The 51635-nt window shown below is 38.8% G+C and overlaps 2 protein-coding genes and 1 pseudogene across 3 annotated transcripts; all 3 read left to right on the top strand.

The window, feature by feature from the left end:
• Positions 1–14475: 14475 nt before the first annotated feature.
• On the top strand, positions 14476–22982 carry tlr3 (toll-like receptor 3). 2 transcript variants are annotated; one of them, XM_067585059.1, is made up of 6 exons: positions 14476–14992; positions 16129–16241; positions 17499–17966; positions 18408–18602; positions 18758–20610; positions 20767–22982. In XM_067585059.1, exons 3-6 carry the CDS (start codon positions 17511–17513, stop codon positions 20996–20998), a joined length of 2736 nt encoding a protein of 911 aa, XP_067441160.1. In that variant the 5' UTR covers positions 14476–14992; positions 16129–16241; positions 17499–17510; the 3' UTR covers positions 20999–22982. The 2 variants fall into 2 exon arrangements, with proteins under 2 accessions (XP_067441160.1, XP_067441159.1); XM_067585058.1 differs by lacking the exon at positions 16129–16241 and having other exon boundaries at positions 14477–14992.
• Positions 22983–23424: 442 nt separating this feature from the next.
• cyp4v2a (cytochrome P450, family 4, subfamily V, member 2a) lies at positions 23425–33700 on the top strand. Its single transcript, XM_067585057.1, has 11 exons — positions 23425–23782; positions 23950–24062; positions 27713–27798; positions 28923–29113; positions 29277–29346; positions 29460–29586; positions 29689–29862; positions 30546–30648; positions 31279–31413; positions 32514–32693; positions 32829–33700. Exons 1-11 carry the CDS (start codon positions 23590–23592, stop codon positions 32990–32992), a joined length of 1536 nt encoding a protein of 511 aa, XP_067441158.1. The 5' UTR covers positions 23425–23589; the 3' UTR covers positions 32993–33700.
• Positions 24612–27589, top strand: LOC137180632 (piggyBac transposable element-derived protein 4-like; annotated as a pseudogene).
• Positions 33701–51635: the final 17935 nt, after the last annotated feature.

The following is a 51635-nucleotide window of genomic DNA, read 5'->3' as shown; positions in this document are numbered from 1 at the left end:
AATAATGAAGCCGCTTCCTTCTCTGTATGTATGTGAATTGACAGACCATCTTGTTTGCCATAAAAGGCATGCAGTGTTTTTAATTTGTAAATGACCTCGCTTTATGTTTACATCAAAAGCAAGTCTTTACTCTTATTATATTTCTAATCAAGTTTCCTGTCAGTTGATATAGTATGGTGGATATTACTGCAATGACATGACCATATTTTACTGTTTAATGCCACAAATTTATGGAGCTTCTTATTGATGTTAATTAATGTGTCATTTTAGATATAAATAATACCAGAGATGACATTAACAGTAAATATTAATGTACTTCCAAGCTGCAGTGTTATTTTGTCGCATGCAATAAAGAACCCTTTCTTTTGTCAGCATTAAAGATGTACAAATTTAGACCGTTATTGATAGCTGACCTTTCTGAGGTGTCAACGAAACCACTTCTGTGTGTGTACGTGTGTGTGTGTGTGTGTGTGTGTGTGTGTTTGTGTGTTTTTGTGAGTGTGTACCTATGCATGCATGTGTTTGGTCTTTTATCGCCAGCTCTTATGCACAGTATAGGCAGCCCTTACTGAATCTTACTGTTGTCAAGTAGGCGCCTTTTTATAGGTGGTATGTTATCCACAGACTCTCAGCTATCCGTTCTAACGGGGCCCGGGAAGATGATGACGATACATTATGTCTGGTATGCAGGAATCCGTGGGTGATACAGGTGCAGACATACTAAGGTCAGAGTTTAGGACATTACAGCACAATATAGAAAAAGAAAACCAGGATAGCGAGGCCTGCTGGACTGTGTCGCTACATATAGTCACAGGAATCTGTACCCACCCCCTCTGAGAGCCAAGAATGGGCTTTAAGCATAGGTAGTAGAGGTGGCCACCACTGTTCAACACTCACCTAAAGTGGAGTGAAGTGTTGACGTGAAAGCAATCCAAAAGCTGGCCTTGGATACAAGATATACCAAGGCTGACCATGGTCAAGAAAACCACTACATTACAATCCACACATAGTATCCGAATGTGTGCCAGAGCTTCATCCAAATGCAAATGCGTAATAACACTTCCCATAATAGTGTTTCCCTTTTAGGATGGCAACACAAACCTTATCTTAGAGGGCGTGTCATCATCAGGCATGTGTCATGGTTTTATGACCACAGCCACTTATCTTTGTCCACATCACGCCTGCAATTATCTAATATCCAAGCACCAACGTACATTACCACCAAACCATGCTCTTGGCTTCTCATAGAGTAGCCCACAGAGGAACGCAGGCTGGCACATAGATCTTGTGAGAAAATAACTCTTTTATCTGAGCAGTGGCACCCTGTCACATCTTTCCACTGTTGCTTTCCAAAGAGATCCACATTTGGAACAGCTGATACTGAGGTTCACTCGTCTGGCCAATGTTAAAGTAGCACAGTGGTGCTGAATGAGTGGATGGCCTATGAGTGCATGAGAACATTGTCTGGCAGTGACATCATGCCACTTCCACTTACGTTCCAGACTGGCTTTGATTTCTAAGAGCTGACCAGGTGAAACGCGTAAGCGAATCTCTGAGAGGCCCAGGCTGCTGATGTAGAGTCCTGCATCATCTCTCTGTTTAGCAGTGTCGCTGAAGAAAGTGCTTAGATGTACGTCAACATTTCACCTTCTGTCTGTTTATTGTTGTATGCTTGTACAATGCTTTATTGTTTTACTTGTTAATCTTTCTGTTTAATTTGCTTATTAGACTCAGTTTCACATCATTAATTGCTGTAAGTAAGATGTCTGTCATAGTTTTATGCACCGCAGGGAACTGCCAACATTTCAGTTAGTTACAAGGTCCATCCCTGCCTTACACTGAGTGATTGAAGAAGACAAAACCCTGAATTTGTCAACCAACATCACTCAACCACCAAAATACAAATTACACCACATCTAACCCAACAGTCACCATGGCCTCTGCCCTCCTACTGTGATGTATCAATCAAAAAGAGTGAACGTTGCCTGGTGAAAATGCCTATGTCACTCATGGTTCTTCATTCTGCATTAAACGCTGGTACTGCAGTGTTATGACAGATGTTGGAGAGAGGCTGACACAACAGAACAGAGAAAAATGACAGAAGAGAAAAGATGAAGGATACCGGAATAACAAATGACACTGTGAAGGACATAGAGGAAGATAAGAGTCACAGGCTACATTTTAGCTCACACAAGTTGACATCATCATTTGTCTATCTGTCCAGAAAGGATTGCCTCATGGAAATCTTCACTGCATGAGAATGCATATTATGACTAAAATAAACCTGGACACATGCTGATTCATACACTATAGCAATACATTTCAAATAAAAGGTTCATTGTAGGAGTTGACATGCTGGGCATGAGTCACACAGGTTTCATATTCTTATTGATCCATCTATCAAGTCATTTATTTCCTATTCAACTTCACAAAGCAGTCATTTTAATTCATTGAAATTCAAATGAAGTTTTGCAATACCCTGAAAAATAATGATGACAAACTGATACAACTATGCTTAACATATAATGAATAATGCATTAACTTTCTATATAATCTGAATCTCATCTGAATCCCTGTTAACCACTGTAGACTTGGTTTTTAATACTTTTCAATTAGTGGTAAACCAATAGTGCTTAAGATGTTTGACAGGGTGAGACTTGAGGCTGAGAGAGGAGGAAATTAGTTCTGTAATGTTTGTGGCGCACATCTTTTTTCAATATTTTAACATGCACAAATAAATGTGCTGACCTAACTGGTTCAAAATAGTCCACAAAGTTGGTGTTAATGGTCTTGACAGGTTCCATCTGTGGTCTGCCTGAACTGCTGGCATAGTCTTAAAGCTCCACTAATCAATATTTTTTATAATAACAATGGATCAAATGGCTGTGTGTAATGTGAAAAGGGTTGCTTGTAGTGACAAAGCCACAAAGAATCGACCAACTCTGCAGCTCTATTGTGCTTTTTAGCTCATTGTTTTGGTTGCAAAGCCTTCCAAATCGGCTCTTGTAAACCCTTGTTTCAAGCAGCAGCAGCCAGCAGTTTTCAGCAAACCCCCCCCCCCCCCTCTGACATATCCACTGCACGCTACCTGTCCAGCACCACATGACAAACAGACAAGGTTAACAACTAGCTTGTTAAAGTCAAACATACAGCGAACTAAAGACCCAGATATTTTTCTTAGGAGTTGGTGGAGACCAGTACAGTGTGTGGGACTTTGATTCTAATGCTGCTCTTATGAGTAAACAGCTAATTGTTTGTCTTGATAGCTTTGTTTGTGTGGTGAGATCATTGTAGCTTTAATTACAACAGTCATGTGACCCCCCCCCCCCCCCCCCCACCCAAAAAAAAAAAAAAAACACAACAGTGGTTACAGTACTGTAAAACAGACACAGACTTTATTTTTAGTGTTGTTGTGAGTCAAATGTTGTGGTTTCCTCATCTCATACTGAGTTCACTCTACTTTTTAAGTTGTCAAGCTGACAACAACGCTCAGTCTCAAATTAGTGACACTATTTCAAGTTCAGCACATCTGCATGGAACAGCAGAGCAGTCCCTCCTGTTTTTCCCTCCCCTTCAAATGAGGAGTCAGCAGCTGTCAAACATTCAGAGGCAGCGCACACCAACAGAGGCTGTAGTTGTATAATGAACACAGTCAAACACTGTAATTACAACAGCAGGACACAGAGACGCTTATACGCTACAGTACTAGAGTCCTAATATTTCTGTCTATCTCTCCTTGCAATTTGCTGAAGTGTGAGGCTACACTAGGGTATCATATTTGTAACACAAAAACAGCAAATGTGTTTAGATCTGAGGGCTCTTACATGCCAATGAAATTCCCTTTAAATGTGTTGTAATAACTTCCAGTGGTATTACATGGTTGATAAAAAGTAGAACCAAACATATTAACTGTCAGACAGATAAAATCTTTAACAACATTCCACACATGCCTCTAAATATCCCATATTAGGGGTATACACCGTTAACTTTACTCAACATTTAACCTCTCTAGCTGTCTCAAGTAGTCAGGTAACTTACTTTTCTTAAATTACTTAACTTTCTGGATTACTTTAACATTCATTCACTTCTTGTATTTTGCATTTAAAAGTGTGCAAAGTGTGAATTTTTGCTTTCATTCAATATGAATACTAGAATTACCATTATATGTACTCATGAGTAACAATTTAATGTAACATATTTCAAAGATCAGCTATACTAATATCTTAATTTCTTACATATCTCTCCCTTTTCTATTATATGTTTGGGTGATTATGTCCATTCCTAATCATTTTAATTATTTAAATATTGAGATAGCATTACATATGATCTGTTAGTACCCCACTCTGATACTGGAATACCTAATCTCACTTTTGTAGCTCACAACCTAATACGCCTCACTCCTTTTCCTTATCAGGTCATGGAGCAAAGGCAGGATAGCTTGTGCCTGTTATGCAACATACCTCTCCATGTTTCCCACGTGTGTCTTCCAAACACAATTACTGATAGACAGTCCCTCCAGAACACATTTCTAATATTACTCTCGCACTTCATCCCCCTCAATACCGTTCAGTGTGGGTAAGCCAAGCCTCTCCTGTGTGACTGCTAAGTGGATTGATAAGTGGTGTTGCGGCTGATGAAATAGCATAGCTGGATGTGATGTCTGCCAGAGTGCTCACTAGAAGAGCAGGAGGAATACATAATAGAAATCAAAATCAACACAAAAGAGCAGTAAGTAAGCTGGTGGAGAAAAAATGAAAACAATGAACAATGAGACAGTGAGATGAGAGTCTGCAGAGGCAAACAGGATATAGGAAACAATTAAAAGTGTTATGACTTAGTGAGGAGCATCTCCAAGAATGTGATGCCAGTCAATGATGCTCTTTGTCTATCTTAAGTTCACACTGTATTTTATAAGTGATGAAATACACATACTCCCTACTTAGGAGAAGAGTCTGGAGGTCCATTCTTGTTTTTGTAAATGTGGAATCTTGACTGTGTATTTAAGGAATTAGGACATATTACGATAATAAGTATTATTCTTTGTTACTGTAGTTTCTTCATTATGTATTTGTTTATTTAACTACGCTTCAAATATGTTATTCTTTTTGCAAAGAAAAGCGTACCTTGATTTGAACTGAAAAGTAGCATGATTGGCTTATGTGTTTGTATCCCAATACAGAATTGCAACATTAAAAGTTTTCATATCAGAACTATTGCAGTTGATTGCATTACATGGTGCAAGTACTGAAATAATTCAGACTTTTGACTTCCATTAAATTCATGAGTTTGAAAAAAAGATACTGCATATACAAAATACTTGTACAAGTACAAGCATGATTTATGAATCATCAACTCAGCTATGTTTCAACAACTGTTCCACCTAATCCACCAGAATATGGTCTAGCCAACAATAATGTCTGAAGACATCATCAAGCCTATTCAAAAGGTTACATCTGAAAGAACAGTCCAAGAACACATGAATTACACTACACATGAACATAATGCTATCTTACAGTAGATATCCCAATGAGAAGCTGAAATAGAACCAAATTCTGATTTTATCGAAAGGTGGGGATTTTCTGTAAACCCTCATTTCTCTCTGCAGCTACCGTCAATACACAGCAAAACTAGGCCTACAGCATAAAAACAAACCAAAACACAAGCAAACATGCAAGAATAACACTGACATAATTGTATGGTGGTACAGTAGATAACATTCTTGTTTATCTTTGAGAGAACAAGAGAGAGTACAGGGAGTCCTGACAGTTTTGGCTGAACTGTGTGCTCACAGTCATACTTGAGATGCTCAGGTGTTAGCGCTCTCGGCTATTTTAGCTGAATTTGTACTGTTAAGTTACATGCTGGAATCTGTTCATCAGTGTTTTGTTCTGAAACATTCTCAAGTTTGAAGTGGATGGGGTGTCAAGTTGTTTTGCAGACAGTCGATAGAGGGCAACACATGGACCATCTCCACAGAACTTCAGTTCATTTTTTATGTCTTTTTCTCTATTCTTTACTGTATTTCCTTTCTAGTCCTTCCCAGCATGCACTGGGGAAAAGGCTGAGAGACAATATGGACAGGTTGCAAGCTATTTTTGTCCCTAAGTCCATACAATATAGAATGTTAGTATTGTTAAGGCACTCACTTGCACTTTAATTTATATACACCTATATCATATACTAGGGGTGTGCCCGAATACAAATACATTATTCAGCAAAGCACAAATAGTTGTTTTTTTTATTTGTTTAGTTTTTTACGAATATTTGTTCCATACAAATATTTTTAAAATTATTTGTTTTGGAGAAATACCAGTGTGCAGGTCAGTTACATTGCTATCTCAGTCTATGTCCTCTGCTCCACTGTTATGTCTATGAGCAGGTCTCAACGAGGGGAGTCACATCCACCTGCTACATGATGCACATTTCCTAATTTGGACATCACTCCCGGAGTTGGGGGTGTTCCTCAGAGATAAAACTGAGCTACTGACACACACAAAGTACTACTTCATTAGGCAGTTAATACAGTATTTATATCAGATTTACACTTGCAGAGAAGACCAATACATTGGTTTGTGAGTTATTAACAGTATACATGTAATATTCACCAAATTTGTAATGTAAATGTATTGAAAATTAAAATGTCAAAACAATTCTGGACAGCTTAACAGTGGTGTTTCTTTGCAATTTAGAGATACAAATTACTTGTATCCCGATTAAACACATTTATTGACACCATTAATTTAAAATTCACAGCAACCCATATTTTGATGTATTTTTGCTCATACCCATGTTCAAATTAGCTATTATGTGATGCTCAATGATAGCAATGGAGAATCCAGCTGGGGTCGCTTGTACAGAGTTGGCAGAATCAACCGCATTACCAACTCTATCCTACTTGCTAATGAGCCTGTTAGTGGAAAGTATTTATGAAAAAAAATCCGCTTCAGAATTCTGTCCTTGATTTATGTTTAAAGCTGCAAATCCTCTTCGTAGATTTTCAGCTTCTTCTTAGGCTTGTAATTAAGTAATGGGTCAATTAATCCTATCAAACCTTCAATGGCAGAGGGGAGAGCAGGGAGCCAGCAGGAGATTAATACAGACCACACATACAATAGCAGTGGTACACAATGGTGCACAGGATGGTGCACAGTTCCTAGTGGGGGCTAGAATCAGTTTAGAAATTTAAATAAATGAATAAACAACCTGTCTGAGCTCTCACAGTCATCCTCAATAATGGGAACCAAACAGTAGAAAAGATGACAAAAAGGAAAATTCAAGGAAGATGTTTGTATCCAGAAAGAATCATGAATACAGTATAATTTATATGTTTATGGGAAAAACTGGCTAAGGTAAAGAATTAATATTACTGTTTTTTTTTCTTCCTCTAAACAGGATAAGCTACAGAGAATAAAACTACTAATATACCACCACAGTCCTTCAATCCTCCAGTTGACATGTCAGTAGCCTGTGCCACAGTAAGTACATTTTTAGCACAAACTTTTGACAGGAAATGGGAATAATGGTAATGTACGGTAACAAATTGTTCTGCTGTCTTTGGGGCAAAGCAATCTGTCCGGGTTTGAGTGTTTTAGGAGGAGGAATGTGACCCCTGTATCTCCCTCTTCCTTCTTTGGTCACAGCACTGCTCCACTACATCAAAAGAGACCTAAATCGCTAAATCAGTTTTGACCACATGACCCAGAGAAATATTTGTGTGTTTAGCCAAAGGGAATGAACTTATAAAGAGGACTGAATGAAAGAATAACATCATGAATATATGTTTATTTATTTATTTATCAGCTGGAAATACTCACACTAATTCTCAATCTACTAAATCCTATCAAAATTGTGGAAAAGGGATACTTTGCTTTGGTCTCATCTTCTTTCCTTGTCTCTTTTGTTTGTTTGGAGACACTGTCTTCTGTTTGGGCAATGGCAATATTCTAACAGCACATGCAAATCCTGTGAGAAAATGCTAAGAAAGTCTGCAGGCAGCTGTACTTGAATGTCTTCCCCGGCATCGTAACGCTCCTGAATGAGGACAATGAGAGACAGTTAACTTCTGTAACTTGATTTGTGCAATTCTGCTGGTATAAAGTTTATCCTATTTGTATGTTAAAAGCAACCATAACAGGTCGCCACTCACTCGATCCCCATGGCTTAAGGCCCATCTGTTAACTATCACTGACAGGCTGTGCTGTTGGCACTGCCAGACTATTGTAGCCAAAGCTTAAGGTGCTGGCACAAAGCTTTGCCTGCCTTCCATGCACCCAGTCTGGTATTAGAAAGGTGTAATCTCCCTCTGAAAAGGCCACTTGTCTCACAGCTTTTAGCACATGGCCAAAGCCTAGAGGTCTTTGCTCTTCACACATGTCCCTGACAAATTATGGGGGAACAGCTTAAGGCAATGTCTGTATACTGCAGGCACAAATTACTCTTGATCTCATCATATAGCCCTTTCAAGAGGATCTGTTCATGATATTTTTAAATGAAAGCCAATGTGCATACACACCCAAAGGCCAGTTTTTTGTTGGATGGTGAAAGGCATGGTGTGAGCAGAGAAAATAATTCTTATAGTTATGATTGAATAATTCCTTAAAGCTTCTCTAATCAGTATTTTTATAATAACAATAAACTATAATGTGAAACTAGTGATGAATCATAGGAAATTATCACCTTACTGCAGATACTGTCAGTTTTACGGAGCTTTTTAGCATTTTTCAGATCAGTGTTTTTATTTTACGACCTGTAACTTTACTGTTATAGTTCATTCTCACCACTCTCATTAGCACCACTTTCAGTCACAACAGGCTGATAAACCGACTGTTCGCCACCTGCCCAACACTAAGCGGCAGACAAGCAGACAGACACAGTTAGTGACTAAGTGGTGACCATAGTGGAGCATTTAGCAGAACCAGATATTTCCCCCAAGATTTGGTGGAGGCTGCAGCAGAGCTAAAATGAGAATGAATACTTGACTTACTTTTTTGCCTGGTGGCCAGAAATACCACTCCAAATGAATGCTAGTGTTGCTCCATATCTGCTGGATGTGTAAATAGGCAATAATCTAAAATAACCAAATATCAACCTTATGCTGTGTTTACAGCTCGTTTCTGTTGCCCCCAAGTGGCCGAAACATCAGCTAATGCAGGTTTAAACCTCTGGTTCCTGTATGTGACATTACATGTTATACCTATTAGCAGTATATCATAGCAAAAAGGTTAAAGTGCTGAGACAGTTGAAATGCCAAATTTACTGGCCACAATTTCTCAAATGTAAATGTGCTTGTTTCTCCCTCTATCATATCATTATACATTTAATACATATGAATTTTGTCATAACTGCTTAATCAGAGAAGGCCATTTTAAATCCTCTCTTTGTGTTTAATTGATTAATCAAAAAAAAGGACCATATCCCAGCAGCACACCCCACACACTGAATTGTCTTGTTGTATTTTATGGGGCTGCAGAGAGTTAACAGTACTGTAGTAGATCCTTGCTGCTGATTCCAGTTCAGTATTGATGTCCTGTCACCCATGGGGACAACTTATAGTGAGAAGAGACTTGACTCAGCACTTAGTGAGCACTAGCCAGTGATGAGAAGCACATACCATCAGCTAATGCTCGAATAAAAAAAGAGAAATACAATGAAAATGCCGATACTTGAACAGCATTTGCAGCTGAAGGTGTATATTTTCACTAATGATAAGCAAATACCTCTATAGTTTTGAGAAATGTAGCGAATCTGTTTTTTCTGTCACATGGATTGAATTACTATAATCACAATCAGTGATAAAAGCCTCCATGTGGGTGCAAAACTGAATTCTCTGGGATGCTACATCTCTGTCATCTGACACTGACTGCTCATACAACTGTCATCTTGTGTGCAGTGTGACACATAGTGGAATCATCCATGTCGTGTGTCGTATGTGTGTTCATCTCCTTAATTAAGGGCAACATCTGATAATGAACACTAAGCTTAATACATCCATATTCTGTATTCTCTCCAGCATGTGACTGAAATCAAACAACACATATATTGCTTTTCATCATTTGCCCCTCCCTTCCTCGAAGGTGTAATAACCACTGTTCTTGAACATGCTGTGTGTTAGTGGCAGAGCTGGGCGTCTGACCTCTAAACATCATTGGTCAGCAAACTGGGGAGGGGGAGATATACTGCAGTGTCTTTTTTTTCTGCAGAGGGCAGAGAGAACATGCTACAACATGCTGTTACAGTACTGCCCACGCCTCCTCTGGTATGTACAGTACTCTTCCCTTCTTCTGCTTCCCTTCCTGACCTTTATCTAAAATCTCTTCATCTCACAGCTATCATTTTCCCCCTGCTTCATCTTCACGAGCCTTACTGTGTGTGGAGATGAAACAGGAAATGTACCTTCCCTCTTCTTGAAATATCAGTGCAAACTCTAACTAACAAAGATTTCAACTATCACTACTTTACTGCTTTTTAGGAATCCTTGCTCCAGTTTGTGCTTCTCTCACTTATGCTGCACGTATACAGTAGATGCCCATCATGTCAGACAATGACAATGCATGGCTGTGAGATAACAACCAACTCCATTAACCACTTAATGTTTATAGGGTATAAACAGATAAACATACAGGGACACAACACTGTTTACTGTGTACAATTCTCATTGATGGATCAGTGTGCAGTGAGGATTTGAACATATTGATAATAAAGTTACTATGTGAGTTATTGTATATGATTACACATTATAGGTTAATATCCACCATATATAGCAGTGAAGAGCCAGGAGGGCAAACTCACCTTTTGTTTTGAGGCATCCAATGCTCCAGAGATTCGGTCTGCAAATGAGGGAGAGGAGATTTACCCAAGCCGGTAAGATGAAGAATGTGGCAAACACACTCCCATTGATGGAGCCGCCCCCCCACCCCTCCAAGTTATCCCTTTTGCATGAGTGGATTCAATCACACATACGCATGACACGCACTAGCCATTCTCAGGCTGAGTGAAACGTGTCCAGCAATGCCTGTCACTCAGTTCGCAGTACAGTACAGCAGGGGTCCTCTCCTTACTCTTAATCCCTCATTCCAGTGCCAAGTTGTTTCTCCTGCAGGAATCTGATCTGTAGTTGATTCCTATCAGCTTCCGTGTCTCTGTTTGCCTCCTTCTCCTCCTGAGATGTTCACAGTGCACCTCATGATTTAGCCACTGTTACAGCAGAACAGCAATTCCCTGCTGCATCATTTGCTCTGCTTCTCATCAAGGCCCTTTTGTTTTATCTGTCACATTACTGACTTGACCACCATCCCAGTGCTGAACATGCTAGCTCTCTCCACTTTTTACAGGTCTTCAGCAATCCAGTCATTGGCACAAAGCCCTGTAAGCTGCCTCGGCTTAGCACTGGGCTAAACCAATCAGGTGCCCTGAGGTCTATCCCAGGAAGGAACTGCTTTATTAATCTGAGGAAAGGATAAAGAGGAAAAGAGAGTGGGCACAAAAAGGTGTACATGAATGTCTGTGTCTGTATGACTATGGGGGATGAGGGGGTGTTTATTGCAAGGTTTTTCCTTTGGGGAGCGTAAACGAGGGCATAAATCAGAGTTGTGCTCCTCCGCAGTTTTAACCCAGTTACCAGAGAGAGAAAACATGCTGTGATGAAAGGTCACAGCGGAGTCAGTGTCTGTCCTTCATGAATCTCCATCTCCACATAATCGGTCTATTAGCAAAGGAGTGTGCAAGGGAGCTGTAAACAGGAGGAGAAGCAGAGATGATGCTGTCAAAAGCCATAATTTATGGTGAGATAGGCACATGTTAGATATGTCATTGATGCAGGAAATTCTATCACACTGTTAAATCGCTATTCAAAATTAATCACAAATATTCAGATAAAACATAATTTAATGTATATGTGTCATTTTGTTCATTCTGGTGTTAAAGACAGGTTTGCAAAAATAGCATTTCTCTGGAATTTGCATGAAAACATGGGAGTATAGATGATAAAGCCTGAAAAATGACTTTGAAAAAATGCTGGAAATACAGACAGACTTCTAATTAAAGTTCCTCACTGATTTCACTGAAATAAATCCTTCATTTTAATAGCATTTTGAGACAGTGCAGTTTTAAATCATGCCAGTTGGGATTAATGGCATTCTGGGGGATGATGGGAGTTGTGATCTGTTGTATGACAGCTCATATAAAGCTTATTAGCACACTGTGATTTGAAGTGGTTGATTCAAGAGTTGAAATGACACCAAAGATATTCCAGTGAGAGGTACGCTCAGTGAGTGAACTGTCGACAGGATAGTAAAGCAAATATGAAAATAAGTGTTTCTGTGTGAAGTACAATTCACTTAAATTCAAAAGACTTACTTTGAAGGACGATAATCAATCTATGCAAATAATTATGAAATTACATATTACTTACACATATTCAATAACAAGACATTAATTGCTTTTGCTTTAAGGAAGAGCAGTCTTTTTTTTGACCTACTGTTGTTCAAAAATATGAGTCATTTAACACCAGCGGGTCATTTCTGCTTTTACATTACTGCTGACTATTCAGAATAGGTTTGGCCATGTGGTTATCTTCAAATGTTTTGGACTGTTTTACTAATGCACTTACAGGCAGCCTCGAAGTGAAATGATACCAGGATTCACTGTTCAATAAATTAGCTCCACTACATTTATTTACAATATATACAGTATCTTTATGATATCTACTTCAGTCTCTGGATTTATACATTATAATTACTTGTAGTTTGAGCTAAAATACATATTTCAAGAGAAAACGTCATTGTTATTAGTCACTGTCACTGTTGACATTACACACTAAATGCTTGAAATTGCAATTTGTTGTGCTATAGAGGCAGAGAAACTTAAGTCACAACATGTCAGACCATACAGCGTCATGTATGCAAGGAAATGGTATAATTATCTATAATTATTTATCTGTTGTATGTTTTTTTAATATAGAACTGTTACATATGCAAAGTTCTGCACCTATAAGGAAGACTAGTACTGCGAAATAGAGATTTCACAGTACAGGAGTGGCACAAAAAAGTATTTTGCTGCCATCTAGTGGTTATTTGAAAGAATCCCAGCTTTAAGCTTTTTTTCAGCTTAACACATTTAAGTTTCGTTTCTCTGATACTGAACGTTTCAGGCCACACAAGTTTGTGTGTGTGTGTGTGTGTGTGTGTGTGTGTGTGTGTGACTGTGGTAATAAAAGAGAGCTTTTATGCTCAGAAAACCTACTCCAGGTGAATAAAGCTTGCAAATGTATTTGCAAAGATTATTTGCAGCAGTTTAGATCTACTGATTGTATCATACAGTATGTTATGACATTTAAATGCAGAGTTTCTGCAGGCTCAAGGGAACTGGTAAAATAAAATCTGTGTGAGATTGTAAAAATATTGTTTGTGTCTTATATTCTTTCAATGTGTATTAAAGTAAATTGATCTTTGGTAAGTGATGTAGTCTACTGCCTCTACACCCCTATGTACAGTAGATTCTACTGACCTGAGCACCCAGCTGCTCTTTTATGGGATTCCCCCACTTCTGCATTTTTAACGTTGTGGGGTCTATTTGAAGTAACCACATGTCACAGGTGAGCAAATCACTCACTTCTGCTAGGACAAAATGTTGAGCTCTATATTGTAGGTTTAGGGGAGCTGCTGTTATAAAAACAGAGACATGCACTTATTGGTCACTTATGCTCACACTCAGCTCCTAATGTGACTAGAATAAGAGCGTGCATTATATGTCTGTGTCACCTCATAGTTGAACTATGGACTGCACAAATAAAGTGATACCGTAATTGCCACTGCCAACTGTTATATTCTGAATTATTCATTTGTTGAGCAGTTTTACACTGAATGTGTCTTTCAAAGCCCATATTCCAAATATGTGTCTTTGCAGATGCAGCTTGAAATAATTCTGTATAATTTAAAGACACAGTCAATTATTGTGTTTGAATTCAGTCCAAAATAAAATGTCAAAATCATGTAAACATAACTTTTTTTATTGAATGGATTGGAGCAGCTGGCATTTCTGGTAGCCTACATATCAGAGCAAAAGTGATCAACCTACCTGTCTTACAGGAATGGGTGAAACATTATGCACTCCAGACAAGTTCATTCTTGTTAACTATATCACCAGAATAAAACAGGCTTAGTGCCTACAGTCTTGCTTAATTTATGGAAGATGTTTGACCTGTCAAGGTCAAACAGCCCAGACAAAGTTTTAACTGTGATGCATACAGGATACCAAATCCATATATTCTTTCAAACTTATCAGTTTTTTTAATCTATTAAATAACTCTATTTGTATCAAAATTGCAGCTAAAGCCTTGCTCTTCCACATGAACAAATGTCTTGCACGTCTACTCATTGTTTTAAGGTAGTTATACTACACAGCGTTGTGTTGTCTCAAAACGCATTCGTGTGAGCTCTTATTAAAAGCTGCGGCATACCAATCTCTACCATGTAGTTATTATTAAAACATGTTTACAAGATTATGGATATAATTGGGGATTGGGAACACCTAGCTTGTATTTAACAAACACATACATTACGGTAAAGTGCAGCGTTTCTCTTAAAATTTAGGTACGTCCCTCTCTGTGCGAGTGAGACAACGTTGCCGCGAGCCGTACTGATCAGAGAACATTGAGATATGGCAAATGTGCCATCATTAATACGAATTCCGGCTCCTGTTTGGTGTATAGGGGGTTTGTAGGAGTATGGAGTTAATTCAAACTTGATTTCCCAAATTCTGCATGAAACAGTTACTGCTCCGGTGGAACTACACACAAATGTGGAAGTAAAACCGGTGTTGGCAGATTCTCATTTCCTTATTTACTTGCTTTGCTGCCGCAATCCTTGCCTCTTAAACTTCTCTAGAGTCTGCATTCTGGGGGAAATATTCAGACTGTGTGATGCTGGAAGTGGACGTCTTCTGTCCTGTGTGAAGTCTAGCTGCAACAGGCAATATGCAAAGAAGACAAAGTCTGGTAAGAACTCAGCTATTATCCAAAATAATGGCCGCTCTGAGTGTGTGGAATGCAAAGGCGCTGTAATTATCATGCAGTCTTATACTGAACTTGAATAATACCAGGATATATGTTTTATAATATTATATTATATTAGACATGTTATGTCAGAGGTGGAACAGAATAATCACTTTTTTCCTCATTTAAGCAACACATTGATGTGATACCTGGACAATGACGTATATTAAAGCTGCATTAAACAATGACCATTAGATCAAATGACTATGTGTACTGTGAGAGGTGTTACTCATAGTGACAAACCCACAGGACAATATCACTCGACTCACTTCCCCTTAGCTCTATGAAGCATATAGATAGATTAAAAATGACTGGTCATAACGAGCAGAAAATGACATGATACACTAATGATAAGCAGGTGAGACATGGTAAACTAGCCACTGTAACAACTAAATGGGGACTGTACATGAATGTAGTCGGATTTGGGCTCCAACATGTATGGATGTATTTGAGAAGTTTTGAGTAAAGAATGAAAGAAAGAAGTGAAATCCTGTGACGTGAAATCTGCCCCTTATAAGTAGGTGGCTCTGAGTGCAGATGTGTAGCTACTCATTCGTATGTTCATAGCTAATATGGCCAATAAGAAAAGGTGCCAGTAAATGAGTCCAAGTTTAAACAGAGCAAAGTCCAGCACAGCAACCCAGGTGAGTCATCAAGACTCACTTCCTCTGCCTCTGTTGGGAGGTGTTGAAGAGCTGAATGGCACTGAGGATGAAAGATATCCTGAGTCTGTCCATTCCCTGTGACAGCTGCCTACCAATGAGCATACTCCTCTGGTTGGCCAATGTGCTGTGCAAGGGGTGGTTGGCAGCTCTCTGCAATCGACACCAGAGAGTCCGGCTCCATGCCAACCACTGAGCCTGCTCTCCTAACCAGCCTGTCCAGCTGTTTAGACATGCTGCCTCTACAGTGTGGAAGAGAACGCTGGCAACCACAGACTGGTAGAACATCCGCAGCAGCTTGCTGCAGACTTTGTGGGACCTGAGTCTCTTCATGAAATAGTGACATCTTTCAGCTTTTTGTTTTGGTTGTACTCTTGTGTCATTATTGTTTTGATTCACTTTCACTGCTCTCATTAGCATTGTTTCCAGCAACGGCAGGCAGCTTTTTACAGTGAAGAAGCTCTGATTAATGCACTGCACACTACCTGGCCAGCACCAAACAAGAGACAGACAAAGCTACCAACTAGCAGGTGAACATAGGGGAGCATTTAGCAGCTCATGCAGCAAGAGCCAGATATTACCTTCAGGACTTGGTGAAGCCAAACCAGAGCTAAAAGAATGAATTTTGGACTTGCATTTTACCAGAAACACGACTGTGTTTCCTAATGTGGTTCTGTGTCTGCTCAATGTGTAAATGGGCACCTGTCTGCTAACATGTCAAAATGGAGGTTGTGGGGTAAAATGTACCAGTGATGTTGGGGCAAGTTGAATTAATGGTTCAATTTACCCCCAAAAGTTTAAATAGGCTACATATGTGCATAGTAATCTGTGTATTTAAGTATTATTTTCTGATATTCTAGAGAGTAGAGACACTGTTCATGTTAATGTTTGATCACTGTTACAAGTGTTACAGTGTTGATGAATAAATACCTAATTGTTGACTAATGTTAAGGTTAAGCCACACACAAACATGCTGTACACACAGACGAGTGATAAATTAAAAGAGAAAACAACATAAAGTGTCTTAGTAAGGTGTTGGGCCACCATGTCCCACCAGAACAGCTTCATTGTGCCGTAGCATTGATTCTACAAATCTCTGAACTCTACTGGAGGGATGAACACCATTCTTCAAAAAGACATTCCCTCATTTGGTGTTTTGATGATGGTGGTGGAGAGTGCTGTCTAACATGTCGGTCCAAAATCTCCCATAGGTGAGATCTGGTGACTGTGAAGGCCATAGCATATGATTCACATCATTTTCATACTCATCAAACCATTCAGTGACCCCTCATGTCCTGTGAATTGGGGCATTGTCATCCTGGAAGAGACTTTGTTAAACTGATGGCAATAATGAAGTTCAAAATTATCTCCAAATTGTTAGATTTTGTGTCTTTTTTATATCAGTATTTAACGGTGGCTCATTTTACGCCTAGAGTGCTCAATTTACCCCATCTCCATGCTCATTTTACCTATACTTTGGGGTAAGTTGTGCCATAGGACTAACTTTTTTTGATGGGTCATAAAACCATATTAATTAGATAACTTGTTTTAATTTACATGGGTACACAACAACCTGAGGTACATATAGTAACTATTATTTGAAACAAATACACTTTTATTTTGTGGTAAAATCATTAAATGTAAAAAGTGGCTCATGTTACCCCATTCTCCCCTATGTCAGTGTTGTTCTTTCAGCTTGTTGTGCTACCCACAAGTGGCAAAAAATATCAGATAATTGAGGTTTAAGACTTATATAGATTTTGTTCTCTCTCTCTCTTTTTTAAAAGGTTTTTGAAGTGATGTGTGCCCCTCGTTTCCTTCTCCTTCCTGGGGTGATCATCTTATTTTTTTTTATGACGACATCGCACCATTGCGTGGCCTCCCAGAAGAAGACCTCCTGCTATGTGCAAGATGGAAGAGCTGACTGCAGCCGCCTCAGCCTCAGGGCGGTCCCTCCAAACCTCCCTGGGAACATCATCAGCCTCGATATGTCTCACAACATATTGGTGGGGATTCCCCCTCTGTCACTAGCCCCATACCCAGGCCTCCTCCACCTTGATGTCGGTTACAACAGTATCACCAGGCTGGACCAGGGTTTGTGCCAGACACTGCCTCTGCTGCAGACGCTGAACGTGGAACACAATGAAGTGCATGTGCTGGAGAAAGAGGATATGAGTCACTGCACCAATCTAACAAGGTTGAATATGGCTAGCAATAGGCTAAAGCTAAAAGGAGAACCCTTCTTTGCACTACAGGTACATGTCTCCATAAGATGGTTATGTTGTATCACTAAAAGCTGGAGAGAGAAATTGATCTAAAGCATCATGAGCTATGCTGCAATGATGGTGACGATGCCAGAAATTATGGGTAATGAAGAGAAGGTGAATTTTATTAGTATATCACCAAAAAGGGCTTTACATGGTAATATAACATTAAAACAAAACAAATATAAAAAAACACAGCAACAGAAAAGAAGGAAAGAAGAAAAAGTATTGATTATAATAGAGATTAATTACTTTCTGTAAATGCTAAACTGAATTAAAATGCCTCAGCTTTGCTTTTAAAGCAAAGAGATGATGTCTGAAATATGCTGTGGAGCTAGGCACTGAAAGTAGCAACCATGCTTGATATGCCTATCATGCATTGCATTAAAATAACACTATATTGCATTTTTATTCTCCTTTCATAATTCACAGAGCCTTAAATTTCTTGATGTTTCAAAAAACAACCTGCTGTCAGCCAAGCTCGGCTCTCAGCCTCAGCTGCCCAGCCTGGAGAACCTCAGTCTGGCCTTGAATAGCTTCACCTCTTTGAAGAAAGACGACTTTTTCTACCTTAACCATTCGTCCTCTCTGCAAGTCCTCAACCTGTCATCTATATCTCTAAAAACAGTAAGAAACGTACCAAGAAACAAGAAATGAAATTATGCTATCAAAATGTAACCACTAGTAGAAAGTAGAGTTATAGCAGCAACTTGGTTTCAGTAGTCTGTTTTGTTTCCCTTTTTTGTCTCACTGCAAGATGTGTTTGTTTTGTTTTGTTGCAGTTGGAGCCGGGTTGCTTTAAGCCCCTTTCAAGTCTACATACTTTAATCATGGATAAGGGCAGTATGGGCACTCTGGTTATTTCTAAACTCTGCTCAGAGCTGTCAGGGACAGCCATTAATGCCCTGTCTCTTCAGAAGATGAAGCTTGTCACACTCACAAACACAACTTTTAGAGGGCTAGAGAAAACAAATCTAACCTCTCTGGATCTCTCTGGTAATGGCATGGGTAAAATTGGAGAAGGCTCATTTCAGTGGCTGTCCAGACTTCAGATTCTAAATCTGGCAGACAACAACATCAAGCACCTAACAAAGGACACATTTAAGGGGCTTAAAAGTTTGAAAAAACTCAGCTTGAGAAAAGCTCTGGTGAAAAGTCGTACCTCCTCCACCCCAATTATTGACAATTTCTCCTTCCAACCATTAAGCACCTTGGAGAGTTTAATTTTACAGAGAACTTCAGCTCGGGAAATCACAGAGTACACCTTTACAGGCTTGATGAGTCTGAAAGAACTTGATATGAGCTGGAGCAGTTATACATCACTCAAAAACATCACCAACAAGACCCTAGTCTCCCTTGCGGGATCACCTCTCAAGAGGTTAGACCTGACAGGAACAGCTATAGCACAGATTCATCCTGGAACCTTCTCCGTTTTAAGAAACCTCACCACTCTTCTTCTAAATTACAATTATATCAAACAAACTCTCACTGGGAAAGAGTTTGAAGGCCTGAGCCAAATTCAAGAGATCCATATGTCTAATAACCACCAGACTGTCAATCTAAGCTCCACGTCATTTGTCAATGTGCCCAATCTTAGGGTCCTGACTTTGGGGAAAAGCCTTATAGTCTCAGCCTTGAACCTGGATCCTTCTCCATTCAGGCCCCTATCCAACCTCACCAAACTGGATCTCAGTAACAACAACATCGCTAACATCAGAGAGAATCTGTTGGATGGGCTTGTTAACCTGAAGGTCCTGAATCTCCAACACAATAACTTAGCCCGGTTGTGGAAGAGTGCTAACCTAGGTGGGCCAGTGTTGTTTCTCAAAGGGGCACAGAACTTGTTATCCTTACAGATGGATAGTAATGGGCTAGATGAGATCCCATTGGAGGCTCTGAGAGGGTTGAGTAACCTCCAAGAACTAAGCTTAGCCTACAATCTCCTCAACAATCTAAAGGACTCAATTTTTGACGATCTGAACTCACTGCAGGTTTTACATTTACAGAAGAACCTGATTACAACTGTGAGGCCCGAAGTGTTCAAAACTCCTATGAGCAACCTCAGCATGCTCGTCATGGACAAAAATCCATTTGACTGTACCTGTGAGAGCATCCTGTGGTTCGTGACATGGATAAATAACACAAATACCAGTGTGCCAAGTCTCAAGGACCAGTATAAGTGCAACACTCCACTAGCTTACTTTAACCACTCGGTCATGGATTTTGACACACTCTCTTGCAAAGATATGGTCCCATTTCAGGCCCTTTACATACTGAGCAGCACAGTCATTATCATGCTGACTGTAACTGCACTTCTAGTGCGGTTCCATGGCTGGAGGATTCACTTTTATTGGAACATCCTGATCAATCGCACATTAGGATTTAGTGATGCCAAAGTTGAGGAGGGCAGGGAATTTGAGTATGATGCCTATGTCATATATGCAGAAGAAGACGCCAACTGGGTTAAGAGAAAAATGGACTCTTTAAAGAATGAAAAGTGCAAGTTTTGTTTGGAGGATGAGGATTCAGTCCCTGGCATGTCACAGCTTGAGTCAATTCTGGAAAATATGAGAAAGTCCAGAAAAATCCTGTTTGTCGTCACTGAAAGGCTTCTCAAAGATCCCTGGTGTATACGGTAAACTATACACACACACTGCCTGAATCACACATTCATCACATTACACGGGTTGTCTGTGTTATATAGATATTTTTGTTGTACATTTGTGGAAGAGTGAGTTTTCAAAGTTGTCTTTCTGCCCCCGCCCACCACCTCTTGTCTTTTCTCATTTAGCTTTAAAGCCCATCATGCACTTCACCAGGTCATTGAAGACAGCAGGGACTCTGTGATTCTGGTCTTCCTGCAGGATGTGCACGACTACAAGTTATGTCGCTCGATCTTCCTCCGCAGGGGCATGTTGCGTCCATGCTGCATCCTCGACTGGCCTGTCCATAAGGAGAGAGTGCCTGCCTTTAACCAGAAGCTCCTCATAGCGCTTGGCATGACTAATCGATTGGAGCAGTGACTGTTTTTCATTAGTAATAATGGAAAACACCATTTGTAATAATAATTACCAATGTACAATATGTTGGTTGTAATGATGCAATCTCTTAATAAAGGGTTTTCTAAAAGGTCGGTCCTTACAGTGAAAAGATTAATAAGTGAATAAACCCTTAATTAACTCAGTATACATATATATCACAGTCTTGTGATGTGATAGCAGAACATGATTTTTTTTTTAATGTATAATTAAGCTGAGTCTTGTGACATTTATTTTTCCATTTTAGGTGGTAAGCTTAATATAACAGTATAGGGAGTTAGTTTTTAATGTGTAAAGAGTAATTCAATCTTCTGCTCCTCATAGTCCTATTTAATGTTATGTCATAATGACATCTAGTGGTTATTGTAAGAAACTACAGCATTTTCTGTGCTTCAAATGCTAATCAAATCTCCCATTAGTGACACCATATATACAAGTAGGACACTGTTACTTTTTAATTTGGTACTGATTGTCAGATATGTTTTTGGTATAGTAATGTTTATGCTTATGTACATTTTATTTGAAACAAGTTATGCAATGCAGTTATAGAAACATGGAATGAGGCCAGATTCAAGGAACTGGAGCACATTATTTCTATTCATGGTATATTTTCAGTATGGTACAGTATACATAAAGTATATGGAGAGTACAGTACAACATATCCTGTAAGATTTATTCTGAACAGTAAGCAATATCCCCTTACACATTTACATTTTCTTTAGGCCTTTCAGTAATTAAGTATGTAATGCACTTGCAGGTTTAAACATAAGACGGTCACCAGATGAATACAATCTAGATTCTTATGTCCTGAGCCTTAGTACTCTCTTTGTCACTACTTGCAGTAGCCATATATTTAATCTAACACTCATTACTGGTAGGATACCAGCAGAATGGAAGGCAGCTCAGGCACAAAGGTGGATCCACTGATAACATCAACAATTATCGTCCAATATATACGATCTCCTCCCTTGCAATGATCCTTTAACCTGTAAAGCAACATTGTCCTGGGACACTTTAGCCTTGGTGGCATTATTTTCAGGATGATTTAAACTCATTCTGACTTTTTAGTTGTAAAATTTAGATTTACCTTTTAAATGAGACCAGGATTATGACTGTAATCAAAAGGGTTGTTTGTTGATCTTTCTAAGGCTTTTGGCCACTGTGTTTTACTCAACAAACTATGCTGTCTGGACGTTTTTGCTCAGAACTGGTGTGCACTGTGTGCACTTTTGTCTGATAGAACACAGGTGATCTGCAGTGATAGTCTCACATTAGTCTAAATAAGGGCGCACTGCAAGGATCCACAAGGATATTTACACTCTACATAAACAATATTATCACTCCAACACAGATGTATAATATCCGCCTTTATGTGGATGACACAGGCTTATGCATTTGGCTGCTCTTCAAGTCAAGATAGTATATCTAGACTACAATCTGCTTTTAACACTCCTCAGACATCTCTGCATAATCTTAAACTTGTACTAAATGCAGACAAAAAAGTGTTTTGTCCAGGAAGGTTTGACTATGGAGATATCCTGTATTCTCATGCAATTGTGCTTTGTGCTTCATTACAGGACAAAAATGTTGTACACTGTACTATATGAAAAAGAAGGCTGGTCCTCAGAGCTACGCACTATCATTTTATATATAAAAGCTGCCCCAGTATATCGCTTCTCAGATGTTTAAACCAACTCTCAACAGACCAGATCTCAGGACTGTTTAACTCCAGTTAGCCCTTGTGTAAATACTGAATGTGGGAAGACTTCCTTCCATGACTTTGCACCTAAAAAAAAAGAATCACAGATTATTTCAAATCTTGAATGTCTCATTCCATTGGCTGATTTTAAACTTTTGACAGTGAATGTACATGGTGATGTCTGTGATTGTTTCTGATGCTGTATATACTTTTGTTTGTCTGGCCATGTTTGTTTTGTCGCTTGTGCAAAAAAGATCTTGTTCTGAATGATTGTCTGATTAAATAAAGTTTCATATCTATCTATCTATCTATCTATCTATCTATCTATCTATCTATCTATCTATATCTATATCTATCTATCTATCTATCTATCTATATATATATATATATATATATATATAAGGTTATTTATTTCATATCTTCCAGCAGTGAAAACTATTGTGGGCAACCAGATATCCAATACAAGGATAAAGCTGTTATTTATTAACCAATCAGGTCAGACATGACATGAAATGATGGTGACAAATACCAAACAAGGTCTAAGTAGGACAAAGGCCTTGGTCAGGGCCGGTCAGTTATCACATGGTAAATAATTAACATTTATTACACAATTTATGCCAATATTTACAGATCACTCTGATCTTGCACATTTTAGTCCTTATGTTTTTTTCACCTTTTTCTTCTTCACCGTTCTATAACAGTCTTATAAAATGCTGTAGAATGATTCTGACCAAGAACAATGAATGTCCAAATATACCATACTGACCGTTAACCCAGTAAGTTGACAGCACAGGGTAGGAGGGGCCACAGCAGAGAGGACACTTCACAGCCTCTTAATAGCGGAGGCACACAAAGACAGCCTGGTACTGCAAAAAAGATGGCAGGTTTACTTGGTAGTTGTACGGTACCTTTACTTGGGGTCAGCATCTTCATTGTTACTCTGACCTACATCACCTACAAGCTGCTCAGCAGTTACTTGCACAAATGGTTTGAAATGAAGCCTATTCCAGAGGTGGAAGGAACATACCTCTTCATTGGAAATGCACTGCAGTTCAAAACCAATGCAGGAGGTAAGAAAGCAATCAACATGCTGCTATGGGAGGCTGCATAGACTGCTTCATGTGCAGATTGTCAAGGCACTGACAGTTGACTGACACTAGTGAGGAAATAATTGGCTATGTAAGTACTGTAACATGAGATAATACTATGTTACTGTATAATTCTTTTCTTGTTTCAGATTTCTTTCGTCAAATTGTGGATTATACCCGTGAGTTCTGTAATGCACCACTGCTTAAAATTTGGGTTGGACCAGTGCCATTTGTGGTTTTGTTTCATGCTGAGACTGTTGAGGTATAGTAACTCCACATTTACAGTATCACATTTCCAACAGTGGGTGTAGCATTTAGGGTCCACATGCCTTATCCTGTAAACGTACCTTTGACATATTAATAGGACCAAAAAGTCCTATTAATATGTCAAAAGTGCAGATTTTATTTATTTCCTAATTTTATTCATACACCTCGCATCAGTTTTGCTATATGTTGGGCGATTACAGTCAAAGCTTGAACAGATGTAACTACAACACCCAAATATCACATTTTCTTGGAATAAAAATAGCTCACACATTCAAAACTTAACCCTTGTATGGTGTTCGGGTCTGTGGGACCCGTTTTCAATGTTTACTAAAACACACATACACACACACACACACACACAGTCATGTTTCCATGACTTCATAGGACATAACATTGACATACATTCATTTCCTGGACATTTACCTCGACCTAAATATAACCCTAAACTAACCTAAACTCTAAACCAAGTCTTCACCCTAAAATTAATGATTTACGTTAAGGGGATTTGCTTTTTGTCCCCATAAGGGAGGCGAGTCCCCACAACATGACTGTGTAAACAGATTTATGTCCCCACAAATGAGGAACACCTGGACCACACACACACACACACACACACACACACACACACACACACACACACACACACACACACACACACACACACACAGTAGTGTAGTAGTAATAAGGATTCTTATTTCTTTTCTTTTCAAGATCACCTTCCAGCTTCTCTGTGTACAACATACATACACACACACAAGGTTTCGACATAGCACCAAGAACCTTTCTGCTCCTGCTATTCATGCATTCTCTACCCTCTGTAGTGTGTGAAAGTACACACACACACACAGTCAAGGTTACATCATCACAGTTACATTTCAAGCACCGAGAACCTGTCTGCTCCCACATATTCCTGCACACTTTATCCTCTGTAGTGTGTAAAACTACAAAATGTCCTGCAGGAACCTGCACAATGTTATTTCAAAACATTCTAAACATTCTATATTTTCTCACACTCTACCCCAGCTGCAAACTGTTGATCACAGTTGATCAATATGGCAAAACTATTCTCTGCTCTGAGGACCTTAAAATTATTTTAGAAGAGAGCTTTGAAGCTGAAGATGAAGAGTTTCCAGAACTTGAGGATCATGTTTATGTCAATTCAGAGTCTGACAGTGAGATTGAAGAAGAGGATGAGATTGACCCTCAGCCAGCCCCAGGAGCAGCCTGCAGGAGGAGAAATATGGATGTCAAAGAATGGTGAAATTGAATGGTCTTCTTGCCCAAGGAATGAGCCCCTCCACATGGCTGCCAATGTGATAAGGATGCAACCAGGGCCAACATGGATGGTGGTTACTCATGTGCAGGATATAAAGTCTTCTTTTGAACTTTTTATCCCAGTCACCATCCAGAAAATTCTGGACTGCACCAATTTGGATTGAAAGCATGTTTTTGGAGAGAGGTGGAAGGAGATGGACCAAACCCATTTACACGCATACTTTCATGCAGGGGGTTGTTATCCTTGCTGGTGTTTTCAGATCCAATGGGGAATCCACAGAATCCCTGTGGGATGCAGAAACTGGCAGAAAACTTTTCCATGCAACAGTGACTACATTTACATGCACAAAATATTCAGTTTTTTCCCTTACTTATTCCAAAAAAGGCTGTATTCCTACTAAGCTATTTAAATTGCTAATGAAAATGAATACTCCACTAATATTCCCATTTACATGCAGAGGGTTTTCAGAGTTGATCCAATGGGAATGGGAATCACAAGATCTCTGCAGGCAGTGAAGTAAACCAATGAGGTGTAAAACATTAGTGAGCTGCTGTCTGATATTTATAATTTATATTGATATGACTGATAGTTAGTTATAGTTACAGGCACATCCAATACCTAGGTTGTCCCATGATGTTTACTACACTGTTGAGTGTTTTTGGTGCATCACACCGAGTCGTCACCGTTAATTATGATAATAATCAAACCCCTCCGTCCCCATTGTGGAGAAGCCATGCTCTGTTTTTCCAGCCCATTTTTCCAAAGAGTGCTCCTGAAACCTCAATAATATCGACATATCTCACATGTCTTAAGCAGAAAATGCTACATTCGGAAGAAGGCCTAAATCGGAATAGCCAAATGGAATATGCTGTTTACATGACCCATATCATATTTGGAATATTGTCACAGTCAGAATAATAGTGGAATATTAGTTTGTACGTAAATGTAGTCAACGTCTTTGGAAAACTTCCAAATTTTTTCCAGGATTATCCACTTCAATAACCTGGACACTAGAAGAGCTCCGTGGCAGAGAGATAAGCTAGCTGCCATCAGGTCAGTGTAGGACAAGTGGGTGGACCACATTCCCCTGTTTTACAACCCTCAGCCCAATGTTACTGTTGATGAGAAGCTTATTCATTATTTAGGGGCCACTGCCCCCTCAGGCAGTGCATAATGTCTAAACCCGCAAAATATGGAATTAAGATCTGGGCTGCCTGTGATGCTGCTTCATCGTATGTGTGCAAGTGTATACAAGGAAGCCAGATGGAGGAGCCCTTGAGAAGAACCAAGGGATGCGAGTTGTCCTGGAAATGCACAGGGACTCTTTGGCTACATCATATGCGATAACTTTTTTACTTTGCACAAGCTGGGACAGGAGCTCCTAAAGAGGCAGCTAACGATGGTAGGACCAGTACGAAAAAACAAGACAGAGCTCCTACCTCAGGTGTTGACTACACAGACTACACAGGCCTGTTGTATTCATGGCTTACACGTCTCTGGTGGCAAAGAAAGGCAAAAATGTGGTACTCATGAGTACACTGCATAGGGATGGAAGAATCTGTGGCCAGGAGCATCAAAAACCTGAAATCATAATGGATTTCAATGCCACAAAAGGTAGGGTGGACAATTTTGACAAACTGGTGACTGGCTATAGCTGCAAAAGAAGAACCCTGTGCTTGCCACTTATGATATTTTTTAATGTCTTGGACATCTTGGCGCACAACGCTTTTTCATTTATATGTGTGTGTGTGTGTGTGTGTGTGTGTGTATACATACAAAAAAATATATATACAAAAATCACATTTTATCACAAAAAATGAATAGCACTTTTATTGATAAATGTGATCTAGCAGAGGTAAATGGCAAATATAAACCATATCTGCTGTCTATGTTGCTTGCAACTGAGATAAAGTCCACATCTGTTAGGTATTTGTACATAAATTGTCATGGCTGTATTGTCTTAAAAACCCAATAATTTTGTGGGTCCACTGGATCCCCAAACATTGGGTGAGTAACAAAACCACAAACACCAAACAAGGGTTAATGAAGTTGTAGCTGCAGAGTTAAAGCTAAAGTAACTCAGGTTGACTTTAACCTTGTTATTCCCTGCTTAACAAGACGTTCTATTAAGGATGCCATTGCACTTTTTTATAATGCTGCTGCTCCACTGCACAGACTGCAGCCATTGTAACTTTAAGGCACCTTCACCTGTATATTTACAGTACCTGTACATAGTCAGCGGTTAAACAATTAGATGGATGCTGACAGTGTTTTGCTAAATAACTCTCTTAATGTGATTGGTCTAACAAGGCTATGGTATAATATATTCTTATTATCATATGTCTTTTTCTACAAACTGTTTTTTATAGACAGTTCTGACCAACGCTGTTCATATGGAAAAAGCCTATGCATACAGCTTCCTCCATCCTTGGCTTGGAACTGGTCTGCTCACTAGGTATGTAGCCTCTGCACAGTGTGATATATAGTAAAATATAAATAAATAGTAAAGGTCTGTTAGTCATATAAAATGTGTGACTTTTGAATTAATATAGAGAAATTTAAGAAATATTTATACAAAACAAAAACAAGACCAAAGCAGAGTCCCGTAAGCTTACTGTAGACTAAGTCTGACCATGTTTTGAGTGTGTAGTGGATTCACACTGGAAAGACTACATGTATACTTGTATACATAGCATGCAGAGGGTGGTGCTAGAAGAAAGGTCATGTAATGTCCAACATGGACAGAGATGTTATGGGAGTATGAAAGTGTTAAGAAGTAAATTTCATGCAGCCTTTCATTTAATTTTGATTATGTTATTTGCAAGTGTGAATTTTGCTCTGAGGGAGGGAAAAGTTAAGGGGTCACTGCATACAGAAAAGTTCATCAAAAAGGCAAATTTGGGTACAAATTTGAACTTAAAGTGGCACCTCAGGAAAGAGATGGTCAATAATAATAATAATAATAATAATAATAGTAAACTTTATTTATAGAGTACTTTTCAAAACCCATGTCACAAAGTGCTTCACATAGAGCAGCAAATAAAAAGAAATCATAAAAAAGATAAAACCAATTCCAATGTAAAATAAAACAAAAGAAAATTGAAAAGAAATAAAAACAGAAATAAAAGACAGTTATTATCTGGGCAGCATTAATGTATTCAGTGTTTTTTGTGTCAATCTGCTCATTAGATTTTATTATTTGTCTTGTACATGAAGAAATATTGACTTCATGATGGAGCTACAGGCTGGGACAAGTCAAGGGGTCATCGAAAACATTCAGATTTATTTTCTTGTGACCATTATATGTCCACACAGCAAGTTTCATGTCAATTTATTTTTAGAATACCTCATTATGGGCCAAAGTGTTGAAGGTCTTTAGTTTAGTTCAATTTATTTGACAGTATGAGGAGGACATTAAAGCACACTCACCAACAAAAATGTCAAGGATGACACAATAAAGTCCAAGACTTATTACCACTGCCGTTATTAAAAATCTTGAGGTCATGGTGATGTTAGATGAAAGTTCAGGGGATCACTCTTACTCTTTTACCCTCTTTGACGTCTCCATCTTTTGATCAGCACTGGCCGTAAGTGGCGTCAGCGGCGAAAGATGTTGACTCCCACCTTCCACTTCTCCATCCTGACGGACTTCTTGGAAGTGATGAATGAGCAGTCAGAGATCCTGGTGGAGAAGCTGGAGAAGCAGGCAGGGAAGGGCCCATTCAACTGCTTCAATCACATCACCTTGTGTGCCCTGGACATTATCTGTGGTGAGTGTATGTGCTGTATATTGAATGTGCATGTGCTCATGTATGGATGAACTGTTTACCTGTGTTTTCATATAACATGCATTAACTTATAAAATAAGAGGGATACACAATACTGAATATATACATTGGGCATTCAAATACCCTTTAAACAATGTCTTTTCAGAAACTGCAATGGGAAAGAAAATTTACGCCCAGAGTAATTCTGATTCAGAGTATGTACAGAGTGTGTATAGGTGAGTTCTTTTAATTTTCTTTGCTGTCACATGAATACATGCAATAATAAGGAAAAAGTGTCTGATCAATTGTTTTATGTTTATTTGTCTTTTACCTAACCTTTCATCCTTAGAATGAGTGACATTATCAGCCGCAGACAGAGGTCACCTTGGTTTTGGCCTGACTTTATGTACACCTTCTTTGGTGAGGGCCGGGAGCATGACAAGACACTCAAGATCCTCCATTCCTTTACATACAAAGTGAGTGACGGGTCCAGTGGTCCAAAAATCCTTGAATGTTGTTGATGATGCAGAATTTAAGCAGAAGAGGCACAATATTCTACCTTAATCATTTCTCCTCAGGTGATACGTGAAAGAGCAGAGAACATTTCTAACACTGGATCAGACAGCGAGTCTGACCAGGGCACGAGGAAAAGACGAGCATTTCTGGACATGCTCTTGAAGACTACTGATGAGGACGGCAATGGGATGAGCCATCAGGACATTCAGGAGGAAGTGGACACCTTTATGTTTAGGGTTGGTATTTATTTTATTTTTACTTTAACAATGTGTCTCTTGACTATGTGTAATTTGAAAGGAGTTCCTCATAGTGATGAACAAACAGAATTATCACCCAGCTCTGCGGTTTGCCTCAGCTCTATACAGCATATTAGAGCCTTTCAGCTCTTTCTTTTGGTATTATGGCCAGTGACTGAACTGTTTGGGTTCTTTCTCACTGTTGTCTTCAACCTTGTTTCAAGCAGAAGCAGGCAAATTAAATTAAACTATTGAAAGGAGAGGGAATATTTGACTTTCAAAACAATTCCAAATGAAAACTAATATCTGCTGGGTGTGTAAACAGGCAATTTATTGTATTTATTTATTGGGACAGTGTACAGTTTTCAACATAAAAGATGCAGTGCACCGGAGTTAGCTCAAAACTAATTTTCATCCGCAGTCCCCCTCAATCAAAACATACAACAGCACAACAGCAAAAAGTACAAAGCAAAAAACACACAGAGCACTCCATACAAAATACAAAGCTATACAATTATTTGCTAACATCCTCCCCATACCAACATTATAAGGTTACATGTCAGTGTTGTATGAGATTAAATTACCGTCACAATGTTGTGGCCAAAAAAAAACAAAACCCTGTTCATGCAGCTTTAAAATCTTTAATAATGTGTTGTTCTCCATTTAACTGCTTCCTTTTGCAGGGTCATGATACCACAGCAGCCTCTATGAACTGGGCCCTACATCTGCTGGGCTCCCACCCTGAGGCGCACAGCAAAGTTCAACAAGAGCTTCAGGAGGTGTTCGGTAACAGTAACATGCCCTCCTAGTCACCGCACTTCTTCTCACTTTCATGACATCATTTATTTTCCCGCCTAAAGGCCCTTTGACTCATCTGTGTTCAGACTAATTGCTCTTTACAAATCAAGAGGAGCTCAGCTGTGAAAATCCTTGCCAACATACATAAAGAATAATTGAATTATTTTCACTTTTAAAGTGGCCTCCATGGATTTTCCATGATGTAATCTTGATGATTTCATAGTAATAACATATGTAAAGTTTACTCCAGGACAAGGATCTGAACTGGTCCTTAAGCATTCATTTTGTGATATGCTAAACATTTCTTTTTGTAATGTAAAATTAATAATTACATGACCTTATCACACCTAGTTATATAACCAATTTCTTCTGTGAATGATTGTTGATATGGTCTATGGGTAGGAACTTCGCTCTTGACTCTTGAATTTGTGTCTTATTGAATAAACACAACACATCCATGAGGTGTGTCAATGAAACAATACAGTACCATTTAAGCCATTTAATCAACTGTAGAAGGTGGGAAAGTAGAGAAACTGTCAAGGACATAAGAACACAATGTTACACCATGTCCTGTTATTATGTATCAGTTTAACAGTGTTTCCTGTGTTGTGTGTAAAGGTACATCTGACCGACCTATTAACACAGAGGACCTGAAGAAACTCAAATACCTGGAGTGTGTGATCAAGGAGGCCCTGCGACTGTTTCCCTCTGTTCCTTTCTTTGCCCGTAGCATCGGTGAAGACTGCCATATCAGTGAGTTAGAGATGAGTGATGACACTTGAATGACGCATTCATCTGATGAGTGCAAATCCCCCAAGGAGTGATATTTTTTTTTACAAGAAGCCAAGAGAAGCTAGACTTTCTAGGTTATTTTCATTTGAAAAATAGTGTTTCTTTGTCACCTAACATCTATTTTATGGAGTTGACAAGCTGTCTTTTCCACAATTTTCACAGAGTTTAATCAAATTATTATTTAAACAGCATCACAACTTGCGACATTGGTTAAATATCAGTCAGTTTTTACACAAAACTATTGACCAAAAAGTTGTTTCTGATGAGCTGTCCTTATTGTGGGACACCAGGAAACCTGCTGGAAAACAGTTTCTAAACTGAGTCAGGCCTATTGCTGGTAATGGTTTTACATTGCTCTGCTGTTTTTCCTGCTAAAATAAAAAACAAACAAACAAAAAAACCCTCAGAAAATTGACCTACGAAAGGGGACTTTTTTCCTTTCTACTGAGATCTGTCTCATATCGCTTTCTAACATGTTTCCCACACCATCTATCCTAAAGTGCTACATGATTAATTACATGATTGGTTAATTACAACTTTTTTGAAGTTCTGGGCTACAATCCTATCATTAGCAGTAAGTATACTTATCAAGCTGACTGACAAGTTTTGTGATTGCAATGATATTGCTAAAATGTTCCAGATTTGGCAAATTTTACTGTGTATTGATAAGAAATCTGTGTGTCATTAAGTTTCTGATATAACTAGTTGTAAGAGTGGAGCTTGATAAGCAGGGATGCTGGCTGCCATGACATTCAGATTATGCTTATCAAGCCAGTGTAGAGTAACTAAAGCAGATGCAATGTATTTGCAGTAAGGCCAGACCAAGCTGCTGAGCATCTGCTCTTTGCTTGGGTGAGGGTAGGATTCAAAGGAAGTTCAAAAGTACATTAGATCAGGGCTAGAGAATGGTGATGCATGTCAGAGGGCTCAGTAGACACGGCACCCCAGCCTGATCCCACTGCAGGACCTAATGATAGGTCAAAACATCAAAAAAAAAAAAAAAGATAAAGCATTAATAAAGATCATTTTCTTTCTTAACTATGTTCCTTTTGTGCCTGTAGATGGTTTCAAAGTCCCCAAAGGTGCAAACGTTGTCATCATCACCTACGCTCTACACCGTGACCCACGATACTTCCCTGAGCCTGAGGAGTTTCGGCCAGAACGCTTTCTGCCTGAGAATTCAGTGGGAAGACCTCCATATGCATACATCCCCTTCTCTGCTGGACTCCGCAACTGTATAGGTAAGATCAGAACACTTGACTTTGTAGTTTACTGGATCTCTCTCCATATATACTTTGTTTTCTGAGTGAAGCTCTTTAATCTTTGTATCACATCAAGCATCACTGCTGTTTTCTTTCCATTATAATGGTACTCAGGTCAGCGGTTTGCTCTAATGGAAGAAAAGGTGATTTTGGCATCTATTCTGCGTAACTTCAGTGTTGAAGCTTGTCAGAAACGTGAAGAGCTGAGGCCAGTAGGAGAGCTCATCCTCCGACCAGAGAGAGGCATCTGGATCAAACTGGAAAAAAGGAAGCCTTAGACTTCATCAAAGTAGCACCTGCTCCAGTTCATAATAGGACTTAGTAATACATAGCACAAGAATCAGCCGTTTTCGTTTGTGCAGCATTTCTTCTGAATGTTAATTTTCAAACCCCTAGCTACTGTAGCAGCATAGCTAATACTATGCTGAGAACTATGTTTCGCTTTACTGTCAGCCTGTTGAAAGAAATGGCTCTTGTGTTCTGTTATTCATGAGCCCACCTAACATTTTGGCGATGAGTGAACCTCTGTTGTTTATGCTTTGCCTGGGAGGGCCACTGACACCTTTCAACATGTGGATATGAATTTTCAACAACTACTTGCTAGTGATTAATGCAAAGGAGAATGCTTGGCCTGAAGTTTGCAAGAGAGCTACTTTACTCTATTGCCTCGGGGCCGAGAGACAACAGATTTTCTACTCATTGCCAGACACGGGTGACACTTTTCCCTCTGCTGTTACTGCATTAGAGAAACATTTCACACCCAAAGTTAATGTTGTCATAGGATGGCATGCCTTCAGAAAGCATAGACACCTCATGAGACTATTGCACAGTATGTGGCCGTATTGCATGACCTTGCTTGAGACCCTGTGTATAGAGAGCTAGAGACTTATGATAGCTACTACTGAATGTACGATACTATGACACTACTGAGAACTATGTCATGCTTTACTGTTCGCCTTTTGAAATAAATAATGATTGTTAAAGACTCCGACGTTCTTTTATTCATGAGCCCACCTTACAACCTCCAAGTGACCACAAGGGGGCAGAAAGAATCCAAAACAGTTTCACTGAATCACAAGCTCTGACAACTGTGGACTCATTAAGTTGCATTGGCTAATGTGTCAACAAACAACTAAAAGAGGCTAAAAGCTGTACTGACCTACAGAATTGTTGGGTATAGTGTTAAAGGGAAACTTCTGTATTTTTCAACCTGGACCCTATTTTCCCATCTTTTTGTGTCTAAGTGACTAATGGAGACAACAATTATTAAACTACGTACACCTATAGTATTGAGCGAGAGCAATTCAGCCTTTGGGGCAATAGCGCTCTATCAATGTACGTCCACTAAAATGTCTTGTTTTTGCCACTGACAGGCTCAGATTGTTATTATAGGTGTCTGACAACATTATGGAAAGGACCGTACAGAAAAATAAAATGTTTTTTTTTTTTTTTAACCTTTCGCTTGATCCAGTCTGTTTGTTATTTTATTTATTATTTTATTTTATTTTATGTTATATTTGTCTAACCAAGTCTCACTCAAGGAGAAGTCTCGTTCTGAAATCACGCAAGAGTAAAGTTGTTGTTGAAATCAGCCAAATATTCAGCCATGACTTTGAAAATCTTTTAGATAACACTAAGCTACACTTTCTGTACTCCAACACAACAAACTCTTTCTGGAACTCCTCTCTCCAACTCTCAAACTCTTGCGAGATTTCAAAATGACACTTCTCTTTGGCCGAGACTTGGTTAGACACAATAACAAACAGACAAGATCAAGCGAAAGGTAAAGAAAAATGTTTTATTTCTCTGTATGGTCCTTTCCATAATGTTGTCAGACACTTATAATAACAATCTGAGCCTGTCAGTGGCAAAAACAAGCACTTTTAGTGGATGTACATTACTGTGGCACTATTGCCCCAAAGGATTACATTGCAGGCCGTTTCACAGCTGCTGGCTGAAGCGCTCTTGCTCAATACAGGACCAATTTCAAAAACTGTTGTCCCCATTAGTCACTTAGACACAAAATGATGGGAAAATAGGGTCCAGGTTGAAAAATACAGAAGTTTCCCTTTAATATAACAAATATGTTATATGCTTATATGCTTAAAGGGGCACTACGGTGATTTGGTATTGCACTTTCATAAAGTTGTGACAGTTGGAAAAAAGGTAAAAACGGATGCTGCAGATGCTGAGATGTTCTAAATTTTAGTCCTTTGTATGGCTAAAGGTCCCAAGGCACTGGGTACTACATTCCCCATAATGCAACAGGATATCCTCTTTCATGAAACCCTCTGTGCATCTTTCATGAGATACCCACAGCCTGTTTTTACAGGCTGAGTAGTACTCCCCATTGGGAGTAAACTGATCTTCATGTGTAAAATCCAATTGACCCTTTAATGCAGGTTTAAAATATATACTGTTGAGAACTGATTAAAGTGTTGATTAAAGATGCAAAACTGTAGTCGCACCTAATCCTTAACACATCTTCAGCACTCTTGACCTCACTTCACCCTGGTGGCTGGAACTCTTATGAGAGCACAATCAGCTTTATAATGAGTAAAACTCTTTACTGAATCCCATTGAGGTCAGAAGGATCCATTGTGACAAAGTAGCAATCTTAGCATGACACAGTTACAAATGACCCCATCCATAATGTCATAGGATGATTTAGCTGGCATGACTGCAAGGGTCATTGCCTAACACCAAAGTGACATGACTGATGATGAATTGCATGCTCTTTTCCGATGCTATTATTTGAATTATTGAGCACACCTCTAATCAATGGCTGGACAGAGCTGAGGCGCCTGAGCTCCAAATGAAGCAGGAAGAGCTCATTTATCTGAGAATCTCTAATAAATGGCTCGAATGAAAGCTTTTGCTCACATTTAATGCATGGCCATAGTAGGTGAATTGCATGAGATTAACTTTCAAGACACGCCTCTGTTCTAAAGATAAGGCATTCATTTTATTTTGCAGTACAAATCTAAAGTAGTGTGTAAAAATGTTAATTACAATAATGTATCACAAAGTAAAAATAATACATATAAAAGTACATGTACATGGTTCCTGATAATGTTTCTGTTATTTTAAATATCTACACACTGTAATGGTAATTATAATTATTTAGGGAATATGTCTATCTTTATGTTTTTTTTGTCTTTTCATTCTTTCAGTTTGACATTACAGATGCCTTCTGAACGTTTAGTTGGAAAAGTTGGACAGAGAGATTTCCTCTTTGCTTAGCATGCCTTTTTGGTTACTAGTCAACTGTTCACTGTATTTTTCAACCTTTTTTCAAGTCTAATAAACAACTTAAAATGGAAAAAGCTGAAGGTGCATAGGACTGACCCCATTAGTCTAAGTCCCTCAACTCTCCCATGCCTGGCAGTTTTATTCTACTGTGCATTGCAGTTACATAATCATCTTAACATTTCAGTTACTTGCAGCAGCATCTGAGAGCTCTCTGACTACTGTAGAATCAGTTCCACAAAGTAGACAGAATATTAATTCATGAAGAGAAAATTACACTGTAAAAGGCATTAAAAAAAGTATATTTGCAGTTTTGAAACACATATCAGTGCAGATGTAGCAGTTGGCAGAAGTGCCACAGAAGGTTTTCAAGGATCTGAGAGCAGTCTGTTCAAAGTCTGTGCGCAGCTTCCGATTCCAAGACAGATATAAACCACTAAAGCATTGGTTCCCAGCCTGGGGGTCAAGGACTCCTCATGGAGGCACAAGATAAATCTGAGATGATTAACAGGACAGGAAAGAACAAAAAAAAAAACATATGCTGATATACAAAATCTATCATTCAGATTTTCCTCTCATTGTTGCTCAGTTTTTATGTAATACAGGATGGTTTAACCTCTTTAGCCTTACAAAAATAATCAAATGAGATGTGCGGTCCTCCATATCCCATATTTCAGGGCTACATGTTCTTGGAAAAAAAAATACAGAGGACATGACCCTGTATGCAATCTGTGACAAGGGATTGTAAGTAGACAAGCAGGGATAAACAAGGATAGATTTCTGTCACTATAATGTTACCCATATGCCCAACGCTGTTGCTTTAAAGCTGAAAATATACTGTGTTGTACTCCTTTAAGACAAACCACCAGACACTGCATGTGAAACACTATGAAATAACAATAAAATCAACATGAAAGGCTTCAATCAGACTTTAATGTCAGCGAGTTTCATTTGAGACACACATACGCCCTCGGGCTCAGTGATGAAATTAAATGAAACCACTTTGAGGTGCAAAATGATGATACATTTCCCATTTCACTTGTGAAATTGAAATTTTGTTGAATGGATTATGGAATTTTGTTGCTCCACATATTCTTTGCTCTAGGACACCGTAAGGTCTTAACATACAAGAGAGTAAAGAGCCGTAGATTATAAAATGACCATCATTATACTGCTCTACTGATAAATATAGTGTAGTTAAAAGTGATGTCCAGAGAGAGGCAGCAGTGTATCCTTTTCTAACCGTGTGCAAGGCAAAGATAGGCAAGTTTGCTGTGTGTTGTACAGTGTGTGTGTGTGTGTGTGTGTGTGTGTGTGTGTGTGTGTGTGTGTGTGTCAGACAGTGAGCGAGGGGGATGGAAGAACAGCACAAAGAGCAGAATGTATCTACAGCTTTTTTTTTTTCTATCTCAGTGCCCGGCAGCTTCATGTTGATGTGAGTGACAGCTGTATTCAGCATGTGTACAGTTTATAGCCTGCGAGATTCAGTTTTTCAGTGTTCTGACACTTGAATGACACATGATAAATGTGCAATGTCTCTTTAAAATTGGTTGATTAACACGTGTCCAGTCTTAGGAACTCTGTAGCTCGGATGCACAACATTGAGTGCAGATTCTCTCAACTCATTATAATGAAGATGTAATTTCCAAATCACACCTGAAAACAACATTTACACTGATTTACACACAGATCATCTCTGAAAATAGCACAAGTCTACATACATTTTCAACAAACTGATGTCTTCTGTCAGTAGCAGATCTGGACTGACTTAAAAATAGACCTAGTCCTCTCAATTTTCTCAAGTTTTCTCAAGAATGAACTCATCCCCATAAAGATTATTTTGGGAATGAGTTTTGAGGATAATAGTTTCATCTCTATGGCCCTTCTCTAAGATTCCAGATTCAAATTGGGGATGTTGCAGTCATGCGTTATCCTTAACCACCTTAACCATTCTTCTATCAGGGTGCCCAGTATTGGTGATAACTTTACATAGAATTAAAATTAAAAAGTGAAATGGAGAATTAAAGGATATACTGTAGCTGATGATATTCTAAAACTGGCAATTGCTCCTATTAATTATGGAGCTAAAGCCTGATAAAGCTTATTCCACTGTGCCAGAAACCTCAATTGTTGTTCACAAACTATTAAAAACACATTAATGAGAGACCCTGTCCTGAAATTACATTTCTATACGACTAATTGGTTTTGTCAAGAATGTTATGAAGGACACTAAACTAAAAGTAATTGTACCAAACAGGAGGCATAGGAAAGTAGTTAGGATAAAGGATAGGTTGCTTAGTTGGTACAAGAAGATACTGTGTTGTAAGAGCAGATATTGTGGGGAAAACAAATTAAAAATATGTTCTAAGTGAACATTATGCTGATGTGTTCAGTATTAACATTTAGCAGCCTTGCAGATACAATAATCCAATACAAATCCTTCTCTAAAAAATATTTGCTGTTGAAAGTAAGTATAAACCTAACAATAAACACACTGTTCTAATGCTGTAAATACTCATAAGAGCATCGATTGTGTATTAATCCACAGCTGAAAATAGTCCCCAACAAGTGCACTGTTTACTCCTGTTTGAGAAACATTTGCTGAAAACTACAGTGCCCAGGTTTTTCAGAAACTTACATCCTCTTTTAAAAAAATGAAGAAAACTGAAAAAAACAAACAAAAACAAATTGGTATATCCTTTCCAGGATATATGATGCATGGTGTTTGTTGTGCTGTAAAGCATGTTACCATGTATTCCAACAACCCATTCACATGGACTGCATGAATTTAACCTTCAGATTATCGATGTTGTTTATTTAAAACAATACTCAAATCATTTTTAATGACCCATTAAGATCAATATAGTAGATTGATGCTGCAGCTGACTCAGGACACTAGAAGAAGGTGTAGCTCGGACAGCGTAGTATTTATATCTACATCTCTGTGATGTCATATAGACCTCACTGTCCCGCAGAGCACACAGACCAGTGTTGAAGGGGACAGGATGTGACAGTATCCCTGGATCTGACTGAGCACCATGCTGGAGCTTCATGACACACGGCTATCTCTATTGGTTGCTTTTAGTCACTCTCCCACACACATGTACAGTATGTGTGCACAAACACCACACACAAACACCACACCAGCACTCACCGTTAAACCACCCACTCATTTTCAGCCCCTCTCCCTCTTGCTCTCCTTTTACCGTCAACCTCGATTCAGTCTATTTTCGCATCAAATGAATGCCTCTATTAGAAACCAAACTTAGATCAGGATTGTGTCATCCAATATGGAAAGAGACAGGGAGATATGTAACGAGAGAGTGAAAGACAAAGAGAGAAACAAAGAGGTATACAGGATGTGACTGAGATTAGATAGAGGATAAGCAAATGAGATATCAGACCGAGTGAAAGCGTGAGAGCAGTCGGAAGGAAAAACAAATTGAAAATCAGGATCAGTGAGAAGCAATGATCGCAAAGACCAGATAATCTGTTTTCCAGAACTATCAGCTGAGGATATGGCAGTCATAGAGTTAAAATAAACCCATCTGCCTGACATCTTTACTGTTCCCATAGAAACATGTGAGCCGGTAAGCCACCAACTTTGAGGTGGACGGGTGCGCATTGCTCAAGGCGCCAAGGCCACGCATTCTTCACTTCCTTTGAAGTACACCAATACTTAATCTCACAGCTAAATTGTTTGAAATGTGGATCATGGCTCCAATTTTACTACAGTGGAGTAGGACTTAAAAACCAACCACAGCTCAATATATCAGCGGTTAGTCCTTCTTGTGTCTCGACTCCAAAATAATCTTTCTATATTCATATCATTCATATTTCTCATTAATAAGAAGAGTTTCTGGACATGCTTTGTGTTAAATTTCAATTATAAGAAGCTGCAGGTAAACAATGGTGTTGGATTGGGGTCAAAACAATTTGAAGCTGCTGATAAGAAGCCCAGAGAGGGATCAGAGACTTTAAATGAATATTTGTGCAACTGAAAATTAAAAAAAACAACTTTTTACATTTTCTTCTTCCTTAAAAAAAAGTACATCTATTATGGTGTTACACTGTGCTTTTGAAACATTGCAGCCTTGTGTTGATATTGAGGGTCTTATATTAATTTTGGATGCGTTTAAAACTTCTTTAGATGTGTTTTTTTTTTTTACATCATGTGCCACCACTCTGGAAATGAATTTCATTCAAATATGTTTATGTCAAGGTATTAACCATCGGCTTAGCCTTCTTGTTGCTGCTTTGCCTGTCCTGTTCCATTTTCATGGCACATATGCAGTTTTCTATGATAACTGTGGCAGATTTACCACCCCAAATTCTAAGTAATCCTTCAAACAATGGGTCCATGACTTCAGACAATGGCAGACAAAAAACGGCTTTTCATTTCCAAACAGTGACCACTGATTTGACTGTCGCTGGCAGATTTGATCAGCTATAGCTAGCTAGCTAGCTGATAAACACTGCTCCATGTTTGTTCAAAGTGCTGTTTCCAAGAGAAATTTTAAATGTGAATATTGTAAAAGGGGTCTAAATATGTACGTACTACATACATGATATTATGCTAAAAGACTGAGGTTAAAGGTGTGTGTCTCAGCAAAACTTCTCATCCTCACTAGTTGATCCATGTGGAAGACATGGAAATAAAGCAGCATTGTTCTTTTACTGTAGTATATAGCAAGTTGATCCTAGTCTTATAAGTATGATAAGGAAAAATGTAAGCTTGGACTGTTTGTACAGTGTGTTTCACTTTCAACATTACATGTCAATAGGCTTTTAGAATGAGGACTAACTGATGTGTTTTGTTACGTGACGCTATCTCGGGTAATGTTAGCAAGGGTTTATAGTATATTATTTTTATGCAATCTTTAACCACATAAATTAATGTAACCAAGATAGTTATGTATGATGTATGATGTGCTCCTTGATGAGAAAGTCTGTCCAAACTTTTGACTGGTACTGTATATATAGGAAAGACTTTATGTACTTTAAACTCAAGAAATGTTCCCTCATTTAGGGTTTTAATAACGGTGGTGGACAGCGCTTGAAAATACCCCAGGCATTATGGCCTGGTGATTATGGAGGCCATACAATTCACATCATTTTCATACTCATCAAACCATTCATGCCATGTATGGAAGCATCTGCATTCATTATGTTTCTCCAGTCATTTATTAACTTTTCCTCCAATTTTTCACCCGTCTGAACACATATTTCTAGATTAAAAAAATAAATATTATGTGCATGATCATATGAGCAGCTACAACGCAATGCAAGATTATTTTACAGGATTTTACAAGGCTGGTTAAACTGTGTGATGGCATGTGGAAAGAAACTTCACTTTCCACACAGTTTCTATATCACAATTATGAATTTTTACATTCAAAGTGTAAAGAAAATCATCACTGCAGGGTTGAAAAGGTCATTCGACTATTGTTTCAAAAGCTCAGTCAGTATCAGTCAAACCAACCATTACGCTGAACTTGAATAGAGAATAGGACAAATACAGAGGGACATCTGATAAATGACCTTTGTGTGAGTCCTCCCAACTATAGTAGAGGAGAGAAACAGACAGAAAGGAAAAGGAGAAAGAGAAGGGTTTTTACATGCCTCTTAAAGTCTGCACCTTATCAGGCTCTCCGTGACTGGCTTCTCCACAAGCCCTCAGGGTTCCCAGTGAGCACAAAAAAAGAGATCAACTGCATGCAGAAAGCATAGCGCTGCATCCAAAATTGTCCTGAACTAGAGAGCGGTGTGTGATTACCATTTTCATGGCAGAGGAGTGTGTTAAGAGAAGCAAAGTGGCAAATCATTAGGGGGGAGCTGACATGCACAAGAGGGCAAAGTTAAAGCCTCACCAAGGTTAAAGCAGGACTGAATCTTTAGTGTCTCCAGCTCCATATATGCTGAAGACTTTAAGTGACCATTCAAGTATAAGAAAAACTCATCTTCTCTTCAGCACTCTCTTGTCTCAAAGTTGAATAAGTTCTCCAAAGATGGATATTAAAAACTTTAGCTTCAGGGTGTCTCTAACCACTGACTTTGTTTTTCTGCCAAGCAAGTTGTTTTTCTTTAATCACGGAGCTTGAATTAGAATAACTGCTCCAATTCTAGACATCGTGTCCTCCAGCTCTTTCACTGTCTGTTGAACTGTCTATCTACAGTCTGTGTGGGACCTTGAAAAAGGTCTGTGCTATTTGTATGAACACAAATAATGCAATAATAATGTGATATTACTCACTACTAAGTAACTGTATCAATTCTTTATCCTTGCCTTTATTTGAAATGAGAAGTTGGGTATGTAAAACCTCACCACTGGGAGAGATGCAGGATGACGAATGATGGGTCAAAACCGCCTGACCAAACAGCCAAAACTGCCATGCAATATTTATTCTGGCAGCCATACTCAGCCAAATATTAACTGCGCATGATGGGAAAGCCAGTGTGTCCTATTTATTTGGACTGAAGCAGATGTGCATATTTGTTATGCTCTGGCCATCCTCACCTTGCGTTGACAAAATCAGAGCGACCTTAACTGATGCTTCTTGACTCATGGAGTATTACTCATGTGCCATTTTAAATGACTCCACTTGCAAATATCTTTACCGGGTGCCTGCTCATTGCACATAAAATGTTGCGCCAAATAAATAAATACAAAAATTCAAGTACCCCATTCTAACCTCGTGCCCATCTCCACTTCTCATTCCAGTCCTCTAGTCCTCCTATCATCTTACCATAAAAGGCAAAATTCATACTGAACACACTTTGATGCACAGTCAACAAAGCTGATAATAGTCTATGACTGTCATTCACGTATTATTGAAAATGGGAATATTAGTGGCCAGTATATTACGCAGTAACAACCCTGATGACCAAATCATGGAGAGACTGTCATTTGTTGGTTCTGTACTGTTAAAAAGATCAAATAATGGGGACTGGAGCAGTAAAGAGGGCTCTCAATGAGCTCCTCTCTGTATAAATAAAAGCTTTTTATAGATCAGCTTTTTAATAAATATAATCATAATTTTCAGTTATTTCCTTATTACAATTGGACATAATTACCCAATACTCAGCCCAATACAGGCAAAATAGTATATCATGACAAAAAAACAATTGCTCCCCATGCTTGTGACATTTAAAACTTGTGGTAAGTTAAATGCAACTAGAATATGGCACTTATCAAAATTGCACATAATTGTCTAAAAGGGGACGCTGTATTATGTAACCGAAAACTGAACATTTTGTTGGAACTAATGATTATAATTTGCCAGAATGCAAAATACTAGCTATCCTTGGGGGTCTCAAAGTAACTCACACAAGACCCCATGAAAGCCACAAAATCCAATGTAAGGGTGTGTCAAAACATTACAACTCTAGTAACTATTTGTTATTTTAAATCTGCATTAAAGGGGACATAACAGGCCTTTTGTGATTTTCTATTATTTATTTACTGTTATAATGTCAGCTATGTTAAATATGATCATAGTTCCAAAACATCAGGTGAACATATGTAAAAATGCTCTATGGAAAGTCAAAAGCCCAGACTTCAGCCTGCTCTGAATGCTTCGTTTGATATGTTACCGCTACTTCCTCCTAGTGATGACATCAGATTGTTTGCACATCAAATGCACACAATGGCCATCCGTTTCATTGTCTTTTTCGCTAAGGCTGTTCCATTGGTTGTTCATGTGGTCCACTTGCATTTTTTGGATCGGATTTCGGATGTATTTGAGAAGTTTACATTTTGAATAAAGAACAGGAAGTGAAATGAAATCCTACTACTATTGCTTGTTTGCGTAGCCTTCGGAGCTGGCGGGAGGGGGGCTTTTAAGAGACAGGAGCTAAAAGCCTGTTTCAGACAGAGGCTAAAATGAGGGACTGCCAGAAGGGCCAGTATATGATGAATAAAGAGTTTTTTGAACTGTAAATCATGCAAAGATATTCCAGTTGAGTCCCAAAGTATATAGACCTGGAAGTGTGCATGATATATCCTTAACAGATTTTTTGGCCAGGAGGGAGCAGCAGAAACAAGCTGAACACAACACTGACATTACTATCACCTCTTAAGTTGATAAGGCAAACTTGTATTTGTGTCCACCTGGAAATGGTCCTGTTTTGGTCACCACTGTCTCCTGGGAGAAAGATCTGGCTCTTTAGCTGCTAAATTCTCCATTATGTTCACCATCGAGTTTCTAAGTTGTTTTTTTTTTTTTTAGATCTTTTTCAGCGTAAACTGCTCTCAACTATGGCTGTTCAGTCTCACCATTATAGTGGTGAGACTGAATCAACCTGTTTTACTGTAAAACCAAAACAATGGGTTGAAAGATGCTGAAATGCTCCATAGAACTGAGGTGAACTGCAGAGTCAGGTGATAATCCTCTGTGGATTCATTACTACAAGCGACGCCTTTCATATTTCCCATATGTCTTTGTATGCAGTTGTATAATACAAGATTTAACATGTAATTTCATGTGTCTGTGGTTACAGTGTCAGTTCTCACTCCACTAGTGTCTAAAGTAGCCACCAATGAACTCTCACAAGTTGCTATGTGGAGGAACAAGGCCCCTTTCCTTGCTGTGGAGTTATTGTCTGTTTGATGTGTCCTTCTACAAAGAAAAAGTAGCGGTGCATTAACTCGGAATTAGACACCACTCATGATATATGATGATAAGCACATCATTACAAGTGACAGCAGAAATCACATAGAGACCAATAACAAGGGTGTCATATGGACATGAAAGACAAGTGGGTCAAATGTGATGAGGTCATGTCAGAACCAACTTACTATAAATAGTAAAAATCAGCGGTTAATTGTCCTCTCATGTCTGAAATGTGACTACGGCAAACACTTTCTTATTAAGGCCTTGTTTTCATGCAGATGAATAGAGAAAGGTACATCTTTGTTTTCATGTTTCAGTAAGAATTTTTCCTTGCATATGCCCATTATTTCTTGATGCACTGGGAGCTGAAATGGGAAGATAGATGCAGCGTTAGATGGGTTATTGGAAATCATCACAATTTTGTCCCAAAGACACATTTGTTTTGTACCATTCACCTGCTTGGACCAGGTTAACAACACACTGAATGAGGCCTAAAATGTTTCTTATTGTCATTTACTAAATGTGTGCTGTCTGTATTATCACAGTATGGCCTCGTGCTGACCTCATATTGAAACCTGGATATTAATAAAATTTAATTCTGACTAATTTTATGGTGATTAATGTACTGTATGTTAAGCCACATTAAGCTCATTTAGTCCTATTAATTCTGTGCAGTCTTGATTTTTTGTAAATATTTGTCTTTATTTGTACTATAACGTGGCTACATGGTAGAGTAGGCTTGTTTTTTCATTTTCATAATGATTTGATAACAATGTTTTTTTTGCTTGCTGTTTTGAGCCTCTTACCAATTAAATGATCTCTTTATGCCCCTCTGCTGCCCCTGCAATTAAAGACCCCCTTTTCATTATTATCATTATTGTTATTATTTGTCATCATATTAAGCCCTTGTTTTTGCCTTAATTATAGATATTTTATTGATTTTCCTAACACATGTAGGCTACCTCTTACTACACTGAAGTCTCATCACCAGCAACTTTTTCGATACTGTAAATTTTCAATTGTTGTCATTTATGAAAGGCCCTGTAAATTTCTAATTTCTTGGAACTTTTTTACACAATCATTATTAATAATTTGTATTAATCAATTGTCCCATCATACATTTTTTTTCTTAAAGGTATTTTGTGTTTTCTTGTCTTCATTAAGCTCTTGTTAGGGTTTTAGATTCCACCCTGCGTGTGTTGTCTTTACAAACTGACCAGAATTGCCAGACTGATTGCTCATGTTATGTTAACAGCAATGTAATACTGGAATGTATTTGCTGTAATTGCTCAGTGTTACTTGTGTACTTATTTAAGTTATATTCATGTTTATTCTTAGACAGTTTGATGCACGGTGGTTGGGTTTTGGTTTTCTGTTTGCTCTGTGTTTCCCTTTTGTGTTTGTGTACTTCTTTTCCCTCCACACCTGCCCTGCATCACCCTTGTTAGCCCTGCTCTGTTCCCAGTGTTTTCCCCGGCCAGTCAGCTCCTTTCCTGTTCTCCTGTTTCATTAACTCATTCCCCTCATCTGAGCTTCTCTGCACATCTCTCCTCATCCCCTCGTCAGTTTAGTTTGTAGTTAAGTCCTGTTGTTCTTTTCAGTCCTTGTTGGATTATTTGTTCTGTTTTGTTCAGTTTATTCTTGAGTTCCTGCTGCTTCTGTGTCCTGCATTTGGTTCCACCTGCTCCACTCTTCATGACAGGCCTTGTGCATGGCTTCACAACATGCATTTGTAGTGATGAACTAGTGAGTCCATGGGGGGTTACCAATATTATAATCCTGACCAATTTCATGTACAGTATTGTATCACACACACACACACACACACACACACACGGATCTGACTGATTATGTCTCACAGTTATAAATATGCTCACAGCAGAAGATTAGGCAAAGATGGGCTTTCACACATAACTGAGATTATCCTGCTGGCTCCTCTGACGTCAGAACTTCTGATCTCACAGAAACTTGCACGATTCAACGTGACACCAATTAAAACATCAGGCGAGACAGATTTCCACACTCAGATTACTCCTTGCTGAAAAACAGCTCTCACTGTCGGCCTCTTCTCTTGTAAAACACATGGCAGGACTTATTTATGATCCACTGGATCATTAAAATGAATACCTGTAGAGGAATCCACCTACCACTGTTTATAGTCATAGTGGTGGCACTTTATATTACTTTTAACAGAAGTCTAATGGTGTGATATTTCATTTTCATTAGAAAAAGATATGCACTAATTTCAAACCTTTGTAAATATTTGCTGTGGCTCATTGCCTCATCCACTCTCAGAACATGTGTGTGTAACACACGGGAGAGACCCCTTTAAGAGCAGCATAACATCAACTAAAACTCTTGTTTTTGCTGACCTCTAGTGTTTTAACTCACCTTGCTGTAGCGATGTAAAAGTGTACATCATGATATCACAGCTGGGTGGTTTGAAGCGCAACAGACTTTAGACTTTTTTTTTAATAAATAAAGATACTCATGTAAAGATAGGAATTTAAGCAGTTCAGAATCACTTGTCCTTAGCGGCAAACTCGACAAGCAATCTATCTAAGCACCTATTCAGAAAACATGTTCACATGATGATAATGGTAAGAGTGCCTCAACTACCGCTAAGTAGACTTGACCAGGTGTGCAGCAAGTAACACAGAAAAATAAAAAGAGTGGTTGCCAGCTAAATCTGAAACAGTTCCAGATTTGGTCCAAGTTTGACTAGTCATTGTTCTGGTTCCCAACCAGGGATTTGGACCCCCCAAGAGGTCACAAGATAAATCAGAGGGGTCGTCAGATATAATTGTTCCTTTATTCTTGTGAAATCTTGATTAGTTCTACCCTTTCAAAAGTAGTCAAATTAAACATTACGGGAAGGGAAAATCTACCTCTGTTTCTCTCGTCTCTCTTCCTTCTGTGTGTGTGAATGGTGTGACATGTGTTTCCCTTGAGTGTATATGTAGTCTGTCATCTTTCCATGTCCACCTGATGAGATGAGGTCATGTTGCTCAAGTCCTATCCTATCAGGAAAATCAATAGGGGGCGGGCTTTGCATGGCTGTAAATGATGAATGGCAACCAACTTTACAATTTCTGGGACTGACTGCTCACAGCATTACGAAATTATGACTGTTCCATCCTCACTATCTACCTTGCAAGTTCACACAATTGCCCGTGACTCTTGCCTATGTCCCTGGCCCTGACAATGCACTCGCAGCTGAATGCATTGCAGACAGCTACAACAATGCTGCTTCCAGATCAGCTGATCAGCCTGTCTTTCTGCTTGGAGTTTCATTAGTTGTGACATCACCACATTACTCCCACAGCTGGAGCAGTGTGCCACATCTCCAACACAAATGGACAGAACACTGGACTTATGTTTCAGAAAGATACCCAGAGCACATGTCTCCAAGCAACGCCCTCCCCTTGGTATCTCACACTATAATGTAATATTACTGCTGCGAAAATACAGACAAAAATTGAAAACACATAAGATCCATTCAAAAACCATCCAGGTTTGGAATAATAACTCTGTGGAAACACTAAGGGGGTGTTTTGAGCTCAATGAGTGAGGGTGTGAGGGTGACCTAAACATACTCAATGACTCCATCTGCTCATACATGTCATTCTGCGCTGAAAGTGTCATTCCAACTAAACAGGTCAGACTCTATCCTAATAACAAGCTTTGGGTCACCAGTGAGCTGAAACTGTCTCAACCTCAAAAAAATGGCATTTGCACAGAGAGACTAAAAACATGTCAATGAACTGAAACCAGAGCTGAAGCACAAGACTAAGCTGGCCAAGGTCCGCTACAAAAATAAGAGAAGACGTTCATCGGGGGAAATGTGAGGGAGGCGTGGCAGGGTCTCAACACCATGATGGGCAGAGTTCAGAAACCATCCCAGATACAGTACCAAGATACCACCTACTTCGCAGAGCAACTCATATATCAGGATTATATTCATGGACTTCTCATCTGCTTTTAATACAGTAGACACAAACACACTTCTGCACCCCCTCTAAGGCCTATAGGCCAACACAAAACTGATTTTATGGATTAAGGACAGACCCTAACATGACAGAGTGAACAGTTTTAAATTCAGCAACATTGTTTTAAATACTGGGGTCCCACAGGGCTGTGTCTTGTTACCCATCCTCTTCCCCATATACACAAACAAAATCACCTGTAATAGCAATGGACTGTCACTTGACATGGCCTTGGTGGCCTGCCTGACAGACAAGTACTCCCTGTCCACATACAGGCAGTATGTGGACATCATGGTCCTCTGGTTCCAGGAGAGCTCCCTGGAACTGAAAATCAGTAAGACCAAAGAGCTGTATTGCAGGGGGAGCCGGGCACCTGACACCCCACATCCTCTCTGGACCACTCAGGCTGGAAGGTGGCAGGTGGTGGAACAGGTCAGGATCTTTAATTATCTGGGCACTGAGATCGACCACCACCTGTCCTTTGCAGAACATGCGGTCGGAGTCTACAAAAAGGCCCACAGAGCATATTTCTCCTGAAGAGGCTGAAAGATTTTAATGCCAGACAGGACATTCTAACAGCAGTATACCGGTCACTCATCGAATCAATCCTCATATTCAACGTTGGATCCTGGTACAGCTTCCTCACATAGAAAAGCAAACAAAAAACTCACAAAAATCATCAAGCATGCAATCAAAATCACCCATACCACTCAAACCCAACGCTCAGACCTTTAAAGTCATGCAGTAAAAAGAAAGGCAGACTCCATCACTAAGGACTCTTTACACCCCCTTCACCACTCCTTTCAGCTTCTCCTATCAGGCAGCAGCTACAGGCACCTCTGGTCAAAAAGAGAACCTACAAAAACTCTTTCATTCCCACTGCAATATCCATTTTATAATAAAATAGTCACTATTTTTTATTGCAGCTTTTCACACCTGCTTTAATTCATTTATGGAATTGTTTGTTTTTTGAATGTAATTTTATGTGAGTCTTTCATGGATATGGTTTTTTATGACGTTTGTGAGCCCCTAACCTAAGACAATTTTCTATCATTATGTGATGGACAATAATGGTTTTTTTTTAGTCTTGAATCTTGAATCTGTTTTTCAGCACCTGGAAGTTGCCTAATGCCCTCCTGATCATATTCTTCATATGTCAATAATTTTGTCAGCTTGTTTTTCCATTTTGTAACTTTGCTATATTGGTCTATTCTGTACCAATATCTACAATATCTATTGTATGTCTGTCCTTCCAGGAAGAGGGATTCCTCCCCTGTTACTCTTTCTGAGGTGTCTTACATTTTTTTTCCCTGTTAAAGGGTTTTTGGGGGGAGTTTTTACCTTATTCAAATCAAGGGTCTAAGGATAGAGGACTTTCTATGCGTATAGATTGTAAAGCCCCCTGAGGAAAATGCGTGATTTGTGATATTGGGCTATATAAATAAAAATTGACTTGACTTGAACCTGTAACGAGGGGTCACAAGTATTGGCATTGTTATATTTCAAGGGGTCAAAAATCAAAAAGGTTTGGAATCATTGGTCTAATCACAATGGCCTTTGATTGGTCTCTTGGTCAGACAAAAACAAGAAAATAACATTTATTCTGTTTTCATACACATCATTATACCAACACTACTAGTCTCCCTCAAATACACTTTCATTCTTTCTCACAGTATTCTCTCACATGTACGACAATACGGACTATAGTATAGTATGTGTGTTGGATAGCAGACAGATAAATTGGTATGATATTTAGATTTAGATAAGAATTGACCTTTGGTTTGGAAAGAAACATGAATGAGATCTAAAAATGATACTACTACTACTACTTCTACTACTACTAATAATAATATAATAATAATAATAATAGATCAGTAAGACAATCAATCACAGCTGCAATGGGATTGTTGCTACAGACAGAAAATCAAGTATCAAGTGAGAGTAGATTGATAGAATAATCACATTTTAATTTGTCAAATTAAAATGTATTCATGTGTAGAGGTTATGCAGTGTTACTTTTATTTTTGTACTGTTTTTGGGAGAGGTGAGACACGAGATCATTAGCCCCCCGTCGTCATGTGACCCACATTGATCACTTCAGGGTTGAATGCATGAGCCCATATCTGATTTACCGCATGGCAACTCAAGCCTAAAGTTATGATGAAGCAGGCACTCTTTACTGAGGATGATCTCCCATTCCAATAAGACTGCGGGGCCTCACAGAAATCCATATGTGATACGCATCTCCACAGTCAGTCAGGTCTGCTCGCATAGCATTTGCGCTTCAAGGTCAGTCATTCATCCAACACTGAGAGCACGTCCCAACATTTCCATTTTGTTTAATAGACAGAATTAAAGCCCAGCCTTAACCAAACACAGATGTTCTCACTCAATAACAATAAATTCTAATGGCATACAAGAAATAAGAAATCCTATTTATGAAACTATTCAACTACTGTTATTCAGCATTTACTTTATAGTGTCAAGTAATCTCTGAAGAGAGTCATGGAGAAGCAATGTATTCCAAAAGGTGAATTAGACAGCTGGCTGCTTTGATCTGTGTGCTTTGATGAAGTGAGACTTCATGGGACCCTAAAATTAGCAACGCAAATGATTGGTCCTCCAGTTCTCCTGCTCTTACTAAACAAATAAACAATGTACAAGCTTCAAAATGTACTGATATACATGTGTAGAGATTATTTTCTGTGGAGTATGCTTGTAAATTTGAAGAATTAAAGAAAAATAAAGTCTATGAAAGTACAAAGAGAGACAAGAGTTATATTGTTCACGTCACAGAGTACCCTTTCCTTTTAAATTAAACTGGTGAGCAATTGTATTAATCAGCAAAGGCTGCATTAAAATATCTTTTTGTGAAATGAGCGAAATGTCTTTGCAAATCAATTTTCTCAACATGAAAGCATCATGGAAAGGCATTACGATGAGAATAGTTTATGGTGAAATAACTTAGTAGGAAGAGTGGATAGGTGTAATTCTTTAATTATAATTTTCCAGCTCATAACATACTTTACTGTGGTGAAATATTCATAGTTAGCAAAACGTGTTCCTTTTGAGGC

Source organism: Thunnus thynnus, chromosome 3, assembly GCF_963924715.1.
Source record: "Thunnus thynnus chromosome 3, fThuThy2.1, whole genome shotgun sequence".
NCBI classification, from domain to species: domain Eukaryota; kingdom Metazoa; phylum Chordata; class Actinopteri; order Scombriformes; family Scombridae; genus Thunnus; species Thunnus thynnus.
The sequence above is the reverse complement of the archived record's forward strand: the minus strand, read 5'-3'. Positions and strand labels throughout refer to the sequence as shown.

What these genes read in the sequence shown, in the direction of transcription:
- tlr3 (XM_067585058.1), top strand. Translation starts at nt 14,972, where the DNA reads ATGCAAAGAAGACAAAGTCTG. An exon ending in TGCAAAGAAGACAAAGTCTG is followed by an intron (nt 14,993 to 17,498) that starts GTAAGAACTCAG and finishes CTTTTTTAAAAG; the next exon opens with GTTTTTGAAGTGATGTGTGC. An exon ending in AACCCTTCTTTGCACTACAG is followed by an intron (nt 17,967 to 18,407) that starts GTACATGTCTCC and finishes CATAATTCACAG; the next exon opens with AGCCTTAAATTTCTTGATGT.
- cyp4v2a (XM_067585057.1), top strand. Translation starts at nt 23,590, where the DNA reads ATGGCAGGTTTACTTGGTAGTTGTACGGTACCTTTACTTGGGGTCAGC. An exon ending in CGGTGAAGACTGCCATATCA is followed by an intron (nt 31,414 to 32,513) that starts GTGAGTTAGAGA and finishes TTGTGCCTGTAG; the next exon opens with ATGGTTTCAAAGTCCCCAAA. An exon ending in TGGACTCCGCAACTGTATAG is followed by an intron (nt 32,694 to 32,828) that starts GTAAGATCAGAA and finishes AATGGTACTCAG; the next exon opens with GTCAGCGGTTTGCTCTAATG.